The sequence below is a fragment of the Sminthopsis crassicaudata genome, chromosome 1 (genome assembly GCF_048593235.1).
Source record: "Sminthopsis crassicaudata isolate SCR6 chromosome 1, ASM4859323v1, whole genome shotgun sequence".
NCBI lineage: Eukaryota > Metazoa > Chordata > Mammalia > Dasyuromorphia > Dasyuridae > Sminthopsis > Sminthopsis crassicaudata.
In genome coordinates this window covers 17,158,843-17,230,931 of record NC_133617.1, presented here as the reverse complement: position 1 = coordinate 17,230,931, position 72,089 = coordinate 17,158,843, and the positions used below count along the sequence as shown (strand labels likewise).

Here is a 72,089-nt window from a genome sequence, read left to right as displayed (position 1 = left end):
ATATATACAAAATAGACTTAGAAGGTAGGTACCCAGCTATCCCACGTGTATAATGTTGGTACATAAATATATACATATGTGATTATATAGAAAAAATATATACAAAATAAGCTTAGAGGGTAGGTACCTAGATAACCCATATGTATAATGTTGGTACATAAAATATATAAAGTAAACTTGGGGAGTAGGTACCCAGCTATCCCATGTGTATAATGTTGGTACATAAATATATACATATATGATTATATAGAAAATATATGTACAAAATAAGCTTGGAGGGTAGGTACCTAGATAGCCCATATATATAATGTTGGTACATAAATATATACATATACAATAATATAGAAAATATATATATATAAAGTAAACTTGGAGGGTAGGTACCTAGCTATCCTATGTATGTAATGTTGGTACATAAATATATAGATAGATAGATATAGATAGATATACATATATATAGATATAGAGAGAATTATATAGAAAATATATACAAAGTAAACTTGAAGAGGTAGGTACCTAGCTATCCCATGTGTATAATGCTGTTACATAAATATATGCATGTATAATAATATAGAAAATATATATAAAGTAAACTTGGAGGGTAGGTACCTAGCTATCCCATATGTATAATGTTGGTACATAAATATATACATATGTGATTACATAGAAAATATATACAAAATAAGCTTGAGGGTAGGTACCTAGATAGCCCATATGCATAATGTTGATATATAAATATATAAATATATATATATATATATAATATATATAAAGTAAACTTGGAGGGTAGGTACCTAGCTATCCTATGTATATAATGTTGGTACATAAATATAAAGATAGATAGATGTAGATATATATACATATATATAGATATAGATATAGATAGAATTATATAGAAAATATATACAAAGTAAACTTGAAGGAGTAGGAACCTAGCTATCCCATGTGTATAATGCTGTTACATAAATATATACATGTATAATTATGTAGAAAATATATACAAAGTAAATTTGGAGGAGTAGATACTAGGATCTAGGAGTTAGAATCAAGAAAAGTTTCATGTAGAGAATCTCAGGCCATAAAAGACCCTTTAAATAATTTGAATAATCAGCCACAGGAGATGATGAACTGAAAGCTAATTATAATAACTTCCCACTGCTGGCAGAGTTCTATAAGTTTATAATTTTGTATGGCGCGTGAATGATGTTACAAATATCCAAATGACCCTTGGCAGAAAAAAAAAGGTTCCTCACTCTTGATGTAGAACATGACATTTGGATAGTTTTGAAGAAAAACAGGGGTTCTAACAGATAGAGATGAGAAAGGAGTGCCCTCCAGTCATGGGAACCAGTAGATTCAAAGACAAGAAGAGGAGAGATAGAAGAACAGCAAGAAATCCAATATGGCTGAACAGTTGGGTTCCCGAATGGGGGATGATATAAAATAAGTCTGAAAGGTAAGTTGGGGCCAAGTGGACATGCGCCAGAGTGTTCCTAGAATGGGAAGTTTGGGGAGCTCCTGGAGCAAGGGAGTGACATGTTGTGAATGAGTGCTAGCGTCAGACCACTCATTAGAATCTGATTCCACCTCTGGAGCTTATTAGTAGCATGAATAAGACTGAATCTCAGTGTCCTGAGCCACAGTCTCCTGATCTGTCTTCTAAAGATGGTGATCCCTTAATCACACAAAAGAATGGGCTTTTGTGAGCCTCACACAACACGACTTGCAAACTTTAAAACAGTTTATAACTATCGTATTACAAGTGCGGAGCTCCCTCAAATGTGAGCTGCCGCTGTTTCGCACAGCCCTGCACCCACTGAATCCTTCCCAGTGGGGAATGGAGCTGCTTGTGGCTCCTTCCAGTGCAGGTGGAGGCTAAGGGGAGAGCTGGCAGCAGGTCTGTGGAGAACTGATGGGTTTCCATGGTAACCCTGCTTGGCTCAGAGCCAGCCAGAGATCCCTATATAAATTCCCCAATAAAAATGTCGGAGGCAGGTGTGATTTTGACCTTGAAGCAAGTTTCCTCTGCAGAGGAGAGGCTCCATGGCAGCCACTCTGAGAAACACGTTAGAGCTGGTGAAGGCTAAGAGATGCTGTGGGGCTCTGAGGTATCTCTGAGGCCATATAGCCCAACCCCCTCATTTGACAACTGGGAAAACTGAGGGCTAAGGAGATTAAGGGACTTGTCCAATGTCACCCAGCTATTGAACATCAGAAGTAGCACTCTACCGTCCCACGTCCTCCTCCCCACCAAAAAATAGGCTATTCTCAATTCACCTTGAGCAAGGATTTCTCTGCTTATGGTTTCATGGATTTGGAGTCATAGAATCATGGGATCTCAAAGAAAAAGGATCCAGAATGCATCCGGTGCTGAACAAGGGTCCTCTCTATAACCTCCCCAACTTGTGGCCCCCCAACCGCCAATGACGAACTCCTGAGAGAGCCCCCCAGCCTTTTGGATTGCTTATGTTATTCTGAAGCTTTTCCTTACATCGGAACCTAAATTCGCTTCTTTGATAATGCAATCGGTTGCTTCTAGTTCTGCCTTCTGGGGCCACCACAATAAATCTACTCTCTCTTCCACATGACAGCCTTTCAAGACAGCTAGCTTGCCCACCTCCTCCACTCCGGGGTAAATCTTTTGAAAATGCAGCCGACATCCTTGGTCCACAAGGGGCAGAGTCCTTCTGCCTTTTTAAATATTTTTTTATATTTAGTTTTATTGTTTTTAAAGGCCAAAAATGATGTTCTCCCCCTCCCAATGTCCTCTTCTTCCCCCTATCTAAGAGAAAAGCAATCCCTTGCAACTCATCTGCGTTGTCAAGTAAAATAAATTCTCCCATTGGATCAGGCCCCCAAATGCATCTCATTCTGCCTCCAAAGTCATCATTTAAAATGGAACGGGGTGCCTCAGGAACTAGGGAGATCCTTCACCCCTTGACATCTCTCCAAGTAGAAGTCAGATGATTCTGAGTTCTTGTTCATGTGTTGGATTAGATGGCCTCTTGATGTTCTGATTCTATAATATCTGTGAACCTTTATTTCTGGTGTAAGAGAAAGGAGAAAGGATACGAGTTCAAATTCCAGTTTTATCTGCCACTTATTGCTTGTGTTGCTTAGGGCAAGCCATTTCTTCTCTCAGGACCTCGGTTTCCTCCCCTGTAAAATCATGGAAGAACTAGATTATCCTGATAAGTTTTTCCAGCTCCAGAGCTTGTAATCCTACTCAGGACCCACTGAAGAAAGGAGTCACAGATAACTAGGTTAGCTAATTTAACCTTAGTCTAGACAGAAGAAACGGAAATTAAGTCAAGAGCAAGTATTTGGCCTAAGATTACACAGCTAGTTAGAAGCAGTAATAGAACTAGAGCCTTGGTCACCTGAGCATAATAAAACCTCCCTCTCAAAAATGAACCCTCTCTTTATGTCACATACAGTTTAGCATTCTTATAATTTCTAATTTACAATTTTTAAAGCTTTTTCCCCCATCTATTACCTTACTTTATCCCCCAAACAACTTATCAGAGGAAGTCTTATTATTCCATTATACACCGAGAAACACTGAGGTTCAGGACATTGTAGTGACTTCCCATACATTCATAGATAGTAACTGAAATAGCTAGAGGTAAAGAAGGTTGTTTTGGTCTTTTTCCAGAAAGGAAAAAAAAATAAGAAATGGCATGATATCTATGAGGACTGGATTTGAAGCCAAAGGACCTGGGTTCAAATCTCAGCTTTGCCCCTACTTACCTGTGTAACCGTTGGCAAATCATTTAATCTATCTGGGCTTTACTTCCTCACCTTTTAAAAAGGGGAAGCTGGGGGAGCTAGCTGGGGAAATGGAGGCAGGAGAAGCTGAGTTCAAATCCAGCCTCAGTTACTTAAACCTGACTAGCTGTGTGACTCTGAGCAAATCACTTGCCCCAATTGCCTTTCAAAAAAATAAATAAAAATACAACAATAAAAAAGGAAAGCTTCTTACAGCACTGAATATGTAAGTTGGAAAAACTCCATTCTAATTCTGATTGCTTTTGATTTTGGAGGAATCATTTAACTCTCTGGGACTCAGTTTACTCATCTTTAAAATCAGGGAAGTATACTATCTGGCTTTCAAGGTCCTGTTCAGCTCTAGATTTATGATTTTATAAATCGAAGTCCTTTCCTTTCTCTGAGCCTCAGTTTCTTCATCTAAAAATGGGGAGGTTAGCCTAGTTAATCTCTAATGTCTCCTCCAGCCTAAATTTATAGTCCCGAGATCATGTATCCCGACATTGATCACTAATATCAGGATTAGAGTGGGATTGGCTTTGGTCTCATAATGGGCTCTCTGGAGATCCATCATGTCAAACTTTGAGATAGAGGGTCACCTCAGGAGAAATGTGATCAAATTGTGAGTGGGAAAGTTGATCTTTAGTGACCCCCACGCCCTCTTCCTCATTTCACTCTCCCACCCACCCTGTAAAGTCCGGAGCCTTGCATTGCCCCTGCAGAATCGGCAGCTCTCTTCTCAGCAAGAACAAGCCCTCCCTTCATGTTCACATCCTGTAAGCTATCTCTCCTTCCCTGGCATTAGCGCAAAGGAAAGTGTCCGTGGCGGCCCATTTTCATCCTGCCTCCAGTAATTGGTAATTCCGCCACTGCGCTCGGCTCCCATTCATTCATCTGTCCTGATGCTATTTCAGACCTGAGATCACCTTTCCATCAGAGAGCCAAAGAGAATCAGAAAGACAAAGGCCTGGGTGAAAAAGGGATTGGTGACAATACCAAAGAAAGAGGAAGATAAATAAAAAAGCAAAACAGCAACATCCTGGAAGGACCACAGCCTGGCCCACCTCGGTCTAAGAAAGATTGCCGCTTGTGTGTGGTCCCCAAATAAACTAACAGCAATCCATCAATCAGCCAATCAATAATCATTTCTTTCTTTTTTTTTGCATCCTATGTTTATTTTTTTTAAATTTTTTTAATTTTATAATTATAAAATTTTTGATAGTATATATATATATATAATATACATATATATATATATATGAGTAAATTTTTTTTTATAACATTATCCCTTGTATTCATTTTTCCAAATTTTCCCCTCCCTCCCCTAAATGACAGGCAATCCCATACATTTTACATTGTGTTACAGTATAACCTAGATACAATATTTGTGTTGTAAATCCAATTTTTCTTGTTGCACATTAAGTATTAGATTCTGAAGTATAAGTAACCTGGGTAGATAGACAGTAGTGCTAACAATTTACATTCACTTCCCAGTGTTCCTTCTCTGGGTGTAGCTACCTCTGTCCATCATTGATCAACTGGAAGGGAGTTGATCTTCTTTATGTTGAAGATTTCCACTTCCATCAGAATACATCCTCATACAGCTCAATAATCATTTCTTAAGGGCCTACCATGTGCCGGGGACTGTGCCGGTGACAGAGAGACCAAAAAATTGAAACGATACCCGTTCTCGAGGTAGTTATATTCAAAGACCTAGAGCTGGAAAGGAACTCAGACATTATCCAATTTGGATAATTCTTGGATAGTTCTTTGCCTTTTGGGGGCTCATTCCATGGAAGAAATGGCACATTGAAAGGGAAAAACTTGGGTCTGCTGCTTATTCCCCGTCTGATCATAAGCACGGTCTTAAACCCTGGTCTCCAGTTCCTCATCTGTAAATCGAGGGAATTGAAATAGATGGTCTCGGAGGAGCCTTTCAGAACTGAATCTGTGACATACTGTCCTGTAGTGATCTCTTACTTAATACATGTTGTAGGGGAAACAAAGATGAAATCATTCTAGAATACAGCCCTTATAGGTTTCCCAGGTGAGTGTGAAGGAGGGGGAAGAAAGAGAAGATGTGTGTATTCGAATATCATCCACACAAAGCAAGTTTGGAATAGTCTTTTAAAGAGAGAATGACCGGGGTGTTTGGGCACAAAGGATCAGTGCATCCCCATGGGGTTTTTCTCCTAATCTCTGGAAGGCAGTCCATGGGCTAAGGATTGAACCTAAGCATCACAATTATCACTTATAGGACTTATGGGTTATGGGGATCATAGAAGGGGATCTTAGAAGTGACATGCCATTTTACAGATAAGGAAACTGAGGCTCAGAGAGGTCAAAGAGACTTGCCTAAGGTTAGTACACAGGTTCTAAATGGCAGAGCCAGTCCACTGGCCCATTGATTCCAAGTCTAGCATTTTTGTGTTATTTATGCAAAGATTATGGACAGTTTTCAAAGGAAGAAATCCAAGTTATCAAAAGCCATATGGAGAGAAAAATGTTCCAGATCTGAAGAATGGGAAATCATTCAGCCAGCATTAAAGAGAGGGAGTCAGAGGGTATGGATTTAACCTCACTCTGGGTTCTAGACCAGGTCAGGAGTAGTCAAAGAATCTGAGGGTCTCAGGGGATTTTAGTGGCCTTCTAATCCAATCCATACAAGAAAGGAGTGCCCATGGGAATCTATCTACATTCACCGTCTGCTTGGAAAGGGAGAGGGGGAGGCATCTTGGGATGGCACCACAAGGATGACGATGCCCTCTTACATAAGGCAGTGAGGTGGGTGCTGCTTCTGTGACAACCTGATGCCCAATCAGGCATCAGCTCGGGAGGCTGAGGTTTTCCATTCTCCTTCTATTACCTTCCTGGACCAAAGCAGCTGGCAACAATCCACCAGTTCCTTCGCGCTGTGGGAGGTGCTTGGACCACAAATGGAAGCATGTGGTAAACCAGGTGGCCGAGGGAGGCCTGGCTATTTGCCCATTTCCAGTCTTCTGATTCTTGCTATTTTTCAAGGAATCTCAAAATGGCAGCCATCATGAGAACACGTCTAGAAGTCTGTTCATCACCCTGGCTTCAAATGTATGTGGGGCTAAAGTCTTAAACTCACTGATGTGGCTGGTGGTCTATTCCTAGGGGATCATAGGACAAGAGAGCTGGGAGAGCCCTTAGAAGTGAGGCTATCAGAGCCAGGAGGGGGCTGCAGATAGGCAATGTCAGAGCCAGGAGGGGGCTGCAGATGGGCAATGTCAGAGCCAGGAGGGGGCTGCAGATAGGCAATGTCAGAGCTAAGGGAGGGGCCTTAGGACAGGCAACATCAGAGCTAGGAGAGGCATTAGGACAAAGACTATCAGAGCTGGGAGGGATTTTAGAATGGGGATGTCAGAGCTGGAAAGTGCATTAGAGAATGTCAAAGCAGGAAAGGCTTTCAGAACCAGGTGGTGGAAGAACCATAGGCATTATCTACTCCAACAATCTCATTCTTCTCACCTGGCTGTAGTTTCAACTCATCCCTCATACTGCTTCCAGACTAAAGGCCATTCTTCTTGCTATAGTTGACAGGAGGAGGAAGAAAAAGAAAATGAAGGAAAAGTGGAAAAGGTAGAAGAGAAGAAGGATGAAGAAGGAAGAGGAGAAAGGAAGAAAAAAGAAGAGAAAAAGGAAGATATAGAAGAAGGAAAAGAAGAAGGAGAAGAAGGAGAATGAGAAGGAGGAGGAGAAGGAGGAGGAGGAGGAGGAGGAGGAGGAGGAGGAGGAGGAGGAGGAGGAGGAGGAGGAGAAGAAGAAGAAGAAGAAGAAGAAGAAGAAGAAGAAGAAGAAGAAGAAGAAGAAGAAGAAGAAGAAGAAGAAGAAGAAGAAGAAGAAGAAGAAGAAGAAGAAGAAGAAGAAGAAGAAGAAGAAGAAGAAGAAGAAGAAGAAGAAGAAGAAGAAGAAGAAGAAGAAGAAAGAGGAGGAAGTCGAGGAGGATGTGGAGGAGGAGGAAGAAATCTTCATAGAAAAATAGACAGCACATTTATGAAGTGCTTACCCTGTGCCAGGCCCTGTGTTTGGGGATACAAATGCAGCCAAAGAGAAAGACAATCCCTTCCCTTAGGAAGCTTGCATTCTACTTAGGGACAGCAACACATAATAGGGAGCTGAAAAGGAGGGTTGAGGGGAAAAGTGAAGTCCAGAGACTGCAAGTATATAGGGAGAAGGCACATATCAAGGAGGCTAATTCCTTATTTTTTTAGAACTTATTAGTGTGATGTTCGTCTTCCTCCATCATTTTGTATATGTTTATGTTTTATCCATGAACATAGAAGTAGTGATTTAGAGCTAGAAGAAACCTTAGAAGCCATTAAGTCCAATCTTCACATTTTACCGTTGAAGAAACCAAGGCAGAGGCGAAATGACTTGCTCAGAATCAAACAGCTGGAAAGTGTCAGAGGCAGAATTTAAACCACTTCCCTCCACCGTATTCTATCCATCATACTATGCCAGATACAGGTTGTGTCCCCCCATTAGAATGGAAACTCCTTGAAGGCAGCAATGTCTCTCATTTATTCTTGAATCCCCGGGGTCCGACTTATTGACTGACTGATAGGAGTTCAATAGATTTTTGCGGTTTGTTTTTGTTCATCTTTTGTTCTCAAGAGGACCGATGACATCAGGAAGGTGATGTCTTGACTTGCAGGTGAAATGGATTCAAGTGAGGTTGCCCTATACTAAGTCATCAGCCTCAGTTTCTCCTCCAGAGTTATTGGAGTCCAGTTGCAAGAAATAGGTCAGGATGACTGATGCTAGCCCCAGATGCAGTGGGAAACCCGGGCTTTTTAAATAAGGTCTTTTCCAGTTTGTCTGAGGCAACATTCATTCATTAATTAAAGGCGAGATAAGAATAAAGGTAAAAATAGGCTCATTAGCCCTCACAAAAAGAATCCATCCGGGAGGGGAAGATCCTTAGAGTTTCCCCGCCAAAAGAGAAAAAAACTAAGAACTTCCTACATTAAGAACTGTCTCAATAAGGAACGGTCTGCTCTTTGGCGGTAGCGAGCTCTTGGTCAGTGGAGGGAGCTGTTCCAGCAGAAGCTGGATGACCCGTTTGTGTGGGATGTCATAAAGGGCTGATTCCTGTTTCACATCCAGATTGGTCAAGATGACATCGGAGATCCCAACCAGCTTAGATTTCTTTGTTTCCATGGTTGTCCTTGTTTTTAGCCTAGATAAACAAAGCCCTTTCTGTTATCTCCGGTATTTCCCATAAGCCTCAGCAACTCTAGGTCCTGCATCTTTCCTGATACCTTATCTATAGGTTCCATGGATGGGGATGAAATGGGCTATTCTGAACCCTATCCAGATTACTTCAGGTAGTTGAGCAGAGACTCAGGGCTCAGGTTATCTCCAGTTCCCTGATTTAGAGGATGCTTCCTGCCTAAGAGAAACTACGGGCATTTACCTCAAGCCCACGTTCAGAGCCTTAGAGAGCTGAGGAAAGGTTTATCGGTCCCTCTGAACCTGATAGCATCTGTATTAGAAATGAGAATCCAGCCGAGCAGCTACTTAAGATAAGATTTAGGTCCTTCTTAGGAACTGCTAAAGAAATAAATGGCTTATGAAGACTGTGGCTGACTTTATCTGACGTCTCCAGCTGGCCTGGGGCTTTTTCTCCATCAGTCAGGATGGCCACAAGGCTGTCACAATAAAGACCCCTTGCATGAACTATAGCACCAGCAAGTCCACTTAAGCCCTTCCCATGAGCACTTCTGGAGCACCTACTATGTTCTAAGGTGCCATGGGAACAGTAAGAATAAATACCATTCCAGATGTCCAGTCGTGTATAATACAGAGTAGCTGGGAAGTAAAAACCACCTGGAAGAGTTAGATAACCATATGTAAGATAATATAGGTATTAGGAAGGGTTAGCACAATCAGGGAAAGGAGGCAAGAGGGGGGAAGTGACTAAGGTGACAACTACTGCCAATAATTCTAAGGAGGACACCAGCCTCCATCTCCTACTCTGAGACTACCTGAAGACAGCAGATAAAAATAGGGACAGCACAGATCTCTGGACTAGTGTTAATTAAACTAGAATTTATAATGTTGTGGGAGAGCTAAATGATAAACCAGTTATTTATTCAACCCAAATTAAAGTGTTTATTATGTATAACCAAAGAGGAAAGGGAATAAACATTTGTTAAACACCTATTGTGTGCCAGACACAGTGTTAAACACTTTATAAATATTCTATTGGGGCAGCTAGGGGGCGCAGTGGAGAGAGCACCAGCCTTGAATTCAGGAGGACCCGAGTTCAAATCTGGTCTCAGACACTTAACACTTCCTAGCTGTGTGACCCTGGGCAAGTCACTTAACCCCAGCCTCGGAAAATAAATAAGTAATAAATAGAAAACTAAATAAATAAATGAATAAATAAATAAATATTCTATCACCTGATTGATTTATCTTAAGAGGTAGATGTTTTCATGATGCTCATTTGATAGTTGAGGAAACTCTAAAATAAAACTCATAGTTGAGGCAGAGAAAGGTCCAGGCTCACATAGTAAGTATAAAAGGCTGAACGTGAGCTCCCGGCCCAGACTCCTTCCCTGTACCACTCTGGGCTTTGCCGTCCATCCTACTACTGAATTTTTACATTTCAAGGTTTTTCTAGCCCACCCTGTCCTCTAGCTTTCCTTTCTCTGTTGTGTTTCCCCCAATTAAAATGGGAACTCCTCGAGAGCAGAGACTGTCTCCTTTTTTCTGTTTGAGTCCTCAGAGGTTAACCCAGTGCTTGTCACATAGTAAACATTTAATTCATTCAGTCATTCGCTTTCAGTGTGATGTTACACAGAGAGTTTATTCTTTTTTTTTAAGCAAGCAGTGTAAAATAGAAATTCCGTATTTTCTATAGACTCCCTTCTAAGTTTATGGAAATGTTTTTTGGGAAAGTGCTTAAGTCTAGAATTTTAAAATGCAATTAAATTGTATTTTAAAAATATGATAAATGCATTAGAAAGGCACAGAATGAATTAATATTTGAATCAGGATGGGGAAGTTCAATGTTGATCAGGAAGATCATGGAAGACCTCCTTGAGAAAGTTGCATTTGCAGTGGGGACAGAGGAGCTCAACAGATGAAAGTAGCAAGCTCAGATATTCCAGTTACATGAAAATTGTTAAAATCAAGGCCTGAAGGGACAGGATCAGAAAGTTGACCAATTGTGTAGAGTGAAGACTTTTAGATATTAAACATAGGAACATAGGTTTAGAATTGAAGATGATCTTAGAAGTTTTACAGTTGGGGAAACTGAGGTTCAGAGAGATCAAGTGACTCAGTTACTCAAGGAGTAAGTAGCAGAACCAATATTTGAGTCCAGGTCCTCTATTCAAGAATTGGAAAAGGTCAAATGGCACCCAATTGTAGAAGACATTAAATGCTTACCAGTTTGACTATTCCAGCTACAGAAAATTTTTGAACAGAGGAATCGTATATCCCTGCACACAGTAGGCCCTTAATGTTTGCTGGCTTTGAATGAGATGACGTGAAACAGCCAGATCTTAGGCAAAGGGTGAGGTGGGGAGAGCACGGAAGGGAAGGGAAACTGAGAAGGTCTCTTAGGAAGGTCTCAATAATACTCCAGGCAGGTGGTCATCAGAGGTTAAGAAAAGAGAAGAAAATGAATATGTTGAAGAAATAAAATTAAAGGACCTTGTCAAGTTAATAAAGAGCAATAAAGGTGCTGAGTCCTGGGAATACAAAAAAAAAGCAATCTACACTCCAATCCCTGCCCATAGGGACTCTCCCTGTGTAAAAGAGGAAATAATATACAAACTAAGGACGAATGTGATAGATACAGGATCCTTTGTGCAAGGCACAGTGCTAAATTCTGGATAATCTCCAAGGGAAGGTACTGGCTTATTGGGTTTCTTGCGGAAGTGGGATTTAGCAATTGATTGGCTATGAGAATTGAGGGAGAGGGAAAGATCTCACATAGTTACGGCTTTCTTGAATACTAGAGAGAAGGCAGAAGCCACAGAGTGAGGAGAGATCTTTATGTGATCCATATGTGATCACAACCCTGGATCAGCCTGTGTGAACCGCCCCGGATTGTATTCCCCTGTGTTTTGTGAGATTCGGACTGGCCTCCAAATACTAGGTTGGATCAGTCATTTGGCTAAACACAGATATCGGAGGCCACGGACGATGCCAGATTTATGCCCTTTGGTCCAACCAACAGTCCACTGGCAAGCATTCATTAAATATTACTCGAGGGGAGTGGGGTGGTTTCCTTGGATGGGGAGAGCAAGACTGTTCGTGTTTGCAAGTACGTGTACATATGTGTATATGTGTCCATGTGTGGCTGGGAATGGGGGGTGGGGGTCAAGTAGAGATTTAGGGAAATAGTCCTTTGGCAACAGGAAAACATTAGTAGTAATTAGTGTAAAAAAATTGAGCTACTAACATTAAAAAAAAAACACTGAAGTTTGGGGAAAACAGCTTGAGTCGGACAAATAGTCAACTCCTTGGGACGCCTTCCATTTTGTTATCCTAATCTCCTGCTGCCCTAGGTTGTGTGAAGCAACTGATCTTTCCAACTGCCTCAGTCTCAGGATCCTAGAGCTCTTTTATACATGAATGAATTTGTCTTAGCTTTTCATTTGACCGTTGTTCTCCTCCCAACTCAGGACCTCTCGGCCCTGTCCTTCCCGATTCCCACTGCTGAAAGGCTTCCCAATCCTATCTTACTTCTAGAGCAGGGGTGCTCAAACTACGGCCCACGGGCCAGATGCGGCCCACTGAGGACGTTTATGCGGCCCGCTGGGTTATGGCAAATGGGCTGAGGGGCGGAAACAGAGGGTGAGCTTTTGTTTTTACTCTAGTCCAGCCTCCCACAGTCTGAGGGACCGTGAACTGGCCCCCTATTTAAAAAGTTTGAGGACCACTGTTCTAGAGGGATGTGACAGAGGGTGCCATTGTGTAAAATTGGGATTCTCATGGAGAAAGTCCCTCTGGATTTGAACTGTTAACCTTGTGGAAACTTGGTTCTAGGAACAGATTCTCATTCCCTGCTCTGGGATGGAAAATAACAAGACAAAGAGGAAATTTCTGGGGGAGACTGTGCTTGGTAGACAGTGGTTCCCCTCTCCACTCCTGGATGGTCAGCTGTCTTCTCATTTGTCAATCTTCAATTGGGAATTCTGTCAGCCTTGAGATCTATGGGCAATTTGCCTCTCTACTTTGGGTTCTTTATCCCTAAAATGAGGAGGACATTGGATTCGAACAGGGCCTCTTAGCTTTTGTTGCATCATGACAGCTAATGAGGGCAATAGATAGAGAGCTGATCCTGAAATGAGGAACATCTGAATTCAGATCCTCAGATGCTTTCTAGCTGTGAAGAAGACATTTCATCTCTGTCTGCCTCAGTTTCTTTAACTATAAAATCATAGTCATGATAGCATCTGCCTTTGAGGGTTGAGATGAGAATCAAATGAAATATTTATAAAGCGTTTGTCACAGTGTCTGGCACATAGTAGGCTCTTGATAAATGCTTGTTCCCTCTCTCACGGATCCTTTTGACAGGCTTGTAAATGTCTGTAAATAATTGAAAGAAATGCTCACTTTTATTTAGAAGCCAATGAAAATAAAGAGATCATTTCTTTTCCACCCAAGTTCATGGACTCCCTGAAATCTGTGCATGATCCTTGGGATAAGAATATCTTTTTTCAGAAGCTACTTATTCAGCTTTACAGTGGTGGTTCAATTGTTTTTAGTCATTTCTGACTGTGACAAAATACTGGCAAAAATACTCGAATCATTTATTATTTTATTTTCCAGCTAATTTTACAAATAAGAAAACTGAGGCAGAATAAAGTGACTTGCCCAGGGTCACACAGCTAGTAAATGTCTGAGGCCAGATTTGAACTCAGGTTTTCTTAAGAGCAACACTCTATCCATTGTATCACCTAGCTGCCTATCTTTGAAAAAAAAATAAAAATAAAAATAAATAAATATCATAGTTAAAATTGAACAAAAGTTACTTTTGATTTTTGCATCATTATCCTCCGCAGACTCATCCCTTTTCTTTTTTATTCCTGTCTGTCTCCCCCCCAAACACCAACCACTGGGTTTTCCTGTCTTCCCCTCCCCCCAACTATTACTGACTTTTCCTCTAAGGTGATCTTCTGTGCACTCTGTCTATCTCTTCTATGTACCTGTTGTATTTATGTGCCTCCTATCTCTCCCATTAGAACATAAGCTCCTTGAGAACAGGAAGCCTTTCTCAACTTTTCTTAGCATTCCTAGTGTCTGACCTATAGTAGGAACATAATAAATCTTGTTGATTGGATGAGCAAGAGATTGAATCAAATATCCCACCCACTGTATACTGCTGCTTCCCCCACAGTCTGGTGTTTTTACTTGTCCTTATGTTCACTGAATCTCAGAGATGGGATGAGACTCCTCCCCCCATAAAAGGGCATCCAGTCCCACATAACAGATTTTTATCCCCTCAACAACATGCCCCTTAAGCAGTCAGCTGTAAAGTGGCTTTCTCAGCATCAAATGACCAGTTAATAGTAGAGCCACCCTAGAATTTAAATTCCTTGAGAGATGATTTTGATTTTGGCTCTCCCCCCCCCTCTCTCTCTCTGTCTCTCTCTGTCTCTCTCTGTCTCTGTCTGTCTCTCTGTTTCTCTCTCTCTTTGTCTCTGTCTCTCTCTTTCTCTGTCTCTCTGTCTCTGTCTCTCTCTATCTCTCTCTGTCTCTCTCTTTTTGTCTCTCTGTCTCTCTCTTTTTGTCTCTCTGTCTCTCTGTCTCTCTGTCTCTCTGTCTCTCTGTCTCTCTCTGTCTCTCTCTCTTTCTCTCTCTCTGTCTCTGTCTCTATCTCTCTTTCTCTCTCTCTGTCTCTGTCTCTCTCTTTCTCTCTCTCTGTCTCTGTCTCTCTCTCTCTCTGTCTCTCTCTGTCTCTGTCTGTCTCTGTCTGTCTCTCTGTTTCTCTCTCTCTTTGTCTCTGTCTCTCTCTTTCTCTGTCTCTCTGTCTCTGTCTCTCTCTATCTCTCTCTGTCTCTCTCTTTTTGTCTCTCTGTCTCTCTCTTTTTGTCTCTCTGTCTCTCTGTCTCTCTGTCTCTCTCTGTCTCTCTCTCTTTCTCTCTCTCTGTCTCTGTCTCTATCTCTCTTTCTCTCTCTCTGTCTCTGTCTCTCTCTTTCCCTCTCTCTGTCTCTGTCTCTCTCTTTCTCTCTCTCTGTCTCTGTCTCTCTCTTTCTCTGTCTCTCTCTATCTCTCTCTGTCTCTCTGTCTCTCTCTGTCTCCGTCTCTCTCTTTCTCTGTCTCTCTGTCTCTGTCTCTCTCTGTCTCTCTGTCTCTCTCTTTTTGTCTCTCTGTCTCTCTCTGTCTCTCTCTTTTTGTCTCTCTGTCTCTCTGTCTCTCTCTCTCTTTATAGATATATATATATATATATATCTGTATCTATATCTATCTATCTAGATAGATAGATAGATAGATTACCACAGGCAGCTAAATGGTACTGTGGATAGAGCACCTGGCCTGGAGGCAAGACCTGAATTCAAATCCAGCCCAATACTTACAAGCTATGTAACCCTGGACAGATCCCTCCCTTGGATTTCAGTTTCTTTATATGTAAAATGACCTGGTAAAAGAAATGGCAAACTACTCCAGTATCTTTGCCACAATAATCCCAAATGGGGTCCAGGAGAGTTAGACACAATAAAATATCTAAACAACAACCACAAAAAAATCCAAAGCTCCTGAGGTCCTAAGAGGTTAAATGACTTGCCTCGTCCCAGGCCCCTTTGTAGCAAAACTAAGGCGTAAACCCATTTCTTCCTTGTGGGTCTCCAAGGCCCACAAGAGTAGGGGACTCTATATAAGTCCCATATCCTCATTGAACTGAGTTCAGTCAATAGATAAACTCCTTGAGGGCAGCAGCTGTTTCCTTTTGTACCCACAGAGCCTTGCATGGTGCCCTGCAGATAATCATGCTCATGAAATGATTGTTGGATTCAATCGGAAGCAATTAAATCCAACAGAATGGAAGAGTGTTGAGGACAGAGATTGTCTTCATTTTTATCATACCCATGGTAGCTACAGTCCCTGGCACATAATAGGTGCTTAATAAAAGCTTATTGAGTTGAATTTAATTTAATGAGCCCCATGCTATCAAAGAGTCCATCTCTTTCACATAGTCTCAGAGTAAATACTACCTCAGGAATAATCTAATCTAGCCACATCCCAAAGCAGAAATTCCTCCTTAGAATAACCTCAACAAGTAAATCCATGCCTAAATACCTAAATTTACTTAAAAACTTAAATTTTAATCGATGCTTAAATACCTAATTTTTTTTAAATACTTAAATTTTAATCTGTACCTAAATACCTAGAGTGATCCCGGCCTAGACATTTTGGTTTGCACTTAAATACTTAAGGGAACCTTTAATCCCATCAGCACCCACAGTCCCTACAACCTTGGGCAATTCTTGTGGCCCTGCATAATTTCAGGCCACAATGTGTAGGAAGTCTTCCTAGATTCCAGTTGACTTGGCAAGGACACCGAAGACAGGGATGTTCATCAGTTATTTCATGCTCTCATTCTAACACTTGCAAAGGTTATTTCTCCAGCTAAGAAATCCTTGTGATCCCCAAACTGCCTAGCACAGGGGCGAAGCCCTTAGCAGACTCCCAAGAAATACCTGAGCATTAATTCGTTAAAGGGCTTGAAAGAAAAGAATGCATTAAGTATTCCCATGGCTCCTAAAATCCATCATCATCTTTAAATTAGTAGATGGCGCTTGTATTGACTTTCCTGTTCTTTATCTAATGCAATTGCCTTTATCATTTAACTGATGCAGACTGCCTGGATTAGTTTCTGAGATGGTGTTTGTTGAACTCTGCAAAATGGTTCTTTGTTGTTGTTTTTTACGTATGTTATCTCATTTGGTACTAATGTTGACCCTAAGGGGTAGTTTTCAGTAGGGTTGTCTCCACTTTACAAAAAAAAAGGAACTAAGGCAGAGAAAAACGAATTAATCCCCAAAACGGGGTGATTTGAATCTAGCTCTTTCATTCCATAATTCACTTCTCAAATGATCCTCAGGATGACTCCTACCATCCCACTTCTAAGTATTTTTTTTTATTTTTGGCTGAGGCAATTAGGGTAAGTGACTTGCCCAGGATCACACAGCTAAGAAGTATTAAGTGTCTGAGGCCAGATTTGAACTCGGGTCCTCCTGACTTCAGGGCTGGCCCTCCAACTGATCACTTTTTAAGGGAAAGCATTTTATTGTTTTTGGAAAAGACTCCTTTTTTTCTGAGTTTATTTGGATGGAGTTAATACTCAGAGATGGAAATGACTGAGATACCTCATCATTGAAGACCGTTCTGAATCCTACAGTAGGAAGCCATCAACCTGACCCAGGTGGAGGCAAAAGCCAACACAGTGACTTGCACATGCTTTCAAATACTCTAATGAAACCGGAATCCCATGCGACCTAGATGAGGGTTGCAGCCCATCTCTACTCACGTACGTTATTCTGTGCTTGTCCATGTCCCTACACAATTTCACCACTATGGAGCTAACCAAAATGCAGGAATCCTTCATAAATCTCATCTAACATTGCATAAGAATGCTATCATAGGGCAGCTAGGTGGTGCAGTGGTTAGAGCACTAGCCCTAAAGTCAGGAGGACTGAGTTCAAATTTGGTCTCAGACACTTAACCCTTCCTGGCTGTGTGACCCTGGGCAAGTCACTTAACTCCAATTGCCTCAACAAAAAGAAAAAAGAAAAAAAAATACTATCATGACAAAACTATCTTATATTTTTGATTCTGCATTTCTTTGACATCTTTTACTGGACTGTTCTTCGTGGTTCCATATTGGCTCTGTGTTGCAGCCTTCTTGGATCTACCATATACTTCCTTATTGCCCATTAAATGATATTCATTTTTATTCTCAGAGACTAAAATACTCTGAGGCTTTCATAATATCACTGGGAGTAAAAAAGATACTTATTTTCCAGATTATGACAAGCAATCAAATGAATGGCCTATAGCGTATGTCCATTGGGGTACGTGAATTGATATTGATATCAATATAGCTATGTAAAAACCTGTACATCTCTGTAAAAAATATAAATCTGTAAATATAAATATCAATTCTATACATCTACACAAATTAGGAGATTTTTCCTGTCTCAGTATGCCTGTTCTTTGCCTAATGGAAAAGCTAGGGGGATAGAAGCTCAACTTGGAGTCAGGAAGTTGTTGATCGGTCACTTTTCATTCATGTCTGATCATCCTGTTTGGGATTTTCTTGGCCAAGGTACTCGAGTGCTTTGCCATTTCTTCTCTAGCTGATTTTAGCAATGACTTGGCCAGTGTCACATAGCTAATATTTAATGTCAGATTTAAACTCAGGAAGGAAAGTTTTCCTGACTCCAAACCTGGTACTCTATTCACTATGTTGCCACCTCCCTGCCCCAGTAAGACTTCAGTTCAACTATGACTTTATTCTTGGGTCATCCTGGGCAAATTATTTCAACTTTCTGAGTCCAGTTTCTTCATCCATAAAATGTAGAAATTAATAGCATCTATCTGCCTGAACCAGTGTGAAATATTTGTAAAATGCTTCGTAAACTTTAAAATGAATAAATAAATGAATATACATATATACATATAACATGATTAGAAAAAATGTACACACAAATATAAGAGCTATTATTATTATTATTATATATCAATAGATACAAAACAGGCATAGATGTATTGTTTTATAAGTACTATTATTACTATATAACTACAGGTACAGAACAGACATAGATGTATTGATTTGTAAGTTAATAAATACTTAAGTGACAAAAACTGGGTTGAGCACTGGGCAGACAAGGAAAGACAAAAACAATCCCTTCCCTTAAGGAGATTACAATCTAATGGAAGAGACATTCAGAATTAGACATAGAAAGAATAAGTTTATACATGTAAAGCTATATAAATGGCAGCTAATATTATTATCGAGAAAAATCTTGGACAAACACTGCCAATGGACAATGGGTTAAACTTCTAGTTAAACAGGAAGAGGAAAGCTTTTGGAAAATCGCAATCCCTTGGATGCAGGGATTCTTGCGAGTCCCTGGAGAGTGGGAATTGTTTTTGTCTTTTTTTGGATCCCCAAGCCTCAGCACAGGGCCTGATACATAAATATCACGAGCCTCCCATGATCCTCAGTGTAAGTACATAATAAATGCTAGTTGGCTGATAGATGGGTGAAGCCTGTGGACCTCTTCTCAAAATAATGTTTTTTAAATATACAAAATTAAATATATTGTATAACAAAAGAAGTCAATTCTACTGAAATATTTTTAAAAGTTTACCAACCAAAGAAGTTAAGAACTACTGCTTTAAGGGTCTCAGTCTTCCCTCCCTATGTACATAGTAGGTATTTTGAAGTTGTTTATTGAGTGGAATAGAAATACTACTAACAAAAAACCAAGACTGAGGTTATTTCAATTCCAGATCCTTGGTGGGACCCCAGGCTGTATATGGCAGACCCAGAATGGGAGGGCAGAGGGCACAAAAGGTCACCAAGTTGTAATAATAAAGACATATAGCATTGAGGCTCATGGGAGAAACATGGAGTTATGAAGGCCCAATGACCCAATACATGCAAGACATGAATTCAAAGAATACATCATGGAGAAGGGAGCTGGGGTAGAGCTGTTTGTGTTTTAAACAGAGATTCCCAGAAAAAGAAATAATGGGAAACCATGTTAGGAGTCTTTATTTGGATAGAAATTGCCAGGGATGTTTGTTGGGGGAGCGTCAAGCCTTCATCAGTAAAAGATGGAGGTTGGGCAAGATGAAGCTTTCCCTTTCTAAATTTGTGAGCCTATGGTTTGTAAAGATTCCAACATGTGCCAGTTTCTATCCCACCAGCAAAGCTAGGACTAGGATCAGCTAAGGGTCATCAAGTCCAACTGCTTATTTTACAGAATAGGAAACTGAGTCAGGAGGATGGTTGCCCAGATGATTAACTGAGGCAGGATTTGATTTTTGCTTACACAACTTCTCCCTGAAGTGAAGACCCATTCTTGTAACCTCCGTATTCTTCCAATGATAGACACTGTGTACAGACCCCTAGAATACACCAGCTCCCGAAGGATTAAAATTGTAAGCCACGCAAAAGCCATCGGGCAGACACAGAGTGAATGTGAACTTCCGACCAGAAATCGTGAGGACATTTCATCAGAGAGCTCTACAACTAGAAATGGATATGGGCACACCAGACACACAATGGAGCAATCAATCAATTCAGCAGCATTTATTAGGCACCTACTACATACCAGGAATTGTGCTAGGTTCTGGAGATCAAAAATAAAAATGAAGCAATCCTTACCTTCAGAGAGATTCGTTTCCTTTGGAGGAGACAATACATATATATGTGAGCATTTAGAAGAGAAGTTTTGGCCCCAGCATGGGGCAGGGCCCCCTCTGTGGAGATCTTGCCAATCCCTCGAAGACCCACTTCTGGCCATACCATCCAGCGGGCTTTGACTGAGCCTGTTGGGTGGAAATCAAGTCAACAAGCTTTTCTTTAGGGCCTCATATGTGCCCGAGCACTGTGCCTGGGATGGTCTCTGGAAGGGAAGCAGTGTGACCCCGGGAAAAGGTGGGTGAGGGAAGAACAACATGGAGGGACCTCCTTCCCCCTCCACCCGCATGCTGCCTCCCAGCAGGATCCTTGTTCAGGCTTCTTCCCTTCTCTATTCCCTGGATGGATTTCAAAACTGCTGGGGACGTGAAAGTGCCTTCTGGAAGCCAGGACTGGGTGGCAGCAGCCGTGGATTCTGAGAGGGGAAGGAAATGACTACTCAGCCAAATTAGGCCGAGCAAAACCTGATCTCTCCGAGGGGAAATTATTTAAATAGCAACGAAATCAATTTCCATGGCATTAAATATTCTGGTCTGTGTTTTAATTGAGATGATTACGTATTCCCCAAAAAGAGAAATGCAGAAATGCTATTTGGGGAGCTCTCTCTCTCTCACACACACACATACACTTTCTCTCTCTCTCTCTCTCTCTCTCTCTCTCTCTCTCTCTCTCTCTCTCTCTCTCTCTCTCTCTCACACACACATACACACTTTCTCTCTCTCTCTCCTCTCTCCTTTCTCTCCTCTCTCTCTCTCTCTCTCACACACACACACACACACACACATACACACTTTCTCTCTCTCTCTCTCTCTCTCTCTCTCTCTCTCTCTCTCTCTCTCTCACACACACACATACACACTTTCTCTCTCTCTCTCCTCTCTCCTTTCTCTCCTCTCTCTCTCTCTCTCTCTCTCTCTCTCTCTCTCTCTCTCTCTCTCTCTCTCTCTCACACACACATACACACTTTCTCTCTCTCTCTCCTCTCTCCTTTCTCTCCTCTCTCTCTCTCTCTCTCTCTCTCTCTCTCTCTCTCTCTCTCTCTCTCTCTCTCACACACACACACACACACACACACATACACTTTCTCTCTCTCTCTTCTCTCTCTCTCTCTCTCTGAGTTGTCTTTTTTCTCTGTCTCTCTGTGTCTCATTTGTCTGTCTGTCTCCCTGTATCTGTCACTCTCTGTCTCTTTCTTTATCTTTCTATCTCTCTGTGTCTGTCTGTCTGTCTCTTTCTCTGTTTTGCTTTCTTTGTATGTGTATATCTGTCTGCATATGTCTCTGTCTGTCTCTTGTCTGTTTCTGTCTCTATCTCTGTCAGTCTCTGTTTCTGCCCCTTTTTGTCTCTGTCTCTTTCTGTTTCTCTTCTATATCTCTCTGTTTCTGTCTCTCTTTCTCTGCCTCTCCTTCCCCTACTTCTTCCCCATGTTGCCTTTTTTCCCCCCTGAGGCTGGGGTTAAGTGACTTGCCCAGGGTCACACAGCTAGGAAGTATTAAGTGTCTGAGACCAGATTTGAACTCGGGTCCTCCTGAATTCAAGGCTGGTGCTCTATCCACTGCGCCTCCTAGCTGCCCCCTTCCCGTGTTGTCTTTCATAAACTGATCCTAAGAAAGAATATATATTTAAGGCCTTGTCCCCAGTTAGCTTGCCTCAGCTGTGATTTCTCAGCTCTAACCTTAAATTGGTTATATTGTGTGCTATAAAAACAACAAAGAGGTACCAAAGATTTCAGGAGCTCAGTTCTATTCCTGAAAGAAAGGTTTCAATAAACTTTAAGCTATAATGTTTTATGTCCTAAGCTCTCTCCCAGCCCTGACCTCCCCTGTTCTAAGGCCCCTCCCAGCTCTGACATCCTCTGTTCTAAGGCCCCTCCCAGCCCTGACATCCCCTGTTCTAAGGCCCCTCCCAGCCCTGACATCCCCGTTCTAAGGCCCCTCCCAGCTCTCTCATCCCCTGTTCTAAGGCCCCTCCCAGCTCTAACATCCCCTGTTCTAAGCTCCTTCCCAGCTCTAACATCCCCTGTTCTAAGCCCCCTCCCAGCTCTGACATCCCCTGTTCTAAGCTCCTTCCCAGCTCTAACATCCCCTGTTCTAAGCCCCCTCCCAGCTCTGACATCCCCTGTTCTAAGCTCCTTCCCAGCTCTGACATCCCCTGTTCTAAGGCCCCTCCCAGCTCTGACATCCCCTGTTCTAAGCTCCTTCCCAGCTCTGACATCCCCTGTTCTAAGGCCCCTCCCAGCTCTGACATCCCCTGTTCTAAGCTCCCTCCCAGCTCTGACATCCCCTGTTCTAAGGCTCCTCCTAAATCTGATTCCCTTCCCAGCTCTGAATCAGAACCATCCACCTCTCACTTCTCTTGAGGACTTGGGCAACAGTGAGGGCTTATCATCGTGAAACTCATCTTTGAATTTTCCCAATAGAGAAGTTTCTTTCTGCCCTTTGACACTTCTGTGAACCTTCTTGAGGAAAGGCCCGCTCCATCTTCCACATCCATCATGACCCATCCATGCTCCCATCCCCATGCCGTACATCTCCATAGGAATCAAACCTTTTGCTCACATATTCCCATCAGTCTGCATGGGGAGGGAAGTGCATGGAGGCTAACATCTGGCTCTCGTGACATTGTTAGCCAAGAGGCTTTATACGAAGAGGGATGGAGATCCACAGCTACACTTCCTGCTCCATGTCCATTCAGGCCAAGTCTCTGGACTTGGTTAATTTGATTTTCGATTGCTTGGGATGGGAGGTCGATGCACTCTGAATGAGGGCTACTAGGTGGCAGAGTGGATAAAACAACAGACCTTGAATCAGAAAGACACTCACCAGCTGTGTGACCCTGCACAAGTCACTTTGCTCCATTTGCCTCAGTTTCCTCATCTGTAAAGTGATTGTGGCTTTCTTGAGGACCAGGATATAACTTCACTTTTGTGTTCATGTCTCCCTGGGCATTTAATAAATGTCTGTTGATTGATTGATTTCCAGTAAATACTGAATTTCAACTGAGACAAAAATACATCACCTCTTTTGGAGTAGCATGACATCTGGGGGAGCAACATTTCAGGGTTGGGGATAAAATGCATCTGAGCAAGTCTTTCGTCTTGTTGGTGATTTCAAGAAGAGCAGAATAAAATAAGCAAGGAATGGGAAATGTGTTCCATGAGACAAGGTCCCTAGGATTATATAAGATCATAGATTTAGAGCCAGAAGAGTCATTTAATTCAACCTCTCATTTTTTTTTTTACAAAGAGGGAGACTGAGGACTACAGAGGTAAAGTAGTTTGCCTAAGGTCAGTCAGCCAATAAGCATTTTTAAAACACCTACTATGTGTCCAACACAGTCAAACTGGGGGTACAAAGAAAGGTAATTTAGTCTCTTCCCTCAGGGAGCTTACAATCTGATGGCGGAATAACAAATATGGGCAAGGTCACAAAAGTGCTAAGTGATGGGTGGTATTTGAACCCAAGTCTTCTGACTCCAAAGTCAGCAATGGTGACAGGGTTTGGTTAATTTGGCTTTTGATTGCTTGGGATGGGGGGTTGATTCACTCTGGATGGGGGCTACTGGTGGTGGAGTGGATAAAACAACAGACCTTGAATCAGAAAGACACTCACCAACTGTGTGACTCTGCACAAGTCACTTCACTCTGTTTGCCTCAGTTTCCTCATCTGTAAAGTGAGCTGGAGAAGGAAATGGCAAACTGCTTTCCAAGAAAATCCCAAATGGGTCAGGAAGAGTTGGCCATGACTGAAAAGTGGCTGAACAACAACAACAATAGCAGCAACAAGACCAGCAACCCGGCATAAGAAAAGAGTGAAGGACAACTTCTTCCCCAGGGGGCACTGGACAGCGATAGAATTGGGCCTTCTGGAGAAAGGAGGTTTATAGACAGGGATTTTGTAACCATTCTCTGTAACCCAACATATTTGATTGGGACACAATCCCAAATCATGCAGCACAGGTCACACTCAGCTAGAAAGAACTTGCAGCATGGGGTCTGAGTCTTAAAACACCAGCAAAGAGGAGATAGCTGGGCTCCTGTGGCTAAAGAGCCATCTACAGGCTTACCTGCAGATGCGAATCTGACCCTGGACCGATTTGAAACTCTTTGAAGTGGACATCACTTCAAAGATGCTGCTGTTAGAGACGTCTTGGCAGAAACAGTCCCACAGTGGAGCTGAGTAGAAGGTTACACTCCCATGGAGAGGTTTAGGAAGACAGGGGAGGGAGGATGAAGAAACATCCAGGACTTTGGAGCCCCGGCAAGTGAGCGAAAGAGCCAGAGGATGGTCCAAGCCAAAGTGGATTATGGGAATAAGAGTGGATAAGGCTGAGGGAATCTTGGGTATGTGGAGGCTGACAGAGACAACCCCAGGAGGTGCAGAGGAATTCAGGGTGAGAGAGAAAGCATGCATCCTATGAGCCGTGCAGTAGTCTGCAGGTCTCCCCATACATTAATAATACCAGCCTACAGCAGCAGGTATCAAACAATCATCACAAGAGGGTCAAAAGATCTTCAGATTTAGAGGGCTTTCTTCTGGGACTTACTGACTGTGTGGTCCTGGAGAAGTCCCATATCCTTCACGAGTCTCAGCTTCTTTATCAGTTAAATGAAACATAGATAGCCACCCAAGCTTTCCGCCTCACCTCAGTGGTCCTAGGAACTGAATCAACGAGTTGTTGAGTCTGCAAGGAAGGGAGAGTCCCTAGTGAAGGAAGAAACACTAATGATTCAGGATGTGAAGGAAGGTTCATAGAATTATATGTTTAGAATTGCAAAGTACTGGTACCCTTCCCAGATGATAGTAACTCCCTCCTCTCAGACTGCCATTCATCTATCTCTGTCTTTGTCTCTCTGTCTCTTGTCTCTCTCTGTTTCTGTCTCTCTGTTTTTCTCTGTCTCTGTATATGTGTGTGTGTGTGGCATATGTGTGTGTATTTATATGTGTGTGTGTTTATGTACATGTGTGTATGTATATATATATATATATATATATATATATCTTTGACTGTCTTTCTGTCTTTCTGTCTCTAACTTTCTGTCTCTCTCATTGACTTTTTCTCTGTCTCTGTCTCTCTGTCTCTAACTTTCTGTCTCTCTCATTGACTTTTTCTCTGTCTCTGTCTCTCTGTCTCTAACTTTCTGTCTCTCTCATTGACTTTTTCTCTGTCTCTGTCTCTGTCTTTCTGTCTCTAACTTTCTGTCTCTCTCATTGACTTTTTCTCTGTCTCTGTCTCTGTCTTTCTGTCTCTAACTTTCTGTCTCTCTCATTGACTTTTTCTCTGTCTCTGTCTCTGTCTTTCTGTCTCTAACTTTCTGTCTCTCTCATTGACTTTTTCTCTGTCTCTGTCTCTGTCTTTCTGTCTCTAACTTTCTGTCTCTCTCATTGACTTTTTCTCTGTCTCTGTCTCTGTCTCTCTGTCTCTAACTTTCTGTCTCTCTCATTGACTTTTTCTCTGTCTCTGTGTGTCTGTGTGTGTGTACATATATACATATATATGTATAAAATCCAGCAATATTTTTGTCTTTCTTTGCATAAAATATCTAGTACACAGCCAACACTTAATAAATGCCTTTTTATTCATTCCTACTTCAGCCCTTGTTGCCTCTCATTTAAAAAGCTTGGGTCACAAAAAGTTATTAAACTGTGCATACCCTTTGACCCAGCATTGCTACTATTGGGCTTATATCCCAAAGAAATACTAAAGAAGCCCCCAACCAAAAATTAAACTCGAAATACAAAAATTAAAAGGAGAAATCAATAAAATTGAAAGTAAAAAAACTATTGAATTAATAAATAAAACCAAGAGTTGGTTTTATGAAAAAGCCAATAAAATAGATAAACCTTTGGTAAATTTGATCAAAAAAAAGAAAGAGGAAAATCAAATTGATAGTCTTACAAATGAAAAGGGGGATCTTTCCACCAATGAAGAGGAAATTAGAGAAATAATAAGGAGTTACTTTGCCCAACTTTATGCCAATAAATTTGATAACTTAAGTGAAATGGATGACTTTCTCCAAAAATATAGGCTCCCTAGATTAACAGAGGAGGAGATAAATTGCTTAAATAGTCCCATTTCAGAAAAAGAAATAGAACAAGCTATTAATCAACTCCCCAGGAAAAAATCCCCAGGGCCAGATGGATTCACATGTGAATTCTACCAAACATTTAAAGAACAATTAGCCCCAATGTTATATAAATTATTTGAAAAAATAGGGGATGAAGGAGTCCTACCAAACTCCTTTTATGACACAGACATGGTACTGATACCTAAACCTGGTAGATCGAAAACTGAGAAAGAAAATTATAGACCAATCTCCTTAATGAATATTGATGCTAAAATCTTAAATAAGATATTAGCAAAAAGACTTCAGAAAATCATCTCCAAGATAATACACTATGATCAAGTAGGATTTATTCCAGGAATGCAGGGCTGGTTTAATATTAGGAAAACTATTAATATAATTGACCATATTAATAATCAAATTAATAAGAACCATATGATCATCTCAATAGATGCAGAAAAAGCATTTGACAAAATCCAACATCCATTCCTACTAAAAACTCTTGAGAGTATAGGAATAAATGGATTATTCCTTAGAATAATCAGGAGTATATATTTAAGACCGTCAGTAAGCATAATATGCAATAGAAATAAACTGCAACCTTTCCCAGTAAGATCAGGAGTGAAACAAGGTTGCCCACTATCACCATTACTATTCAATATAGTACTAGAAATGCTAGCCTCGGCAATAAGAGCCAAGAAAGAGATTCAAGGAATTAGAGTAGGAAATGAGGAAATCAAACTATCACTTTTTGCAGATGACATGATGGTATACTTAGAGAACCCCAAAGACTCTGCTAAAAAGCTACTAGAAATAATTCAAAATTTCAGCAAAGTGGCAGGATACAAAATAAATCCACATAAATCCTCGGCATTTTTATATATCACTAACAAAATGCAACAGCAAGAGATACAAAGAGAAATTCCATTCCAAACAAATGTTGAGAGTATAAAATATTTGGGAATCCATCTACCAAAGAAAAGTCAGGAATTATATGAGAAAAATTACAAAACACTTGCCACAAAAATAAAATCAGATTTAAATAATTGGAAAGACATTCAGTGCTCTTGGATAGGCCGAGCGAATATAATAAAGATGACAATACTCCCCAAACTAATCTATTTATTTAGTGCTGTACCAATCAGACTCCCAAGAAACTATTTTAATGACCTAGAAAAAATAACAACAAAATTCATATGGAAGAATAAAAGGTCAAGAATTGCAAGGGAACTAATGAAAAAAAACTCAGAGGAAGGTGGTCTAAGTGTACCTGATCTAAAGCTATATTATATAGCAGCAGTCACCAAAACCATTTGGTATTGGCTACGAAATAGACCGGTAGATCAGTGGAACAGATTAGATACAAAGGACAAAAAAGGGTACATCTATAGCAATCTAATCTTTGACAAACCCAAAGATTCCAACATTAGGGATAAAAATTCATTATTCGGAAAAAACTGTTGGGAAAACTGGAAATTAGTATGGCAGAAATTAGATATGGATCCACACTTAACACCATATACCAAGATAAGATCAAAATGGGTCCATGATTTAGGCATAAAGAGGGAGATAATAAATAGATTAGAGGAACAGAGGATAATCTACCTCTCAGACTTGTGGAGGAGGAAGGAATTTATGACCAGAGGAGAACTAGAGATCATTATTGATCACAAAATAGAAGATTTTGATTACATCAAACTAAAAAGTTTCTGTACAAATAATACTAATGCAAACAAGATTAGAAGGGAAGTAACAAATTGGGAAAATATTTTTAAAAACAAAGGTTCTGACAAAGGTCTCATTTCCAAAATATATAGAGAACTGACCCAAATTTATAAGAAACCGAACCATTCTCCAATTGATAAATGGTCAAAGGATATGAACAGACAATTCTCAGAGGAAGAAATTGAAACTATATCCACTCACATGAAAGAGTGTTCCAAATCACTACTGATCAGAGAAATGCAAATTAAGACCACTCTGAGATACCACTACACACCTGTCAGATTGGCTAAGATGACAGGAACAAATAATGACAAATGTTGGAGGGGATGTGGGGAAACTGGGACACTAATACATTGCTGGTGGAGTTGTGAAAGAATCCAGCCATTCTGGAGAGCAATCTGGAATTATGCCCAAAAAGTTATCAAACTGTGCATACCCTTTGACCCAGCAGCGCTACTACTGGGATTATATCCCAAAGAAATACTAAAGAGCGGAAAGAGACATATATGTGCCAAAATGTTTGTGGCAGCTCTTTTTGTTGTAGCTAGAAACTGGAGGATGAATGGATGTCCATCAGTTGGAGAATGGTTGGGTAAATTGTGGTATATGAAGGTTATGGAATATTATTGCTCGGTAAGAAATGACCAGCAGGAGGAATATAGAGAGGCCTGGAGAGACTTAAATCAACTGATGCTGAGTGAAATGAGCAGAACCAGAAGATCACTGTACACTTCAACAACAATGCTGTATGAGGATGTATTCTGATGGAAGTGGAAATCTTCAACATAAAGAAGATCCAACTCACTTCCAGTTGATCAATGATGGACAGAGGTAGCTGCACCCAGAGAAGAAACACTGGGAGGGGAATGAAAATTGTTAGCACTAATATCTGTCTGCCCAGGTTGCATGTACCTTCGGATTCTAATGTTTATTGTGCAACAAGAAAGTGATATTCGCACACATGTATTGTACCTAGACTATATTGTAACACATGTAAAATGTATGGTATTGCCTGTCATCGGGGGGAGGGAATAGAGGGAGGGGGGGTAAATTGGAAAAATGAATACAAGGGATAATATTATAAAATATATATATATATATATATATATAATAAAAAAAAAAAAGAAAAAAAAAAAAAAAAAAAAGAAATACTAAAGAAGGAAAGGGACCTGTGTGTGCCAAAATGTTTGTGGCAGCCCTTTTCATAGTGGCCAGAAGCTGGAAAATGAACGGATGTCCATCAATTGGAGAATGGTTGGGTAAATTATGGTATATGAAGGTTATGGAATATTATTGTTCTGTAAGCAATGACCAGCAGGAGGAATACAGAGAGGCTTGGAGAGACTTACATCAACTGATGCTGAGTGAAACAAGCAGAACCAGAAGATCACTGTACACTTCAACAACGATACTGTATGAGGATGTATTCTGATGGAAGTGGATATCTTCAACATAGAGACGAGCTAATCCAATTCCAATTGATCAATGATGGACAGAATCAGCTACATCCAGAAAAGGAACACTGGGAAATGAGTGTAAACTGTGAGCATTTTTTTTTGTTTGTTTGTTTTTTGTTTTTCTTCCCAGATTATTTTTAGCTTCCGAATACAATTCTTCCTTTTCAACAACAACAACAACAAAATTTGGTTCTGCACATATATACTGTACCTAGGATATACTATAAGATATTTAATATGTATGGGAATGCCTGCCATCTAGGGGAGGGGGTAGAAGGAAGGAGGGGAAAAATTCGGAACAGAAGGGAGTGCAAGGGATAATGTTGAAAAAAAATTACCTATGCATGTGTACTTTCAAAAAAATTATAATTATGAAATTAATAAAAAAAAATTCTTAAAAAAAAAATAAAAAGATTGGGTCAGATTTGAGCAGGGCTGTTTCCTCACCTGGCCAGCCCCTCTCAGAAGCTTCCCACCCAGGGTCCCCAGTGCATCCATTCCCTGATAGCCAGTTGGACATACAGAAAAGGAGATCAGGCAGGGCTGCAGCAAGCCAAGCCTCTGTCCATAACAAAGAACTGTAGTTTCAAGCCAGATCCCATGACTCTGGCACCTTTTTCGAGTTATTGATTTAATTTCAATTCAATTTCCTGAAGAAAAAAAAAAAACCTACCTCTTGCTTTTGGCATGGTCCTTTAGGCCCAGCAAAGCTGGCAGATAAGGTTAGGAGAAGAACGGGCCATAATGTGCAATGACATTTCATTTTTTTTACTTGAGTTTTTTTAATTAATTTTTTCAATTAACAAACTTTTTTTCGCTCTCACACATCATCCCCGCTCCTACCACCACCACCTCAAGAAGAAAAAAAACCCTTGTAACGAATATGTCTAATCAGGATGAACGATGATGAGTTCTGAATAAAATGGAACACTGTTGTGTCTTAAGAAACGACAAGGACGGAAGCAGAATCCAAAGTAACTTGGGACATTTCCTTTAAGAACAACTGGGGTCCTAGAGAGGGGAAGCACCCAAGATGACTGCCCTACCCCAAGGGAACTTCCTTTAGAAGTTAATGAAGATTTCGATCTGATTGCTTTTTGTTTTCCTACTCATTTACTTTCTTTTTTTGATCTGATTTTTTTTTTTGTGCAGCAAAAAAAAAAAAAAAATATATATATATATATATAAAATATTAATATATAATTAAATAATAATTACTTAATTGATATTAATATATAATATTAATTATATATAATATAATATTATAGATATACATATAGGATTTAACATATATTTTAGTATGTATAGCATAGATTAGATTGCTTGCCATCTAAGGGAGGGAGTGGGGGAAAGGAAGAAAAAATTTGGACCATAAGACTAGGCAAGGGTCAGTGTTGTCAAATTATCCATGCATAGGTTTTAAAAATAAAAAGCTATTTAAAAAAAGATATAGAGCTGAGATTTTCATTAGATTTGTAAAGTGCCTCAGTGGAAAGTGGGTGAAGGGATCATGGCCCTAAAGTTGGGACACTAGAGAACTAGACAGCCATCTAGTCACTGCTTCATGATCTAGATGACATCCCTCTCCAGAAAGAAGAATTAACTTTCTCCAGGTCACATAAGATACTCAGTAGAAGAGTTAGGATTTGAATCCAGGCCCTCTAGTTCCAACAACAGGGCTCCTTCCACTGTATCACCCTCCCTCTCTAAAGTCTCTTCTAATTCTAAGATACTTTAATTCAAGGACAACCTCATTTTTATTGGGCATTCTCCCCCTTCCCACCAAGCATTTCTGGTACTCTAGGTCCAGACAAAAATCTAAAAATAGCTAGGGTTATCAGTGGTTAGAGCATTGGGCTGGGATTTAGAAGATGTTAAATCAAGTCTGATTTCAGACACTCACCAGTTGTGTGACCAACTGTGTTAACCTCTGTCTGCCTCAATTTCTCCATCTGTAAAATGAGCCAGAGAAGGAAATGGCAAACCACTCCAGTATCTTTGCCAAGAAAACCCCCAAATGGAGTCACAAAATGCAGAACATATAACTGAAATAATTGAATAAAGAGCACAGTGCCCAGCATCTAGTAGATACTTGATGAATGCCATTATGACTAATTTTGTAAATAATAATAATAATTCATCTTCCATTAGTCTGGCCTTCAGATATTCCCATCAGTAGGAAAAATGCTTCACTTGGACCTCAAAGACTCAGATATCACCCCTGTGCCATCCGGTCCAGTCTGAATCTTTCATGAGGTCCATATATATTTTGGTTTAGAATCCATTCTGACTAACTTTCTCTGGATTCCTGCCTCCACTTAGGGTAAAGTGAAGTCACAAGCAATAATTAGGCATCTCCTAAGTGTCAGGCCCTGTGCTAAATTCTGGGCTTGCAAAGAGAAGCAAAAGACAATCCCTGTCCTCAAGGAGCTTATGATCTAATGGAGAAAATCACATAGAAACAATTGTGTATACACAATACAGATAAATAAATTGAAGATAATCAATGGAGAGAAGATATTAGCGTTAAAGAATTAAGGTTCAGGATCAGATATTTATTGTTTGTTTTTTTGTGGTTGTTGTTTTGTTTTGCTTTTCTCTGAGGCTGGGGTTAAGTGACTTGCCCAGGGTCACACAGCTAGGAAGTGTTAAGTGTCTGAGACCAGATTTGAACTCTGGTCCTCCTGAATTCAAGGCTGGTGCTCTGTCCACTGCACCACCTAGCTGCCCTCCAGGATCAGACTTTAGAGTGATTCAACTCAATCCCCCTCATTTTATTGTAGCACAGAAAGCTTACATTCTTTATACACACATACACACATATGTATGTATTTAAAGCTTTTTATTTTCAAAACATAGGCATGGATAATTTTTCAACAATGACCCTTGCAAAACCTTGTGTTCCAAATTTTGCCCCTTTCCCCATCCCCTCCCCAATTGGCAAGTAATTCAATATATGTTAAACATGTGCATATTTCCAAAATTATTGTGCTGCCCAAGAAAAATCAGATCAAAAAGGAAAAAAAAATGAGAAAGAAAAAAAGCAATCAAATATCAAAAAGAGTGAAAATGCTATATTGTGATCCACACTCAGTTCCTACAGTCTTTCTCTCGGTGTAGATGGCTCTCTTCAACACAAGATCATTGGAAATGGTTTGAATCATCTTGTTGAAAAAAGCCACATCCATCAGAATTAATTATTTTGTAATCTTCTTGTTGCTGTGTACAGTGATCTCCTAGTTCTTCTCACTTCCCTCAGCATCAGTTCATGTAAGTCTCTTTTGGCCTTTCTGAAATTCTTCCTTTCTTCCTTCCTTTCTTCCTTTCTTCTTCCTTCCTTCCTTCCTTCCTTCCTTCCCTCCCTCCTTCCCTCCTTCCCTCCTTCCTTCCTTCCTTCCTTCCTTCCTTCCTTCCTTCCTTCCTTCCTTCCTTCCTTCCTTCCTTCCTTCCTTCCTTCCTTCCTTCCTTCCTTCCTTTCTTTCTTTCTTTCTTTCTTTCTTTCTTTCTTTCTTTCTTTCTTTCTTTCTTTCTTTCTTTCTTTCTTTCTTTCTTTCTTTCTTTCTTTCTTTCTTTCTTTCTTTCTTTCTTTCTTTCTTTCTTTCTTTCTTTCTTTCTTTCTTTCTTTCTTTCTTTCTTTCTTTCTTTCTTTCTTTCTAGCTGAGGCATTTGGGGTTAAGTGACTTGCCCAGGGTCATATAACTAGGAAGTGTTAAGTGTCTAAAATCAGATTTGAACTCAGGTCCTCCTGACCTCAGGGCTGGTGCTCTATCCACTGCTGCCCCTGTGCTGATCGTTTCTTACAGAACAATAATTCCATTACATTCATATACCATAACTTATTCAGCCATTCTCCCACTGATGGGCAGCCACCCAGTTTCCAGTTACAGAAAGGTTAAATTCTAAGATTACATGGCTAGCAAGATCTGAAAGAGGTTATTTGTTTCTATTTTTCTATATCGTTACCTTTTCCATGCCTGGAATACTCTCCCTGCAAGTACCTCTGACTTCCTTAAAGGATCAGAACCTAGCTTTTTCTAGGAAATCTCTCTAGATTCCCTTCTATGTTACTGCTCTCTCCCTTTCCCCCAAATGAACCCATGATCTATTTGTGTGTTGGATCTCGAGATAGACCCAGAGGGGAATCCTATGGCCCCACTAAGAGGTCATCCAGTCTCTGCTTGATGCCTTTCAGGATAGAGGAGCTCACAACCTTTCCCAGGCAGCACCCCCGCTGCAGGACAGCTCCCTGTCATCAGAAAGTCTTCCTTAACATTCAGACCAAGTGGCCCCTTTGAAGCTTCCACCTACGGCTCCAGATTCCTTTCCCCCATTTTCCTTTAGGAAGGACTATGAACCCCTGTAAATGAGTTTTAATTAATGTTTTATGCTGTTTCCAGGCAAAGCTTTCCCCGGGAAGCCATAGATCAAGACAAGCATACTGAGACCTGCTTCCTAGTCGGTCTTTGTACTTTGGCAGCAGGATTGGAGACTTGGATGGCACTGGTGAATGGGCAGTGCCTCAGAGTGGTAGTGAAAAGAGGGGTGGGGTAGCAGTGAAGGCATTTTACTGGCAATGGGAGAAAAGGCCTAATCAGCCCCTGTCCAGGAAAGGACTGCTTCATCCCCTCCCTCAACATTCCACCCCTCACTCTACCGCAGCTTGTCCCTTGGACTTTGACCTCAGTTTCCCTTCAAAGTCAAAATAATTGTGTTATTTTGAACCATCTCCTAGATAAACATTTTGAGGCAATGGACTAACTAGCACTTCAGGAGTTCAGTAACTAGGGTTCTGAGCTAGTCTGGAGTCAGAAGATTTTATTTTTATTAAAGTTTTTTTTATTTACAAAACATATTTATGTGTAAATTTTCAACACTGACCCTTGCAAAGCCTTCTGTTCCAAATTAACCCCTCCTTCCCCCATCCCCTTCCCTAGATGGCAGGCGGTCCAATACATGTTAAATGCATTAAAATAGAAGTTAAAACCAATATATGTGTACATATTTATACCATTATCTTGCTGCCCAAGAAAAATCAGATCAAGAAGGAAAAAAAATGGAGAGAGAAAACAAAATGGAAGCAAACAACAACAGAGAGAGTTGTGAACCACACAGTTCCCACAGTTCTTTCTCTGGGCATAGTTGATTCTCTTCATCACTGAACAATTGGAATTGGTGCGAATCATCTCATTGTTGGAGAGCCACACCCATCAGAAGTGATCGTCATATAGTCTTGTTGTTGCCATGTATGATGATCTCCTGGTTCTGCTCATTTCCCTCAGCATCAGTTCATGTCAATCTCTCCAGGCCTTTCTGAAATCATCCTGCTGATTATTTCTTACAGAACAATAATATTCTATAACATGCATATGCCATCATTTATTCAGCCATTCTCCGATTGATGGACAGCCATTCAATTGGAATCAGAAGATTTGAGGTCAAATGACAATGACAGCCTGTGTAACTCTTACCACTTCTCTCTGCCTCAGTTTCCTCAATTTGGGATCATAACAGCATACCCAGGGTTGTTGTGAGGATCAAATAAGCTATTTGTAAAACATTTAGTACAGTGCCTGGCACGGATAAATGTACCTGATAAATGTTGGTTCCATTCCCCCTTCCTGCCTACAAGAGGACTAATATTATGGCCCTCATTTCTCAGAGATGGCCATGCATTTAACATTTCACTGGGTGCAACTCCAATCCCTTGCCCTTTGGGGAACATCCTTACCTCACCCCCACCTCACTGGGGACATCTGCAGGAATCCCACTTCTCAGTGGGGGTCCCAACCTGTGACGATGGCTTTTGGCCCCATCATGGATATCCCTGGGCTCTATACTCTGGTAGAGACATCCCTTGGGCTCCATCTACTGAAGGAAAGAACTGGGACAGAGAGATTTGTGGGAGAGGGTGGAAGCAGCACTCCAAGGGTCTGATCTTATTTTACAAGAAGACTTTCAGTGAATCAGCATTCAAAAACTGTGTGAATTTGTGTGTGTGCGCGTGCACGCGCGCGCGTGTGTGTGTGTGTGTGTGTGTGTGTGTGTGTGTGTGTGTGTGTGCGCGTGTGTGTGTGTCTGACCATCTATCATCTTCGCTTTGTGGCTCAGGAAAATTAAAGCTAACTTTAGTCTCTAATGGGCCAAGCCCCCAATTCTGCCTTATTTTTCATTTCCTCTTTATTAGCCGGGCTTTCTCTCAATCACATTTGGACATCAAAGATGCCCAGTGTCTGGTCAAAAAAAAAATGATGAAACATGATCTCATCATCAAACTAATAAAGCAGGACACATCATTACGTCTTAGGTCCGGAAGAGCAGAGGCTGTTGGCCTGTTGTTCAGAGCTCTCTATTAATATTCCCTCCACTTGGTTGCAAGGAATAGAGTATGCTGGGATAGATCGATATTGTATCACTTACCCCACTAATAGCCTTGCAGCTGTAGCCAATGCATTCTGACCACTGTGTAAAAAGCATGGCTTGAGGGGAAAGCTGGAGAAAAAGACTGATCTAATGAAGAGGAAGCAGTAAGAGTTAGGGGTAGAGGGGTGCTTTCATCTCTCCTGCCTCCATGCCTTTGCTCATGCTGTGCCTCTGTCCAGAGTGCCCTCCCCTCTCATCTCAGCTTGCTGAGCCTGGGAAGGTCTTTGAATCCTGAAGACTTGGATTCTACTCTATAGATCCATAACTGACAACTGTGTCACTTCTGTCTGCCTTAAATTCCTCATCTGTAAAATGGAGATAATAACACTTCTCAAGAGAGTTGTGAGGATCAAATGAGATATATGTATAGTGTTCTGCAAACATTGCTAACAATCCCCATTGTCCTTGACCTCTCTATAGCATTTGCATGTTGATTCCTCTTCCCTCTGATACTTTCTCCTCTCTAGGTTTTCAGTACTCTTCTCTTCTCCCTCTCTGACAGATCCCTCTCTGTCGCCTTTGCTGGATCCTTCCTCTAACCATCGATGTCCTTCAAGGCTCCATCCTGGGCCCTCTTCTCTTCTCCCTCTCTGACAGATCCCTCTGTCTCCTTTGCTGGATCCTTCCTCTAACCATTGATGTCCTTCAAGGCTCTGTCCCGAGTCCTCTTTTCTTCTCCCTCTATGCTAATTCCCTTGGTGCTCTCCTCAGCTCCCAGAGATTTAATGACTATCCCCATGCTGATGATTGTCCTGTCTACCTCTCCTGCCTTAACCTCCCATACTGCATTTCCAACTGCCTTTCAGACATCTTGAGCTAGATGTCCAGGAGACCTTAGAAACTCAAGCTGTCTAAAACAGAATTCCTTATTTTCCCCTGAACCTCTCTATGACTATTGAAGGCACCTCCATTTCCCCATCTCTCAGGCTCACTACTTAGGACTCAGCTGGAGCTCCTCACTATTTCTCACCCCCTGGGTCCAAAGCCTGTCAATCTCATCTCTGTATCACTTATTGAAAATGTGCCTTCTCTCCTTTGACTCTGTCATCCACCCACGCCCAGCCTCCCACTGCGCACTCCTATCTCTGTGATTTCTACAATAGTTTCTGGGGAAGGGCGGGGGGGGGGGGGGGGGGGGATCTGCCTGCCACTCTGATCCACTCTCTTTTCAGCCACTAAAGTGGTTTTCCTAAAACATAGATCCAATCTCCTGCCCCTTCTGCCCTTCCTCAGGAAACTCCAGTGGTTCCTTATTACCTCCAGTTGCAGATACAAATGTTGTTTGTTTCTAAACTCTTCATAACCTACCTTTTCAGTTTTCTTACACCTCCCTCCCCAGTGATTCCGGCCTCCTGCCCGTTCCACAGACAAGATTTTCCATCTCTCAGCTCCAGGAATTTTCTCCGGCTCTCTCCTGTCCGGGGAAATGTTCTCCCTCCTTCCCGCTGATGACTGACCTCCCTTCAAGTCCCAACTAAAGCCCCACTTTCCATAAGTAGCTTCCTTAACCCCTTTTAACTTGAGTGCTTTCCCTGTTATTTCTTATTGATCGTGTGGAGCGATTGCTTTGTATCTATTTGTTTTCCTGTTGTCTCCTCCATTAAACTGTAAGTTCCTTCAGTGCAGGGACTTTATTTTGCCTGTTTTCTATCTCCAGTGCTTAGCACAGGGCCTGATACATAGTAGGTGCTTAATAAATATTTATTAATTGATTATTAAAAGTAAAGGGTGGCTGAATTCAGGAAGACCTAACTTCAAAACCTACTTCAGACACATACTAGCTGTGTGACAAGCACTAGGCAACCACTTTCACCTTTTCTGCCTAGGTTTCCTTATCTGTATAATAGTGACCATAATAGCATCTACCTATCGTGGCTATTTTGAGGATAAAATGAGGAAATATTTATAAAGTGCTTCACAAACCTTAAAGTACTATAGTAAGGTTCATTTTTATAGCCTGAAGACAGGCAAAAACCAAGGAAGTTTTAGATATAGAAGATCCAAATACAAGGGGTTTCTGGGAAGAAAGAGCTCAGGAAAAGGGGTTCCAGGCTGCAAGAAGGGAAATAGTAAGGGTCAAGGAAAGATTAGCACTCCAAAAAAGACCAAAGTTTTTTCAGATTATGAATATACATTCAGGGGGCAGCTAGGTGGCGCAGTGGATAGAGCACCAGCCTTGAATTCAGAAGGACCCGAGTTCAAATCTGGTCTCAGACACTTAACACTTCCTAGCTGTGTGACCCTGGACAAGTCACTTAACTCCAGCCTCAGGAAAAAAAAAAAAAGAATATATATTCAGGGCAGTAAGTTTGGGAGGATAGGCCTAAAAAAGGGGACCAGAGAAAAATGGTCTGCCCAGGAGTGACAGCAATGATCCTTTTGGAACTGGGAGAACTATGTTTTAATTCATCTCCATCACTCCATCAGCTAATGGCAGGTTGGATAGGGTGACCAGCTCTGGATTTGGAGACTAGAATTCAAGTCCAGGTTAGTTATGTGACTCTAGGCAAGTCAATTAAGCCCGTTTGCCTCAGTTTCCACATCTGTAAATTGAGCTGGAAGAGGAAATGACAAACCACTATAGTATCTTTGCCAAGAAAAAACCCAAATGGAGACACAAAGAGTCTATCAAAAAAAAATAACTTACTTAGTGACCACGTCTAGTCTCTGCTCAACAACTATATGGATCGCTCCGTGTGATGTGGGAAAAATAACGTTGAATGTGGAATTGGAACCCGTGGCTTCAAATAACTACCCTTGCTCCTGCTGTATTTGTGGCTTGGACAAGTCACTGGGGGGGGAGGGTCTAAATTTCCCCATGTGTAAAGTTGAAATATGAATATTTATACTCTAGAACTCTTGTGAAGAACAAATGAGGAAGGATTCACAAAGCAGAAATCGCTACATAAGTGACAGTTGTCGTTAAAATGGAAGCCCACTGAGGGCAGGAATTCTTATTTTTTGTAACCTGGTACAGTGTTGAGTGTTTAATAGATGCTTCTAATTCTAAGATCACAGATCTGCCATTGAAAGGGACCTCAGGGGGAGACTGAGTCCAACTCCTTTATTTATAGATGAGGACAAGGAGACTGTGATTTGCTGGAGATCACCTGAGTCATAGAATCATAGATCTAGAACTGGGAGGGACCTTCGAGGCTTCCTGGAGTGAATCTGGAGGGAACCTCTTATTTTACATATGTCACCGAAGACTGGAGAGATTAAGTAATTTTCTCCACGCACCCCCTGACTAATTTCATCTTTGCAACTATTAAAAAGTAGGAAAAAGTTGTAATGCTGTAAGTTACGTGATGATGACCATAATCCCTTAGCATTATGGAACTAAGGAAGAATTTCCTCCCAATGGAACTGTTCTATCAATGGAATGGGTTGCCTTGTTGAGGTAATGAGTTTCCCATCATTAAGGGTGTTCAAGAATTGGAGGTGCTCCTCTTCTTTGGGGTCCAAGGTGCCTGGCTGGGAATGAGATCAGAAAAATCATTCAAAGGCCCTTTCTTCCTACCTCATTCATACACTGTTGAGTCTTTGGGGTCAATCATAGAATATTAGAATATTTATTATTATAGAATATTAGAAAGACATTGAGCTAGGTGGCTCAATGACTGGACCTAGACCTGAGTTCAAATCTTACCTTAAACACTTAGTAGCTATGTGACCTTGGACAAGTCACTTTTACCCATGTTTGCTTTAATTTTCTCATCTGTAAAATTAACTGGAGAAGAAAATGGCAAATCATTCCAGTAATTTTTGCCAAGAAAACTCCAAATGGAGTCACAGAGAGTCAATCATAACTGAAGTGACCAAACAAAAATACAATTATTATAGCTGAAAGGCAGGTTAAAGATTCTCCACTCTGACACATACTGGATGGTTATTCATCTGGTAGTACTTATGAATATGTGTCACTTCCCTTGGAAAACAAACAGATGCTTCCTCTTCAGTGCATTCAGCTCCCTCCTCTTAAAAAAGAGACATTTATTTCTTAGGTCCAGGTATTCAGTAATCCTTCATCTCTTTATCTTTAATGAGTATTCTTTTACCCTCCAGAAACAGGTCAGGATCCCCCTTTTTCTTCAGATCTTTTTTCTTCATGTCAACATTGATACCTCTTCTTTTCCCCCTTTTTAAGTAATCTTATTCTCTCTTAATTCTTATTTTTTTTATTATGGAGAGTTGACATCATTCCTTCTTTTTTTGGGCTTCTTACCTTCTTATGCTTTAAGCACAGATAGCACTCAGTTGGTTACAGCAGAAATACAACCCTCACACTCGAGGCAGGTCATTGTAAAATTTTCCTACTCTTCATATTTGCTTGAAGAGAGAACGGTAGACCTTCATTTTTCTTGTTAGTAAGTTTCCCTGGAGAAATGCTGTAATTCATCTGTAAAGTGAGGAGGTTAGAGTAGGTGATCACTATATTCTCTTTTAGCTGTAAATTCTGTGATTATATATAGATACCATTACATGGTTGATATTGATTTGCTATTTGACATTCTCCCATTATCCCTTTATAGATCAAATAGAGAGGTGTAAAGTGAATTATTGTCTTGTTTGGTGGATTCATAAATGGCTGAACAATTCTACTCAAAGAATAGTGATTAATGGATTAATGTCAGTTTGTGTGGGAGGTGGTCTCAAGTCAAGTGCTCCAAGGATCTGCGCTTGGCTCTGTTCAACATTTTTTATCCATATCTTGAATGAAGTCCTGGATGGAAAGCTTATTAATTAATTTTTTCTTCCTCCCTCCCTCTTTCCCTCCCTCTCTCCCTCTCTCCCTTCCTTCCTTCCTTCCTTCCTTCACTGTCTTCCTTCCTTCCTTCCTTCCTTCCTTCCTTCCTTCCTTCCTTCCTTCCTTCCTTCCTTCCTTCCTTCCTTCCTTCCTTCCTTCCTTCCTTCCTTCCTTTCTTTCTTTCTTTCTTTCTTTCTTTCTTTCTTTCTTTCTTTCTTTCTTTCTTTCTTTCTTTCTTTCTTTCTTTCTTTCTTTCTTTCTTTCTTTCTTTCTTTCTTTCTTTCTTTCTTTCTTTCTTTCTTTCTTTCTTTCTTTCTTTCTTTCTTTCTTTCTTTCAACGCCCCAAGACAGCAAGACTTAAACACAGCCCTACCAAGGCAGCTAGGTAGCACAGTGAATAAAGTACTGGGCTTGGATTCAGGAAAACCTGAGTTCAAATGTAGTCTAAGACACTTCCTATCTAAGTGATCCTGGGTAAGTTTCTTCACTCTGTTTGCCTCAGTTTCCTCATCTGTAAAATGAACTGGAGAAAGAAATGGCAAATAACTCTCCAGTATATTTGCCAAAAAAAATCCAAATGGGGTTAGAGTTGGACACAACTAAATAAGAACAGTTCTATCAATGAATCAACCAGTGAATTATGTATATTTATATGCAAACACCTATCTATGTTACATGTATACATTCATTTAAATTTTTTTAAATTTATTTTTTATTATAGCGTTTTATTTACAAGATATATGCAGGGGTAAATTTTCAGCATTGACAATTTCAAACCCTTTTGTTCCAATGTGTCCTCTCCTTCCCCCACCCCCTCCTCGAGATGGCAGGTTGACCAATACATATTAAATATGTTAAAGCATAAGTTAAGTATGTATACATGTCCATACAATTATTTTGCTGTACAAAAAGAATCAGACTTTGAAATAGTGTACTACATTCATTTTAAACATATTTTATGTGTCTTTGTCGAGAAAAAAAATTAGAATAAAAGGGAAAAACATAAAAAAGACAAGAAAAATATGAAAATAATATGCTTTGAATCACATTCAGTCTTCGTAGTTCTCCCTTTGGATGAGTTGGCATTTTCCATCCAAAGTTTATTGGAATCACCGAATGGTAGAAAAGAATCAAGTCTCTCTTAATTGATTATCACAGGGTCTTGCTGTTGTTGTGTACAGTGTTCTCTTGGTTCTGCTTGCTTCACTCAGCATCAGTTCATGTAAGTCTTTCCAGGCTTTTCTGAAATCAGCCTGTTCAACATTTCTTCAGAACTATGGTGGTCTATACTATGACTTGGAATAAGCTTTTATTAGGCACTGTATCAGGCACCGAACTAGGTACTGGAGGCAAAAAGACAAAGGAGGCCTTTCTCTTGGTGAGCTTGCATTCTAACTCTAGTATACCAAATCACCTGAAGAGGAGAGTAGAAACGTGTAAACAATAGTGTGTGTGTGTGTGTCTGTGTGTGTGTGTATTGTATGGGGGAAATGGATTATTTCTGAAAAGACTTAGGGGCCGTAATGAACCAGGAAATCAGTATGTATCAGCAGTACTGAGAGTAGTTGGGAATATGGACTAGACCCATGATTTTATTGGTGTAGCAGGAACTTCTTCCTCTGTGACAACTTGTAGAGAAGCAGTTGTTTGTCCAGGCAGTTGCCCTCTGAGGTCCAGGTGGTCTCCTTGACTCATAAGGGTTATGTAGACAATTTATCAGAAGGAAAGAAACAAACAAAAGCTGGATGGGGCTTTGATCTGGGATAAGGATGGGGTAGCTGCTAGGTCGAGGCTGGAGATGATTCCTCTGTCCTCTGCCAGGGTCACACCTTAGCTGCGGTCTTGTGTTGGGTTCTGAGCCCTTCTATTTGGGAGGGGCCATTGACAAGCTGCAGAGGGAAGAGAGCAGAGGGATGGAGATGGTGAAGGGCATGGGTGCAGGCCAGTTCTGGGATCTTCTAAGACTCTATGGATGGTGTGGTGCGGTGCGGTGCGGTGCGGTGCAGTGTGATGTGGTGTGGTGTGGTGTGGTGTGGTGTTATGTTGTGTTGTGTTGCGTTGCCCTCAGAACTGGACTGGGAGGATTGGAGGTTGGGGGAAGGAATGTTCCTGGTGGAATTGCCAATATTGGGGAACTTCCCCCTTGTCAAGCAGCTCCGTGCTCAGCAGACAGGCCCATCACCGCAGCTGGCCGGCCCAGAAGAACAGGAGCCGGGGGATGGGGGATGAAGCCTGGAAGCGGGGCTCGGGGATGCTCCTCGCCCCCTCCGTCCCTCTCCGGCCTGGGCCCAGCGCGGCGCCCGTTGCCATGGCAGCCCAGCTGGTCTGGGCAGAGCCCGCAAGAATAGGCAGCGCGCTGCCCTGGGGGACGGAGGGGGTTGGTGCGGGGCAGGCAGCAGCTGGTGCTCGAGGGCTCTGTTCATCCTGGTCCAGATGGACCGGCTCTGCGGGGCTGCCCCTCCCCCCATCTGAGGCCCGCCCTTAAACGAAGCTTTTCCCCTCTCCCCCTCCCACCCCTGCCCCCGCCTGCCGAGAGCCTCGGGGTGGGCAGCGGCAGGTGTAAGGGAGGGGGAAGGGCGAGGCGGGGTGGAGGGAGGCCGGGGCGGGGGGGGAAGGGGGCAGCTTGGGGGGCTGCAGCCGAGGGGGGAGGATTTGATCAGCTGGGAGGAAAGAGGCGGGGAGGAGCCCTTAGAAAAGAGACGCGGAGTGGGGGCGGAGGGCAGGGGGGAAGAGGGAAGCGGAATGGGGAGGGGGGAGGCCGGGGGCATCTGCTCCGGGGGCCCTGCAGAGGCCGGGGGGCGGGGCGGGGCGGTGTCTCCCTCCGAGAGCGCTCTCTGTCACGCCTCCATTTGATTGGCGCTGCGCGGGACCTCCCCGCCTTGCGCCAGCCACGGAGAGCCAGAGCCAGCTGCGGCTGGGACAGAGGCGGACAGGCGCGGCCGGGGAGCTTGGGACTGCGGCGGGGCCTCCGCTTTCCCGGGACTTCGCGTCTCCTGCCCTCGCCCCCCGGGCGTCCCTCCCCGGGCGCCGCAGCAGCCGCTCCCTCTCGCCTGGCGCACGCGCTCCGGCCGCCCGTGGCTGCGGGCTCTGGGCGCTGGCCGCGCCGGCTCGCGGACCCCGCACCTCGGAAACCTGGCCGGCGGCAGGGAGCCAGGTAAGCCCGCGGACCCCAATCCCATCTCCGCCCCTCAACCATCCCCATCCCCGAGCCTGACCCTAAAAATGCCCCATCCAACCTCCCCTTCCTTATCTTCCTCCCATTCCCCTTCCTCATCTCCATCCCAACCCCCCCTTCACCGGCTCCCCAGCCTCCACCCCCCATCTCTCTGGAGCCGGCCCCGTTTCGCCCCCATCCCCATCTCCATCCCCGACCCCAATCCTGTCCCTTGTCTATGCCCATTGCACTCCCGGATCCCAAGCTTCCCTTCCTTATCTTCCTCCCAATCCCCAATCCAGTCACCTCCCCGTTCTCTTTCCTTCCTCCTCCTCTCTCCTCATTTCTCTTCCCCTCCCCCATTCTCCTCTCCCCTTCCCCATTCCCACTCCCTCCCTCCATCTCCACCCTAACCTGAACCCATCCCCATTCATTCCTCTCTCCTTCTCCATTTTCCTTTCCTCCCCTTCCCCTTTTCCTCCTCTCCCCATCTTCCATTCTATTTCCGTGTCTAACCTGGATCCACCCCCATCCCTATTCCCTTTCCCCATCCTCATTTGATCCCCATCTCCTGAGCCCCCTATTTCCCCTCCCTTATCCTCTTCTCCAAAGGGAGGGGGATGATGGGAGGAGCTGAGCACTTCCCCCTCCCCCGGGTCCCAGGGATCACCCCGAGCCTTGCAGAAAGCGCCCATCCTCAGGGGGAGCGGGATGGGGGCTTGGAGAGACCCTCCCTCCTAGTCTTTCTCCCCGTCTCTGACACACACCCTGGCCCAAGGGATTTGTGCTGCAGCAAAGTGAAGACAGTCAGAGCCGGTGTAGACCGGCTTTCTGGGGGTCCCGTTAAGGACTCCCAGCTGGCTTCCTGGGGATATGTCCTGCAGCTGAAGAATCAGCAGTAGGAGGAACAAAGGACAGACCATCCACCCCCCAACCCCCCCCAGCTTCCACAAAAGAGCAGCAGATGGGCTATAAGGCTGCAGTATGAGGGAGGGGGGAGCCATTTTCTGCTGCGGTTGCTAGGGTGGGGTCACCCCTGGACAATAACCAGGGAGAAGCTTTTAACAGCATTTTAAAAAGCCCTTCTCTGGTCTCCTCCCCCCAACTCAGGCACCACAGAGCACCTGCCAGCTTTCTCCCGGCCTCGGGGACCCGGAGATCTCCAAAGATCTACCTTATTTTCTTGCTCAACCTCAGGAGAACTCTTCAGGGAAGGTTTTTCCAAGGAAGTTCAGAGCTCTCTCTCCATTTTCTCTAGAGATTCACAGCAAGGGTCAAATAGAACCCAGGCTTCCAGGCCTACACACCTAGACCTAGCTGAGGAGCCAGTATATTGTTTTCCTGGCTCTGCCTCTGCCTTCACAATCTTTAGTTGGGGACCCCCCCCCAGAAAGCCTGCACGTTTGGGGACTCTGAAGGGCTGAGACGTCTCGAATCTCTCCAGTTTGGAAAGCAAAGCCTGAAACATTTCCTAGGTCCAGTCACTGTTAAAGGAGGAACAGGGAGTCTGGGCCTGACTGCAGCAGTAGCAAAAGGAGGGTGGGGTCTGTGGAGAGGAGGCCTCAGTCATCCTCTTCCCTCAAGATTCAACAGCTTGAGGCTAAAATCTCCTTCTGGGATGAGGAGGAGGAGGAGGAGGAGGCAGGGAGGGGCTGGAGCAGCAGCTTGGGCAGGGCTCTTGGGCATCCGTGGGCACCGGAGCTCGGACCAATGGTCAGGCACATGCCCAGACTTCAGGAGACATTCTGGTGAAAACAGCAAAGGAGAAAAGAAAAGGGGAGAGGGAAGAAGATGGAGGGAGGAGGAAGAGAGAGACAGAGACAGAGAGAGACACACAGAGAGAAATAGAGACATACAGAGAGAGGCACAGACAGAGACAGAAACAGGAACAGAGAAACAAAGAGAGAGACAGAGAGACACATAGAGAGATAAAGAGACACACATAGAAACAGAGAGATAGGCAGATTGAATAAGAAAAAGAGACAGAGACAGAGCTAGAGACAGACATACAGGGAGAGACAGAGAGGCAAAGAGAAAGACACACAGAGAGAAACAGAAAGAGATAGAGAGAAAAACAGAGAAACAAAGAGACACACAAAGAGACAGAGAGACAAAGAGAAACAGAGAAAGACAATGTCACAGAGAAACAGAGACAGGCAGATCGACAAGAGAGACACAGAGACAAAGACAGAAAGACAGAGAAACACAGACGGACAGACTGAGATAGACATACACATAGAGACAGACAGACACACAGAGAGACAGAGACATACACACAGAAGATAGAGAGATAGACAGAGACATAGAAAGAGAAAGACAGAAAGACATACACATAGAGACACATAGAGACAAACATACACAGAGACAGAGACAAAGAGATTCAGAGCCAGATGGTGAGAGTGGGAGAGACAGACAGACATACCACACAGAAACACATAGAGAAAGAAACAGAGACAGACACAGAGACAGATACAAAGATAAAGACAGAGATTCAGAGCCAGATAGCGAGAGTGAGAGCAACAGAGACAGACAGGGAGAGACAGAGATAGAGACAGATTGAGGGTTACTGAAGAAGGAGAAGGAGGAGAAGGAAAAATAAAAAAGGAGAGACAAATATATAGACAGTGTCACAGACTTTTTCAGAGACAGTCAGAGAAAAAGAGGAAGAAGTTGATGAGGGGGAAGGAGACATATAAAAGGAATAAAGAAAAGAGAATAGAGAAAGAAGAATGAAATCTAGTGAGATATTCAGAGAGGAATGAAGGGGGAGAGGGAGTCTGTCAGATTCATAGAGATAGATACAGAGAAGGGAGGGAGAAGAAAAGGGAAGAAAGTGGGAAGAGCAAGAGAGAGAGAGACAGAGAGACACACACACACACACACACACACACAGAGAGAGAGAGAGAGACAGAGAGAGAGAGAGACAGAGAATAGAGACAGACAAAAAGAGACAGAGACAGACACAGACACAGACAGACAAATTGTGACTTACAGAGAGCTGAGGTCTTTGGTCCTCATTCATCTCTGATCTTTCTGCCCCATAAAAAAGCCCCCTAGTTTTTCCCTTCAGCTTCCCTGGATGTCCTGCTTTTCAAAGTGCCTTGTCATCCATTCTCTGAAAAGAAAATGATTCCCATGTTCCCTTTGGGATACAGCTAAGGCTGCTATTGTGTTCTCCATTTTACTGATGTGGAAACTGACCTGGAGAGGATTCACCTCGGGCACAAGAACCCACGACTTCTGGGGTTGAACTCAATGTTTTTTCTGTACCTGCACTTTTCTACACTTTAATGGCTGTTTATCCCCAGGTAGCTCAGTTCCAAACATATAATCTATTTTTCTCCCTATTCACTCTAAATCTCATACATTCTAGATGCTGCTCTTTCTTCCCTGCTCAGAAACCATATGTGAGCAAAGCCGCTAAGGCCACAGATGAGGGGTAGTTGTTCTCAGCTTAGTAAGTATTTAGAAAAACACAGATTTTAGAATTCTAGAGGTTTAGAACATAGAATATCAGAGCAGGAAGGGGACATAGAACATGTAAAAAGAGAATGGTAAGAGCCAGAAATTACTTTAGAGCAAGCAATGTCAGAGCTGAGAGGGGTCTTAGAACAGAGAATGGAACAACTGGAAGAACTCTTGAATATTCAGGGAATATCAGAGCTGGGAGGGACCTTAGAACACAGAATGTCACTACTGGGAGAAATCTTAGAACAGGGAATTACAGAGATGGGAAGGATCTTTTTTTTTTTTTTTAATTTTTTTAAATTTTTTTATTTTATATATATATATATATTTTTTATAATATTATCCCTTGTATTCATTTTTCCAAATTACCCCCCCCCTTTATTCCCTCCCCCCGATGACAGGCAATCCCATACATTTTACATGTGTTACAATATAGTCTAGGTACAATACATGTGTGTGAATATCATTTTCTTGTTACACAATAAACATTAGAATCAGAAGGTACATGCAACCTGGGCAGACAGATATTAGTGCTAACAATTTACATTCCCCTCCCTGTGTTTCTTCTCTGGGTGTAGGATGGGAAGGATCTTAAAACATAGGATGTCACAGCTGTGAGGGACCTTAGAACACAGAATGTCACTACTGGGAAGAATCTTAGAACAGGAAATATCAGAGCTGGGAGGGACCTTAGAACGTAGAACATCAGAGCTGGGAAGGGTCTTAGAACAGAGAATGTCACTACTGGGAGGAATCTTAGAACAGTAAATATCAGAGCTGGGAGGGGCCTTAGAACATAGAATGTCAGAGCTGGGAAGGGTCTTAGAACAGAGAATGTCAGAGCTGGGAGGGACCTTAGAATATAGGATGTCAGAGCTGGGAGGGACCTTAGAACACAGAATGTCACTACTGGGAAGAATCTTAGAACAGGGAATGTCACTTACTGGGAGGAATCTTAGAACAGGAAATATCAGAGCTGGGAGGGACCTTAGAACATACAACGTCAGAGCTGGGAAGGGTCTTAGAACACAGAATGTCACTACTGGGAAGAATCTTAGAACAGGGAATTTCAGACCTGGGAAGGATCTTAGAACCTAGGATGTCAGAGCTGGGAGGGACCTTAGAAGAGGTAATTTCAGAACTGGGGCTGGGGGCTGGGATGCCATAGAATGGCATAATTCACATAAATCTGCAGGCTCCCTGTACAATTTTCCCAACTAATAGCCCCTCACAGAAGAACCTCACTTCTATTCCGAGCTGATAGAGACCAAAGCATGATCTCTGTCTTCTCTCCTGCTTCCCCTCATTTTCTTTTTTCTGAGGAAGAGAAGCATCATGTGTGAGAATTGTGAAAGTCATTTCTTCTATATTTGTCCTGGATCCCACTTCCTTTCATCTCCCTGGGAACGGAGCCACTCAGTCATTCTCCCTCCCTCTTTTCATGTTCAGTGTCTCCCTCTACACTGATTCTACTCTGAGGCCGACAAGTATGGCTGGATCTTTGGATCATCACTTGATGTTACCGGCTCCTCAAAATGTCTTCTATTTTTCTTCCCATTCAGAGCCCAATTCCTAGGAACCCTCCTCTCCACCCGTTGTCTACCTGGCTTCCCTACTTCTTGTGGACTTCTAACCCACATCACTCAACTGGGAATGGCTATCTCCAAGGTTAGTAACAATCTCCCAAATGTGAAATCTCACAGGGGCTCTTTCTCAGTGTTCTCCCCACTGGGCTTCCTTGCCAAATTGCTAGTGATCTTTCCCTTGCTAAATTACATTGGATCTATGTTTCCATACATACCTTTTATCCATCCAGAAGAATGGAAGTGCCTGGAGGCAGAGACTGTTTTGACATTATCTCTATTCTCAGCACCCTGCACAGTTGTTGGGACATTGTGGGTGCTTAATAAATTAGTGCTTTATTTAATTTATAGGACCACTAAGTGGTGCAATGGATTGAGTGTTGGGTTTGGAGTCGGGGAAAACACTCATCTTTCTGGGTTCAAATTTTGTTTCACACAACTACCAGCTGTGTGATCCTGAGCAAGTCACTTTTCCCTCTTTGCCTTGGTTTTCTCATCTGTAAAATGGGCTGGAAAAGGAAATGGCAAACTAGTATCCCCCAATGAAATCATAAAGAGTTTGTCGTGACTGAAAATGATTGAATGACAACAACATTTTAATTTACAATAACAATAGGGGGAAACTAGATGGTCCAGTGGAAGAAGCACCAGCCTTAGAGTCAAGAAAACCTGATTTCAGATCCAGACTCAGGCACTTGACACTTACTAGCCGTGTGACCCTGGGCAAGCCACTTAATCCTGATTGCAAAAAAATGACAATAGTAATAACTAGCATTTTTATATACATTAAGCTATACCATTATAGCTATTAGCTCATTTATGCAGTCATAGGATCTGAGAAAAGTCCTAGAGGGTCCTGAAATGTCCCTCTTGGCCATTCCTGTTACCACTGAATGTGGCAGAATAATTGGACACTAGAGGCAGAAGGGATCTTAGCAATCCTTTCATCCAACCTTCCCATTTAACAGAAGAAGAAAGTAAATCTATCCGAGAGAAAGTGATCTGGCCAAATGGATGAAAGAATTCATGTCTTCCAATTCTTAAATGGGTGATATTTCTTAAGACTTTATGACACACAAAACATGGGCAATTTGTTTGGATTCAATTTAATTTAAACAAATTCTTAAATTTGAGAATGTCAGGACTGTGAGGGGCCTTAGAACAGGGGATGTCAGAGCTGGGAAGGCATTAGGGGGATGTTAGAGCTGGGAGGGACTTAGAACAGGAGGTATCAGGGTTGAGAGAGACTTAGAACAGGGGATGTGAGAGCTGGGAGGGACTTAGAACAGGAGGTATCAGGGTTGAGAGAGACTTAGAACAGGGGATGTGAGAGCTGGGAGGGACTTAGAACAGGAGGTATCAGGGTTGAGAGAGGCTTAGAACAGGGGATGCCAGAGCTGGGAGGGACTTAGAACAGGAGGTATCAGGGTTGAGAGAGGCTTAGAACAGGGGATGTGAGAGCTGGGAGGGACTTAGAACAGGAGGTATCAGGGTTGAGAGAGGCTTAGAACAGGGGATGCCAGAGCTGGGAGGGACTTAGAACAGGAGGTATCAGGGTTGAGAGAGGCTTAGAACAGAGGATGTGAGATCTGGGAGGGACTTAGAACAGGAGGTATCAGGGTTGAGAGAGGCTTAGAACAGGGGATGTGAGAGCTGGGAGGGACTTAGAACAGGAGGTATCAGGGTTGAGAGAGGCTTAGAACAGGGGATGTGAGAGCTGGGAGGGACTTAGAACAGGAGGTATCAGGGCTGAGAGAGACTTAGAACAGGGGATGTGAGAGCTGGGAGGGACTTAGAACAGGAGGTATCAGGGCTGAGAGAGACTTAGAACAGGGGATGTGAGAGCTGGGAGGGACTTAGAACAGGAGGTATCAGGGTTGAGAGAGACTTAGAACAGGGGATGTGAGAGCTGGGAGGGACTTAGAACAGGAGGTATCAGGGCTGAGAGAGACTTAGAACAGGGGATGTGAGAGCTGGGAGGGACTTAGAACAGGAGGTATCAGGGTTGAGAGAGACTTAGAACAGGGGATGTCAGAACTGGGAAGGGTCTTAGAACAGAGAATGTCATGATGGGAGAAATTTTAGAACAGGGTATTTGAGATCTGGGAAGGATCTTAGAACATAGGATGTCAGAGCTGGGAGGAATTTTAGAACAGAAAATATCAGGGCTGGGAGGGACCTTAGATGGATTTCAAAACTGAGAGGGTCCTCAGAACAGAGAATGACACAGCTAGGGGACACTAAAGCCCACCTAAGCTAAATCCTAGCTAAATAAAATTCCTCTACAATATCCCATCATCTGGATGTAGGATTTTATCCATAGAGGGAACTCTTTCTGTCCGTGTACTTTGACAACTAGTCCATGTTACTCTCTTAGTAAGTTACCAGTTTCAGTTACTTGCCCAGAGTCACACAAGTTAGTGTGTGTAAGAGACAATACTTCAGTCCAAACTTTTGGGCCTTGAAGGTGGGTCCTCTTTTGTGTTATGTTGTGACTTTCTAAAGTAATATAGAGAGGCAGAGTGCTAATAAAGGGGGGCTCAGGAAAGGCCCCATGTAGACAACTGAACGAACCTTGTAGAAAGCTCAGAATTCTGCCAGGAGGTAGGGAACCCCTTCTGAGCACTGAGTGTGTAGATGAAAGGTAACTAAAACACAGAATGACGTTTTAATGGGAAAAACCCAGACTTGCTGGTAGTGGTCCACTTAATTTCAGGCCCCTCTGGGAGTGAACTGTCATGCTAAAAGAAACATTCACATTTTGGCCAGCAGGCAGTGTTCCAGGTGCAGTGTGAACAGCTATAGCTAGTGGTTTTACTTAGTCTTCACATTCTGAGGTGTCAGGGAATAAAATGGTATATTTACACAATTACAGAGAGGAAGTGCACTGAGGATGGGAATAAAGGAAGCGTAGGGATGTCAGGAGGAGGGAGAATGGAGATTTAAGGGTGCTCATGATGTTGTTCATAAACTTGGGAACTGACAGGGCAGGATTTGGGGATAAATTATCCAATTTAGCTACTCTGATAAAAACTCTTGTCTGGTGGTGAAAGTGGGAGGCAATTTGTCATATCTGAAAGACAAGACTCCAACTCTTTTTTTTTTCTTTTCTTTTTGCTGAGGCAATTGGAGTTAAGTGACTTGCCCAGGGTCACACAGCCAGGAAAGTGTTACGTGTCTGAGACCAGATTTGAACTCAGGTCCTCCTGACTTCATCCACTGCACCATCTAGCTGCCTCCTTATCATTGTTTTTTATGGTACAATGAATTTTTTTTTCTTAAGATTAAAGGGTGATATGAATCTGTAAGCAAAAGAGAAAGAGCTTGTAGATTAAGAGCAAGTGAAAATTTCATTTTATCCTACTCTCCTCCCAGATATTACTTCTATCCCTTTCCTCTTCCAATCTCAGTCGAATACCTAGAAATACTACACGAAATATCCATAGATTTAGACCCAGACATCTCACTTCTTGGTATACAACTCAAGGAGATCAATGACAAGAGAAAGAACCCCCACTCCTCAACATAGCAGTACTTTCTCTCATATCGAAGAACTATAAACAAATTATGGCCATAATATCAAGGAATATTGTACCATAAAAAACAATTTGGGGAAGCAAAAGGAGATGGTTAGGATGGGACTAAGGTCATATCCAGAGGGATTGAAAAGATAATGGGTAAAGATCCTTCTGGGGGCTAGGTGTTCAATTTGAGAGAAAAACCACATCCGATGGCCTTAATGTTTTGGTTTAATTTGGGTTTATGTCTTCTGATGAGATGAAGAGAAGTAAGTGACTTGAAGGAAACAGAGACTTGGAAGAGATACTTGGGAACTGACAGGGCAGGATTTGGGGATAAATTATCCAATTTAGCTACTCTGATAAGGACCCATGTGAGAACTCTTGTCTGGTGGTGAAAGTGGGAGGCAATTTGTCATATCTGAAAGACAGGACTCCAAATCTTTTTTTTTTTTCTTTTCTTTTTGCTGAGGCAATTGGAGTTAAGTGACTTGCCCAGGGTCACACAGCCAAGACGTGTTACGCGTCTGAGACCAGATTTGAACTCAGGTCCTCCTGACTTCATCCACTGCACCATCTAGTTGCCTCCTTATCATTTTATCCTACTCTCCTCCCAGATATTACTTCTATCCCTTTCCTCTTTCAATCTCAGTCGAATACCTAGAAAAACTACATGAAATATCCATAGATTTAGACCCAGACATCTCACTTCTTGGTATACAACTCAAGGAGATCAATGACAAGAGAAAGAATGGTGTCAGAGATCAGGTATGGACCCAGAATTTCCTGGCTTTCAGATCAACTCTATCAACTAATGAATTGGGCACCAGGCCTGGAGTTAGGAAGACCTCAGTTCAAGTTTAGTTTCACTCACTAGCTATGTGATCTTTGATAAGTCACTTCACTTTGGTTTACCTCATTTTCTTCATCTGTAAAATGGGAATAATAATAGCCCCTATCTCCCAGGATTATTGTGAGAAACAAAAGGAAATAATTATACAGTGTCTGCCACATAGTAAATGCTATATTAATTTTACATCTTATTGTCACTATTCTTATTCCACCATGCCTTTCAGTGAGATTAGATATAATATATTGTAATTCATCGCAGTGGTGTGACTTTCCATGGCAATGTACATCAGTGATGGAGTTCTACGGGATGCTGGATGGAGATCCAGGAGCTGGTGAAGAGATCCATGGACAGAAGACTGAAGGGAATCCTTGGAAGGTAATAGTCTCCCCTCCTCCCACTGGTTTCCAAAATCATGTGGCAGCAGGGCAGTCTGGGAGTGAAGGGTGGGAATTTCCCCAAGTGAGGTTGAACTGGCAAGATTACTGAACGCTTTCTGCATGGAGAAGTGCTGCCCGGGAGGATCACAGGCTCATAAATTTAAGGCTGGAAGATTTAAGGACTTTAAGAGATTTGCCCCAAAACACATATTCATTGTCAGAAATCAACTGGAGTTAGAGGTGGGTGGATACATTATAATTGCCTTGAAAGCCATAGGATTACCCTGATCAAAACTCTGAGCCTCACATCGTATGTGATTGGGCAAAGAACTCTGTTGGCTCCTTCCTGGAGCGAGATCCTTGTGGTAAATATAGTGCTTCCTGCTGACATACAACTTCCAGAATCACTGCTTTGGTCTCCCTTCCCCCTTGAAAGCAACCTCTCCTCAAGAACCTTACTTATGTTCTTCCAGAACGAGGGAGCAGTGGGGGATGCCAGCAAGGCCTTCATGTTCTCCAGCATGAACCAGTGTTGTGGAGTCAGTTTCCAGAGTGCTTCCATTCCCTGTGATAAAGGAAGAGTATTTCCAAGACTTGAGAAGTTGCGTATCCCCCACTATGCCAGGAGCTTGGCAGATAAGTATGCTAAACTTCCCACCTCCTCTTTCTTGTCTTTTTGGTTTTGAGAAAGGCTAGCGGGGTCTAGATGCTTAGCAAAGGTTAATGTTGAATGGAACTGAATAGAACACAGAGATGGCAGATCATAGGATCTCGGGTTAGGGAGAAAACTAGAGAGGCCATTTTCTTTATTCCTCTACCTTTGGGTAGCATTACAGAAAGGCGAGAGCCCATCTCCTTTGATTTAGAGGGTACCAGAGAAGGCAATTCTTCCCCCGTTCTGGTCGAACTCTCATTCTAGGCTTTCTTTGGTTCCAAGCTTAATTTCTCCTGCTGTTCCAAAGATATTAAGAACTTTCAGTCTTAATGCCACAAAAAGCATGGGAACTAAGTATCTCTGTTGATTGGGGCTCTTATATTCTTGCTTCCTCTTTGACTTTGGTCAGACCCTGAGGATTTAATATCACACTTTCCCTTATATGTTCCCTTATATTCCCAAATACTGCTGCCTAAAACAATACTTTACTTAAATTTAGGTTAAAAAGCCATTGCCTTCAGTATAACAAAATGTCTGTGGCAGATAATGATACAGGATGTTTCTGGATCTTAGTTTCCTTCTCTGCAACATAAAGGAGTTGGACTAAATGACCTTTACATTCCTTTTCAGTTCTAATATTCTGATAATCGTAGCTAAGTATATTTGTTTCAGCTCCAGGATAGAGTCTCCACTCTCCCATCTTCATAGCTGGGTGACCAGGAACATTGGGACATCTTGGGAGAACAGAAGTTTGTTCATAAATCTATCCTGATCACCCTGATTTCCTACTTCTCATATGGACAGTATTCTTTTAGATTCTGTTGCAATGTGAGAAGAACGCATAGAATTATAGACTATTTGAGCTGAAAGACTCCTTACATTACAGACTATGGGAGGAAACTTAGTACATGGAATGTCAGGGCTGGAAGGACCCTTAGAACAAATAATGTCAGAGTTAGAAAGGACTTAGAACAAAAAGTGTGAGTCAGACCTAGAAAGAACCCATAGATGTAGAATCCTAGGACATAGGTCATATATACATACAGACATACATATATATATATATTTACATATATACATATACATATATACATATATACATATATATATTTACAAGCTGAGAGTCATTCATTTCAACCTCATTTTTAAACAATGAAAATGTTATTTTTGATAGATTACTAAAAGAATTAGGTGAACCTATGATCCATGTACATTTCAATAATTCCTTTATAAATACATTTAAAATGCTTATACTTTTCCAATGAAATGTCAAATTTCATGGATACAACTTTTAAACCAAATTTTTTTTGGTGGTCTTTAAGAACAATTGTTTTATTTAAAACTGACTCACAGTAAGATTAAGGTGAACCATAGAGTAAAGACTCTTCAAAACAGTGAGGCTGACAGAGTGGTATGAACAGCACGTTCCTTGTAGTTACGAGGCATATTTAATACCAACCATTGTTTAGTGAAATGAAAACAATATTATATAAATTGTAAAAGACACTTGACTGTGAACACAATGTATTGGTTGGTTACTGTGTTTTTTTTTTTAAACTAGACCAATCTCCTAGTTTTACAGTTGGAAAAAATGGCCCTAGGCAAAGAAAATGACTTGCTTCAGATTACATACTAAGTTAGTGACAGTGCTCCAACCAAACTCCAGTCCTTCTGAATTTTTAATTTCCAATTCCCCAGAGAAGCTCCATTTCTTTTGTTTTGTATTTCCTGGGTTGCCATTATGTATTCCATTCTCACTGCCTGACTGGCCCCTAGACTTTACAGAGGAAAAATTTGTTCTTATTAATTCAGAGAAGGAATAGGAAGAGCCACTTGGTTAAGTGTCCAGAGGCTCAGACCATTATTGCTCCTTATACATTTTGAAAAAGTACCCAAAGAGTAGATTTGGTCTTTCTCTCCCCCCTCCCACATTCAGGTCTGGTGCCATGGGCCTTTGAGGCCTTTTCTTATAAGTATAGATAGAGATTGAGGGCTAACTCGAGTGCTTGGCCCATAGTAGTCAATTAATAAAGTCTTATTGACTATATTCCTTGAAGGCTGCTGAAGAATAGGTGACCACTCTTGACCACTTAGCCTGAACATTTTTGTGGAAAAAGGAGTGAAGAAAATATTGTTCCACTCTTGACTGGAACAGCCAGTTCTGTAGAGGATTCATAAACATTTATAAAAGGAGTCTCTTCTATCCATGTGTCAGTTCCATGTCACGAAGGTAAAACCTCCAACTTCCATTTGGATACTTTTTAACCCCTCCAAAGTTGACTTGGATGTTCACTGTTATCTAATTTTACCTGGATAAATACAGTGGCTGCAAAGATAAGCAGCTTTAGCTGTTTTTTTCAAAGACCAGGACCCTCAGGTCCTTCCTGTGTATCTCCAGAATTATACTCTACCAAGGCACCTGATCCCACTACACATTTTAAAGGATGGCCTTAATGAGTTCTCCTTTTACCTTCAGAGAATGATTATCATCATGATTTTACAATTCTCTTCAGGTAACCCCAAATAAGGCATTTTCATACCTTTTAAACCAGTTCCAATGGTTTAACATCTCAAATTGTCCTTGCAACAGAGATATCATTTCAGGAAGGTCTTATCTTTGCAGACTCACTGTGAGAAAGGTTACCTTCTGCTATAATGGAGGTATGAAGCAGAGCCAGATTTATTCCCTAAAGGGCAAAAATAGATTCCCACAAAATTATGTTAATGATAAAGATACATAGATAAAGGTAACAGACATTTGTTTAGTTCTTTGAGATATTTTAAAGTGTTTCTTACAATTTATCTCATTGGCGTCACACAGTTGGTATACTACAGATTTTTATCTCCATCTTAGAGACTAATGTAGTTAGGAAACATAGGAGGTGAGATATGAACCAGTCTGACTCCAAGTCCGAAGCTCAAACCACCATACCATGTTATGTATAGAGCAAAGGTACTGGGAGGGACAAACGTAGATCGTCTCTTGTTAGGAAAGTTTCTGTTCATTTCATCAATGCACCTTTACCAAATCTAGGGGCTCAGTTGAGTCTGAGATGCTCTCTGCAAGGAACCAAATCTTCCTAAAGCTCCAAAGAGAATGCCTGGTAGTGTATTATAATCTTTACGTGGCGGTATGTTGGTTGTTTCTGTTGCTGATATTGGTATTGTTTTTATTGCTGTTGTCATTTTGGTTATTAAGCTCGCTGGATTTTTTTTCTCCTTGGCTCTTCCCCATTACACAGAACCTGCCCTCATCTGCAGTGGCACTGCAATTTGTTGCTGTCCCCTACCATAGTGCTGAAACAGAATCCCGCTCCCTTGCTTTCCCTGGCCATGGTGCTGACAGAAATGTCGCTTCTGTCTTTTCCTACTAGCTCTGGGCCTTGATGTCTGTGTGTCTGTGTGGTGGTTTGGGGGGATGGATGTGAGATGGTAGTTGATCAGACTTTAGGATCCAAATGGTTCCTGGGACTTCTCACTAGCTAAAAGACCCTGGGGTTGGGGAGGGATCTTGTTTTCTTCTGCTGCTTTGCTCGGTTGTCTTCTCTTCCAGCCACTAAGGACCAAGCCTGGACAATTCACAAGCCCATCCAAGGTCTGGAGCCCCGGAAGTACTTGCCTTGATTCTTCTTACTGTCAGCCACTTGGTTGGACACTTCGAGGTAAGAACTAAGAGAAATCGTTTTGAAGAGTAACCCAGAGGAAGGTGGAACAAGCTACTTATTAGGGATCTTATTAGGATTCTTTCCTAGTCTCTTCTAGTTCTGAAATTCTATGATTCTTAGAGAGCTTGCTTAGATCCCTACTCCATATCCTCCACAAAACAAAGAATCTGTAAAAATAGAGAACTCTTGTCTTCTCCATTGATTCTATGTGATGAATGAAAAACCATGAGAGACAGAGTTTCTAGGTAATTAATAATCAACTTGTTGATTAGGGTAGTCCACAATCAATAAATTGGTGGCCTGTGATTTCTCTCGATAACCAAAGACAAAAACATGGAGAGCTTGAGAGCCTTAAATATTTTTTTTGAAAGAGAAGGCCCCTGACAAAGGAAAATCAACCCTGATTAGTAGACATGTAATAAGAGGTGGCCAGAAGTCTTCAGCTCTTCCTGCCGAGAATATGACTTGATGATGAGACTTAAGCACTTTGAGCACTAGAAATGTGTGTTGAAAAAAAGAAATGGGCAATGAGATGAGTTCTGAATCTGGAATTAGGTATTTGGAATCAGAAATACTGAGTTCAAGATCTTTTTTTGACTGTCTGAAACCTTGAGTCTTTACCTCTCTAAGATTCAGTTTCTTTATCTGGGTTGTTGCTTTTTATTTTTGCTTAGACTTGTGATTTCATTATTTTCTATTACTATAGGTGAGGAAATTTGTTCTGTCAATGCATATCAATCATTTCTCTTCAACTTAGGTTTTTAGGGAATTGTCCACGGCCTGTGGCTTCCCCAAAGATACATAGCCACTAAATGTCACAGTGAAGATCTAAATGCAGATCTTCCTAAGTCTGAAACTGATTCTGTATCTAATATTAATATCATTTCTCCTCCTTAGTTTTCCATTCCCGATTTTATTTAAATTTTAATTTAATTTTTTTCTTTTTATTATGAGATTAACAAACATTAATAAACACAAACATTTCCTTAGACAAGAAAAATGAATGTATAACAAATTGAAGAGTCTGTAGGGATATTGCTCTAAGATTATTTAAAAGACATGATTTTATAGCTCTCAGGGAACTATATGAAGAAGTTATATATAATATGTATATTATATATAATATATAGCTATAATAATAATGAGAACAAGAACATTTTTATAGCGCTTTAAAATGTGTAAATTGCTTTCCATTTGTAATCTCATTTGATCTTAATGACAACTCTAGGAGGAAAGAGCTAATATTTTCCCTATTTTACAGATGGGAAAATGGAAGCTGAGTGATCGAGAGACTCACTTAGGGTCACACAACCAACAAGTATCTAAGATGGGATTTAAACATACACCTTCCTGATTTTAGGTTTAGGTTTAGATTTAGTCTTTCTTTATCACACAGCTAGGTAGTTCTATATGGTGCACAGAACACCAGAACTACAGTAAGGAAATCCTGAATTCAAATTTGGTCTCATACACCTACTAATTGTGTGATCCTGGACAAATAATTTAACCTCTGTTTACCTGAGTTTCTCCAATTGTAAAACAAGAATGATAATAGTGTGAGGACTAAAATTGTCCTCCCACAATAAAATCGACTGAACAGCTCTGAATTAATGGCACTATGTGAAAGGATCCATGGTCCTCTCTAATGAAAGGGATTAAATCTTCCTCATGATCTGAAATGTCTCCTTCTTCAGGCGCCTTGCATTTATGAAATTTAGTACCCAAATACGCAAAAGAGGCATGAAATATAGAATCTTGCCCTTAAGAGACAAAAATGACGTATCAGTGAGTGTAGGGAGTGGTGCTGGTGAAATAGGTTAAGTAAAACATGGGGTATTTCCACTGATAAGATGGCCATAAAATAGTCACCTTCTTGTGTTAGACCAGAAAGGATGATACAGAGGTGCAAAAATAAATTGAATGACTTTCCATGTAGTTGAGTCACCTCTGCCACACTGGGCTTGGTCACAATGACAAGGAAAAACAAAGGTAGAGGACTTCTTCCTGTGACTTAGCAAGTGCATTTACTATCTGTAGTTGGCAGCTCTGGAACCTAATGTAAGGACTTGTAATCACTATCTCTATTGAAGTGTATTAAATTGATTGTTACCGATTGGAATAGACTAGGGATCCAAATGAATGATTTCTCACAATAGCATCTATCTTGCTGAGTTCCTGACAGGATGAAATGAGATAATATTTGGAAAGTGCTTAATAATCAGTCTGCTACATAGTAGATACTTAATAATTTCTTTCCTTCTATCTCCTGAGTATAAAAATGGTGATCATCCCCTGTGTTTAGGTCTCAGTAGCAATATTTTAAAAATGTTAAGTATCTACTGTGTACAGAACACTCTTTTGGGTACAGCATGAATAGGGGAGTCTGGGAGGGATAAAAAGTTTAGGTAAGACCTGGCTCTTGTTTTACTTACAGTCTAATTGGGGAAATTAATCACCAATTCAGCTTACCTGCAGAAAAGGACAGAAATCTTCTTCCTCTGGTATGATGAATTTGGAATTGAGGGAGTGGGAGGGATGAAGGAGACCAGAAGAATTTCCCATGCTTCATCTCCCGTATGATCATCCTTTACAGAGAACCTCTGCCCGTTCCAGATTCCAAGAGACTCTTCCCTCCGGAGAAGTGACCAGCCTCGTCCAGAGTTCCATTTCCAAGTCCCAGATGGAGGACACTCAGCCTAGGCCGACAGACGACTCTTCCGAGGACGTCCCCAGCACCCTGTCCCTTTCCCATCCAGCAGAGTGAGTGCCAAAACTCAGAGAATGCTGGGAAGAGCCCTGCATTTAGAGTTGGATGGCATGACTTTGAATTCTGATCCTTCGACTTCTACTCATGTGAATTCTGACAAGCCACTTCACCTCTTCGGGCCTCAATTTCCCCTTTCTAAGGGGAAAGGACTTTAGAATAATTCCTTTCCATATGTAGAGCTATGTAAGCACCTATTAGTGAGTTCCTGACCTGGCATCTGTTCCGCAGAGAAGGATGATCTCATTTTGATCAGGAGATCCAGAATACTGCTGCCTACAGAGGCAGAGCCGCAGGGAAAGGCGCAGGGATGGAGCTTTGGGAAGAATTCCAGCTGCGGTCAGCTGCCTGCCCAGAGGCTGTACAGAGCCTTCAAGGAGACTTTCCCAGCTCTTCAGCTGAGGGGCAGAGGGCTGGATGCTGATTCTAATTCAGCCTCAAGCTTCAGCAATCTCGAGCCTAGGATAGGGCAGGATATATTGGGAAGACCATTGAATTTAACATCCGAGCACCTGGGTTAGAACTCTTAGGAGCTATGCAGTCTTGGAAAAGTGCCTTCACCTATCTGGCCTTGGTTTCCTTGCCTGTAAAAGGAGAGGGTTGGACTACATGGTCTCTAGACATCTTTCTAACTCTTTAGACTGCTGCTTCTTTGTCGGTCCCAACAAGCTGTGCTTCTCCCTCTCTGCTCCTACTAGGGTAACCAGCCTGTGGCAAAAACCATTCTCTCAATAATGCTTTTCCTAATTCTATTTAGAAAGGCCCCTGTGGGAGGAAATAAGGATGCAAAGTTGTAACAGGGAAAAATGAAAAGTGGGGGAAGTGCAGGTAGCCTATATAGAGACCTCTCTGTTTCTCATCTTCTTCAATCATTTCTCAAAGGCAAGGCACCCTCCCTTGTGAGGTTGGTGGGATCCCCCAGAATCATAGGGGGACAATCTACCACCCCTTATTGGAGTAGGACTGGTGGAGGTGAGGAAGGAATGTTTTTCAGGAGAAATGAATGCAGACCAATTCCCTGCCCTTCCCGACCTGTGAAAGGGTCAGCCATATTCTAGAATCCCCTGACTTTAGAGACCGTCAGGTTTTCTAATCCAGATCTTGGGGCAAGGCCTTGTTCTGCTCAGCCAGGGGGCCGGTGCCTAGCAATCCAGAAGGGGAAAGTGAGTGAGATGTGGTAGCTGAGCAAGATTACCCTCCCCCAATACTTAGCCATCCTTAATGACTGAGGGTAAAACCCAAGGGGATCAGTATTGGGAGGAATAGGGTCTGATTTGGTCCTTAACCTGTCAAACCATAGTTGAGGTGATGACAGATCTCACCTTAACCCCTCTGCCCCCTGATTTTCCTCTCAGACAGCTGTTATCCCATCATTGCAAAGTTCTGCCTGTTGGTAGGAAGAAGGCAAGCAGGAGAGAGATCCTGAACTGGGCGGACATTTGAGGCTCTTTGCACCAGGTACTTGACCTCCAGACTCCCTTGATTCATCTCAATTATAGGAGTAATGAAATCTCACCCTCTGGAAGGCAGGGGACTGGATTAGATGATTTATTGCAGTGGTCCTCAAATTTTTTAAATAGGGGGCCAGTTCCCTGTCCCTCAGACTGTGGGAGGGCCGGACTGGAGTAAAAACAAAAGCTCACACTCTGTCTCCGTCCCTCAGCCCATTTGCCATAACCTGGCGGGCCGCATAAACGTCCTCAGTGGCTGCATCTGGGCCGGGTGTCGTAGTTTGAGAACCCTGATTTATTGAGATCCCTGTCTGTTCTGATCTCTAGGGCTCCATGACTTCTGGAAGTCGGTGATAATCTGGCACAAATTTGGAAACACAGAGGCTACCTTAAGAGTCATAAATGTCCTGTCACTGGAGGTCAAGTAGAGGCTGCATTGCCACCTTCTAGATCGATAGAACCATGCTTAAAACCATGAGCAATGATGTCCTTGGGGGGAATGTCATTGGCTCTTTAGCCCTTACCTATAACAGGACTGCTGAGGAAGTAGTTTGGGAGAAGGTTGGTTTGTCATTTCTGTTCTTCCAGAAGGAAAGGACATATCCCAGAGAGAACTGACTTCTGTGATGCAGTGGAAATAACCTTGGCCATGGAGTTAGAGGAACTGAGTTCATTTCCTACCTCCATTGTTTACTCTCTATGTGACCTTGAACAAGTCACTTAACTTGATCCTCAGTTTTCTCATTTATAAAATGAGGAAATTGGACCAAATGACTTCTGAAACTGTCCCAAGCCCAAATCCATGATTGTGTCATGACTCGTTAAGGTTTCCTCTCCTCTCTGAGGGTTCAAATGACTCCTTTTAAAAACGATTTATCTGTTGAGCATATTACACCTTTTAGAGTGTCTGAGTCAGTTAAGAATCATGACCTAGACTATGAAGAGCTCTTGTCCAGGACATTTGGGTTCCAGCTCCAGCTTGGCTGCAAATTGTCTGTGTGAACTTGGGCAAGTTATGAGCCTCAGTTTCCTCTTCTGCAAAATTAGAGCAATGGGCAAGATGACCTCTAAGCTATAGTTTTCCTAAAACTGTTCTTTGGAGGCTTGAAGGGGTGGCCGGAGTCTCAGTTCTGAACTCCTCCGTCTCAGTGTTGAGTGTCTCAGCATTGGATGCCTACCCTTCATGCTTTAGCCCATGTCTGATGGCTTGGGATAGGGAAAAATACTTGACCCAAGATCTTGAGTCAAGGTCCTGCTCTTCTTAGTCGGAAGACAAGTTTTTCAGGGCTGATCTTGGGTCAAGATCCTGCTCTTCTTAGTTGGAAGACAATTTTTCAGGCCAGATGTTGAGTCAAGGTCCTGCTCTTCTTAGTAGGAAGACAGTCTTCCAGGGCAGATGTCAGGTCAAGGTCCCGCTCTTCTTGGTTGGAAGACAAGTTTTCCAGGGCAGATCTTGGGTCAAGGTCCTGCTCTTCTTGGTCAGAAGACAAGTTTTCCAGGGCAGATCTTGGGTCAAGGTTCTGCTCTTCTTGGTCGGAAGACAAGTTTTCCAGGGCAGATCTTGGGTCAAGGTCCCGCTCTTCTTAGTTGGAAGACAAGTTTTCAGGCCAGATGTTGAGTCAAGGTCCTGCTCTTCTTAGTAGGAAGACAGTCTTCCAGGGCAGATGTCAGGTCAAGGTCCCGCTCTTCTTGGTCGGAAGACAAGTTTTCCAGGGCAGATCTTGGGTCAAGGTCCTGCTCTTCTTGGTCGGAAGACAAGTTTTCCAGGGTAGATGTTGGGTCAAGATCCCGCTCTTCTTGGTCGGAAGACAAGTTTTCCTGGGCAGATCTTGGGTCAAGATTCTGCTCTTCTTAGTAGGAAGACTGTCTTCCAGGGCAGATGTTGGGTCAAGGTCCCGCTCTTCTTAGTTGGAAGACAAGTTTTCCAGGCCAGATGTTGGGTCAAGGTCCCGCTCTTGTTAGGAAGACTGTCTTCCAGGGCAGATCTTGGGTCAAGATCCCCTCTTCTTAGTAGGAAGACTGTCTTCCAGGGCAGATGTTGGGTCAAGGTCCCGCTCTTCTTGGTCGGAAGACAAGTTTTCCAGGCCAGATGTTGGGTCAAGGTCCCACTCTTATTAGGAATACTGTCTTCCAGGGCAGATGTTGGGTCAAGGTCCCGCTCTTCTTAGTTGGAAGACAGGTGTCTAGCAGCCAGATGGGAAAAGTAAATAGAATATGAAACCTTAGCAAGATAACCTACCCTCCATCCCCCCCAATCCTTAGACATCCCCATTGACCAATATCTTTGATCATTAGAAACTCAAGCTCGGTGAGGATGTCAAAACCCAGCCATATTTTTCATATTAGCCTGGAAGTTTTCTCAGCTTTTAGCTTTATTTTAGCCCAATCTAATCCCCCCATAGTTGTAGATTGAGAAGAACCCAGTTCTACCCTCAACAAGCTTATAGTCTAGTGGAAGAAGTCAGAGGGTTACACGCAAATCAGAGACCAACAGAAATGGATCTGAGACTCAGAGAATGGCGGCATGGTTTGGAAAGAACCCTGGATTTAGGGACAGGATCATTGATTACCTGTGTGACCTTGAGCAAATTCTTCAGCTAGTTTTCTTCTCTGTAAAAAGAAGGGTGGGCTGGATGGCCTTGGAGGTCTCTTCCTGCGCTAGGTCTGTAATCTGTGATGCAAAGCAAGGCACATAGTAAGGAGAAGGGGAGAAAGCATGGCTGGGGGAAGTCACGGCAGTTCCATGGAGGCAGAGCCATAACTAGAGGTTTCTCTACCTGGGTCAAATGGCAGCACAGCAGCAAGAGTGTGGGGAGGTGAGGAGAGGCTTGATTGGGTTGTGCTCCTCTGGGAGCAGGAGGCTTCCAAGCTACGGGAAGGGATTTTCCCCTCGGCCCTCAGAAAGGCTTCAATCACTGCTCCCTCCAATGGAATTGTATCCCCAGGAGAGTGCTGATGGTGTTTGCTGCCCAGGGCCAAAACTGCAGGTTCCCCACCCTAGTTCTGGCTCTGCACGGAGGTAGAGACTCAGCTAGAAGGTGGGGAGGAGGGTGTTTTAGAGGGGAGGCTTTGGAGTTTGAGCAGGGAACGGTCCTTGGACGGGGCAAGGGACTGGAGCGCTCAAAACAGAGGAAGGCTCTTGGGATTACAAGGAATAACCTTGTACTAATGTTGCATGTGTGCCATTAACATACTAACCCAGGGAGTCTTGAGGACCCACTGGTACCGAGGAAATGTGCCTGTTGATGGGCTGTTCAGTCTTTTGCCGGCAGACTAACCAACTAACCGGACCTGAAGCATGCTTTTTACTAACTATTGTTTTTCTGTTTGGCTCCCACCCCCACCCTGTCCTAACTTCATCGAGCAAAGATGGCCTTTGAAGGGGAGATGGGAAAGCCTGGGGCAATTTGGGTTGTAATCCCTGGATGTCTGGGCAGACTGCCAGTCCCTCTTTGTGCTGCAGGACTGGGGATCCCACCCTCAGTGGGACCATCCCAGCCTCCTTCTCGGCAGGCTCCCTTAGCTCAGCCTTGGCCTAGACAGTTACTCCTGCTGGGCCCCTGAAACTCCAGCAGGAGAAGCCCAGTAGTCAGCCTCCAGTGCCCCCGATTCACTCCCTGATGGGCGAGTTCTGCTTATAAACCCTGAGTCTGGGTGAGATTTCCCAGGCTCCCTAGGGGGGGTCATTCCTACCAGTCTCCAGTGGTGACCTTTTTCTTTTCTTGTTTCTGTTACTAACCCATTTCTAACCTGAGCAAATGCCTCAACTACATTGCTCCTAACCAACTAACTTGCCCTGCTTATCTCCATTTCTTTCCTAGTAGCTCATACTTATTCCTTTGCAGAGATGCCCCAGCTGGTGGTGATATGCTGTTCCTTACTAACCCATGCACTGATCTTGGAGTCCTTGTTTCTGTCTTACTAACACTAGTCCTAATGCGCCCACCTGCTAGCCAAGTCACCCTCGTCACGGAGAGCAGATGTCCAGGGGCCTTCCAACCCTGAAGTCTAGGCTTTCCTGTACTTGCTTCTGCATTTGTACTACTACTACCACCACTGTCACCACTACTACTACCAGTATTACTACTACTACTACTACTACTACTACTACTACTACTACTACTACTACTACCACTACTACTACCACTACTATTATCATTACTACTACCACTACTACTACTACCATTACTACTACTATTACTACCACTACTACTACCACTATTACTACCACTACTACTACTATTACTACCACTACTACTACTACTACCATTACTACTACTATTACTACTACTACTACCATTACTACTATACTACTACTATTACTACTACTACTACTACTACTACTACTACTACTACTACTACTACTACTACTACTAACAAATAGCTATATGTTGCTTTAAAATTATTAGCAATAGCATTTATATAGCACCTTAAGGTTTGCAAAGCGTATTACAAATATCTCATTTGGTTTTCACAACAATCCTGGGAGGTAGGTACTAAAATGACCTTATTTTACAGATGAGCAAATGGAGCCTGAGAGAATTTAAACAACTTTCCCAGAGTAGCAGAACTAGTAAAACAGCAGAGGTGAAATTTGAACCCAGCTCATTCTGATGCCAAGTCTAAGATTCACCACAGTGCCTGGCACATAGAAATAGCTTGGAAAATCCCTGTTTTTAATTTATCCATTTTAGTTTTTCATTTAGTTACCTGTCTAGTTTTTAATTTAATTATGGTGTAGATGAGGGGGAAAGTTGGTCTTACTGATTGATACAGGTCATCTCTCTTGGGCAAGTCAATTTTCTTCTCTGGGTTTCCATGCTACTCTCTGTAAAATGAGAACGTTAGACTTTAAGGTCCTACCAGCTTTGAAATTTGGGGAGTCTGAGTTTATTATAACATGAGGACTCTAGGTGAGTTGGGCCCCTTTTGGCTCTCAAACTTATGATTCTGTGATTCTAATCATTAGGGTCATAGGTTTTGTAGATCTTGTTTCAAGAGGGCAGCCTGGTTACCATGAGAATCCGGTTAAAGATTTTCTGTTGGGGAGCTCTCTGGAGACTGAGAGGGAGGGTGGGTTTTCTAATGCATTATGGGGAGATTTTCACACAATGGCTGTATCTGTGGGAGAACTTTCCCACACAGTAGAGATTAGAACATTGGGCCTTGGTGGAAAGTTCCCACCTAGTGAGAGTTGCCATGATTAATTGGCTTGGAAGGGGTGGGGAAGGAAGACAAAGCTCTCCTTTTATGCCTCAGGAAAGCAGTTGCTTTGCCACCCCCACCCACCCCTTTCCCCAGGCCTGAGCTTTTCCCTTCTCCCAGGATTATTAGGGCCCTGCTTCCTGTTCTGGTTGTAGATTGTTCTTCTTTTCTCCTTTGCAGCAGAACTAACTGGGTTGCTTTGATTTATCACTAACAGACACTCCCTGGAGGTGGAGAGATGCTGGCTTCAAACTACCCATGAGAGCCAGCTGAAGGTTCGGTTCATAGAAAGGAAAGATGGTTGGGTTGGGGAGAGGAAATCCAATTTCAAGTCCCTCACTAGAACAGTGAGAATTCCCAGCCATTTGCCTCTCGGGGTCTCCTGGTGTGTCTTGGAGTTTTGTAGCACTCAAAGCCAGCCCCAAGAAGCCACCAACTTGACCTTCCTCTCTTTCTTTCCCCTGTATCCATCTGTAATGTGTCAGAACCACTGCCAGAGCTGGGCAAACACTAATGTCACCAGCCTGTCTCTACCTTTCCTCTCCTCTGGGTTGTTCAAGGATATTCAGAGGAAGGATTGGAGATTTTTAAAGGGGAAGGCAGTGTCTTCATGGATGGGTGTTTTAATGAGAGGAAGGAAACTGGAAACGATGGTTTGGGGTTTGGAGTCAGAGGGACCTGAGTTTGCATCTTTGCTCTTGTTTAGGACAAGTCCGTTCTCTTTGCTGGCTCTCAGGCTTCCTATCTGATACAGATTCTTCCACTCCTTATGACTCCAAAAACTTCAGAAGAACGCCCTTTCCCAATCTATTTCAGAAATAGGCTACCTTTTCTCCTCTTATGCTTGTATCTATATTCCTAAAATCCATGGGTGGAGAAAAGCTTCTGATGGGAATAAGTCTTCCCATTTTATAGATGGAGAAACTGAGGCACAGATTGAATAAGTTATCTCATCCAAAAAAAAAAAAAAAAAAAAAAAAACAACCCAGAAGAGAAGTGAGACTGTGGGGTGAGGAGAAGAAAGGGAAGAAATGGAGTTGGATAAGAAGTGAAGATAAAGAGAAGCACAGAAAGGGGGGATAGAAAAAGATGGGGTAAGTCCAGGTGTTTTGCACAAGTGTACTGGCTATTAAAGTTATACGGTGGAGATCCAGCCGTAGTGAGAGGCCTGGCACCAAATGAGAGATTGTTTCGCTTCTGTTTCCATACCTCCCGTTCTTTAGTTCCTATGTTCTCCTTCTTTTTCTTTCCTTTGAATTTTTCATTCTCTTTTCTCTTAAACTATTTCTCCCATTTCTTTACCTCCTTCCTTCCTTTTCCTTTTTCTCTACATCTTCCTTCTCTTTATTCTTCCTTTTTTCTTCATCACTTCTTCCTTGCTCTCCTCTTTCTTCCTCCTTCCTTCCCTTTCCTTTTTCTCTGCATCTCCCTTCTCCTTATTCCTTCCTCTCTCTTCCTCCTCTTTGCTTTTCTCCTCTTCTCTTTCTTCTTCCCTCCTCTTTCTTTCTCCTTCCTTCCTTTTCCTCTACATCTCCCTTCTCTTTATTCTTCCTTTTTTCTTCATCACTTCTTCCTTGCTCTCCTCTTTCTTCCTCCTTCCTTCCTTTTCCTTTTTCTCTGCATCTCCCTTCTCCTTATTCCTTCCTCTCTCTTCCTTCTCTTTGCTTTTCTCCTCTTCTCTTTCTTCCTCCCTCCTCTTCCTTTCTCTTTCCTTCCTTTTCCTTTTTCTCTACATCTCCCTTCTCCTCATTCTTTCCTCTCTCTTCCTCCTCTTTGCTTTTTTCCTTTTCTCTTTCTTCCTCCCTCCTCTTCCTTTCTCCTTCCTTCCTTTTCCTTTTTCTCTACATCTTTCTTCTCCTTATTCTTCCTTCTTTCGTTCTCACTTCCTTTCTTTCTTCTTTTTTCATCCTTCCTTTCTTTTTTCTCTTCCTACTCTTTACTTTCTTTTCTTCATGTGAGAAATGCAGGTGTTTAAGACTCCCTAGAGTCTAAAGTCAGGCAGTCAACAGGAATTTATCAAATGCTCGTGACGTGTGCAAAAATGGCTCCCTGATTTGCAGCCTTTGAATTTTCCTTATGGCCTCTAGTCTTCCTCTCCCCACATGTCCTGAAGATTGGGATGCTGGGAGAGCATCAGGAACTTAGGCGGGTGTGCTCAAAGGTCAGTGAGGATCAAGCTTTGAGCTATTTTTATGAACCTTGCCCAGCTGGTGGGCACCTCTCCCTCCTGCACCACCTTTGGCTCCTAGACACTAACCCTAGCTGCTTCTCTGCTGAACCCTGCCTCTCCCTGGCTGGCCCTGCTCTCTAACCACTAACAGGCACTGCCTCCGCTTGGCCCCTGAGTTCCCAGGCCACTGGCCTGCCTGTCACAGCTCACCATGTCCTATTAACCTTTTCTGCGTGACCACTACTAACCCTTCCCCCTCAGTTCCTTTCAGCAGAAACTAATGGCTTGCTGACTCCTTTCCACTAACAAGCAGGACCAGCTCTCTGTGGTTAACAGCTTGAGTGTCTGCATGGCTGGTGGGGGTTCCTGGAACCTAAAGTTCAAAGTGTGTCTAATCAGGTATGTTTGTGTCTGGGGATGAGGGTGGGGGTGGACGTGTGACTTGGTGGCTGGTCTTATCCCAGAGGGTCTCCTCATCTTCTCCTCTGCCTGGTTCTTTAAGGGATCTCCATCAAGGGAGCTGACCCTTGACTTCCATCAAGGGACCTGACCCTTGACCTATGAAGACAATATTTTGTGGTTCATGTAGCGGCCCCTTGATGTGATTCAAAGGGTGCCGGGAAACTCCCCTCTTCCAAATGGTCCTTCTAGACAGAAATTCTACTGTCTCTTATTAAGTTTTCAGTTTTCTTTCCCCCCCTGTGCATGATAAGACTTGTGGTTTCATCAGTTTATGGGACTCCCAGAGGAGGAAACTCTCTCCATCTATTAAATGGCATTTGTGCTGCCATTTAAGGTCTTGGAGAGTTTCCCCAGTGCTGCAAGACTAAATAATTTACAGCCAGGCTGTGGCCCCCTTCCTGACTCCAAGGCCAGCTCTCAATCCTCTATCTCATGCTGCTTTTTTCTGTGTATTTTAAAACAGAAATATTCCTGGGATATTTTGACAGCTATCAGTCATTCATATTTTAGTATGAAATAGCCTAATGACCATGATGATAATGATGAAAGCGAACATTTGTATAATGTTTTAAAGTTTATAAATTTTTTTTCCCTGTTTTTATCTCAGTGGATCCTCACAGTAACTCCTCTGTGAAGTCGAGGCCACGATTATGCCCATTTTTTTCAGATGAGGAAACTGATTTGATTGCTTTGCTTCTAACACTCAGAAGAGCAGTGCAGAGGTGATTGGAAGTGGGATGGGAGAGGAGGGGTACTTTTGGCTTGCAGAATAGGGCAGCTAAAGGTGGAGCTGACAGGAGATTGTGTGGCTTTGTTCAGTGAGAGAGAAGCACGTGTTGCCATGGAAGGAGAGCTGGATTTGGAACCAGAGGATGTGGCTTCAAATCCTGCCTTTCCTACCGGCTCGGGGGTGACCTGGGGGATGGGCCTTTGTTTCCTCATCCCTAAAATGTGGGCAGCCCTAAACCTATAATCCATGTCCTGTGCTCCATGTTTGTATCTATGACCCCATGAGGTTTGAGAGCGCCTCTGTGTCAAGTAGTCAAGGCAATGGGGATGGAAAGGGAAATGGGAAGGCCTCAGAGGGCTGCTGTCCTCAAGCTCTTCCTAGCCTACGGGTGGCTGGTGACCAGCAGGTAAGAAGGGAAGTCTGTCCCCATGATTAGTGGTACGGCTTTTAGTTGGCAGCATTCAGATTCCCAGAATTCCTAGTTTCCCTCTTTCTTATGGCAAGGAGAAGGTCTCCGGGTGAACCAATGGAACGACACCCGGAGGGCCCCTTGGCCTCCAGGATTCTCAGGGCACATGGGGATGCGTCCCCTGACATTTGAATCTTTTTTGAGGGGAGGGGGAAGCAGCACAATCCCATTCACCAGGCCCTGGCCTCCAGCCAGGAGTTCTTAAATATCAATTAGCTCCGAGCTAATGGAGCAGAGCTGGTAACAAGGCTTGATGGATGAGAGGTGCTGCCTCCCTCTAGGACCTCTTGGGAACCGGCCAGGTTCTACTTGGCTGAGCTGTGGATGGAGTGAGTGAGAAGTGAGATGTTAGGAAGGCTTGGGGAGGATACTGAGCAACCAGGCCCCCCTCCCTCATAGGGTCCTAGAAGCTCAGAGCTGGAAGGGACTCACTTCTGTGGACCCATTCTTGAACAAGCATCCTTTCTGCCCCAAACCACCAGGGGGTGACACTTTCTGGAGGCAGCCCCACTCTTCTCTGGGTCCGCTTGAGTTGCTGAAAGTTTGGGGCTAAATCCAACCCAGTTGTTCCTTCCTAAAATTTCCGCTTCTTGCTCCTAGTGCAGATTCTAGATGCAACCAGAGCAAAATTATTCTAGCTGACATTCTGCTATCCCAGATGCCAGGGGAATTATAATATGGCCATCTGCCATTGCCTTCCCAAGGTCTTCTGGGCTGGGGCTGGGACCTTTGTTGCTGTGTCCAGATGTAGAAGTATCTAGCTCCCTCTAGTGGGTTATTTTCCAAACTTCACCCTAGGCAGGACATTCTAAATAGCAGTTCCTGCTTCCTAATTGCCTCAGGACCATCATATATAGTGGGTATTCCCAGAATGCTTTGCGGTTTATTAGAAATGTCTCATGGAGACTCTCTCAGTCTTTTTTCACAATTGCACTCTGAGTTAGGGGATTCATTGTATCT

The 72,089-nt window shown here is 42.6% G+C and overlaps 1 protein-coding gene across 1 annotated transcript; it reads left to right on the top strand.

Annotated features, from left to right (window-relative positions):
- The first annotated feature begins 42,518 nt into the window (after positions 1-42,518).
- On the top strand, positions 42,519-68,282 carry LOC141543924 (uncharacterized). Its single transcript, XM_074269614.1, has 7 exons — positions 42,519-42,625; positions 42,760-43,017; positions 43,394-43,759; positions 48,790-48,895; positions 53,440-53,556; positions 54,032-57,875; positions 60,472-68,282. Exons 1-6 carry the CDS (start codon positions 42,519-42,521, stop codon positions 54,242-54,244), a joined length of 1,167 nt encoding a protein of 388 aa, XP_074125715.1. The 3' UTR covers positions 54,245-57,875; positions 60,472-68,282.
- Positions 68,283-72,089: the final 3,807 nt, after the last annotated feature.

Excerpts from the sequence above, each read along its gene's own strand:
- LOC141543924 (XM_074269614.1), top strand. The coding sequence starts at position 42,519 with ATGGAGATGGTGAAGGGCATGGGTGCAGGCCAGTTCTGGGATCTTCTA. Across the intron at positions 42,626-42,759 it reads GTGCAGTGTGATGTGGTGTG|CTCCGTGCTCAGCAGACAGG; the intron begins GTGTGGTGTGGT and ends CTTGTCAAGCAG. Across the intron at positions 53,557-54,031 it reads CTGAAGGGAATCCTTGGAAG|AACGAGGGAGCAGTGGGGGA; the intron begins GTAATAGTCTCC and ends ATGTTCTTCCAG.